Source organism: Beta vulgaris, chromosome 2, assembly GCF_026745355.1.
Source record: "Beta vulgaris subsp. vulgaris cultivar EL10 chromosome 2, EL10.2, whole genome shotgun sequence".
Lineage (NCBI taxonomy): Eukaryota > Viridiplantae > Streptophyta > Magnoliopsida > Caryophyllales > Amaranthaceae > Beta > Beta vulgaris.
The window spans coordinates 35799120-35871208 of NC_079203.1; the positions used below are offsets into that span (position 1 = coordinate 35799120).

The window sequence follows — 72089 nt, forward strand, 5'->3', positions numbered from 1 at the left end:
ATGTGAAATGTGCGTTTTTAAATGGTTATCTAAATGAAGAGGTTTTTGTGGAACAACCTCCGGGTTTTGAAAATAAAGATTTTCCAAATCATGTCTTCAAGCTTGACAAGGTTCTTTATGGGTTAAAACAAGCTCCAAGAGCATGGTATGAAAGACTTTCAAAGTTCCTTCTTGAAAATGAGTTTAAAAGATAAAAATTGGATCGAACCTTGTTTTTAAAATCAAAAGGAAACATTTATTAGTAGTTCAAATATATGTTGATGATATTATATTTGGTGCCACTAATGAATCTTTGTGCAAGGACTTTGCTAATCTCATGAGTAAAGAATTCGAAATGAGCATGATGGGTGAACTCAACTTCTTCTTGGGGTTGCAAATCAAGCAAACAGAAGAAGGAATCTACATCCATCAACAAAAGTATATAAAGGAACTGCTGAAAAAGTATGGTTTGGAGGCTTCAAAAGTGCAGCCCTACATAACAAAAGGGCTGCGCTTTTGAAGAAAAGCTCAGCCCTTCACTTAGTAGGGCTACGCTTTTAAAAAAAGCACAACCCTTCTTACCGTAAGAAGGGCTGCGCTTGTCTAAAAAACGTAGCCCTTTAGAAGGGCTGCGTTTTTTAGACAAGCGCAGCCCTTTATGGGTTTTTTTTTATTTTATTTGAAAAGAAGTGGCATTAGGGTTGTAAAGTTAATAAGCGGGCCATTTTCCCTCCCTCATTCTCACGCTGCCTCCCTCCCTCCCTCATTCTCTCTCTCCTCTCTCACAAACGCTGCTCTCTCTCCTCTCTCACAAAAAACGCTGCCCTCTCTCCTCTCTCACAAACGCTACTCTCTCTCTCACAAACGCTGTTCACAATGTACTTGGATCTCACCGTTGTGGTCGAACATATCAAAACATTTGACTACGTTAGGGTTGTCTACGTCTCGAAGAATCTCGATTTCTCGACAGATCTGACGCTGCACCATCTCTTCGTGGTTGCCATAAATTACTTTGAGAGCGTAGATCCGAGAAGCTGGGCGGTGGATTACTTGGTATACTGTTCCTCCTGCGCCTGAACCCACCCGATTCTTGCATTCTACTGAAACGAAGAAGGAAGAAACTAAGGGGTACAAAGTTTAAGGAGTACAAGTTTTGAGATCAGTTTTTTTATTTCTTCTATTTCTTAGATCTGTTTTTTTTTTTCGTTTTTGTTTGGGGTGAAGGTAGATCTGGTTTTTTTTTCCAATCATAGGTTTAAGGAGTACAAAGTTTTGAGATGAACTTTTTGATTTATTGTTGTTGACATAAAAAATGGTGAATTTTAATGTAGACTGTTTCTATTGTTTAATCTGTTTTGATTTATTGTTGTTGTAATTTAATTTTTAATTTTTCTTAGATCTGGTTCGTTCATATCATTTTTTAATTTTTCTTTTTGTAATTTATTTGTTTAATTATAATAATTTATTTGTAAAGTGATGGGTATAGGTCTACTGTAAGTGTTGTTTGCTGCTATGTAAACAAGCATAATGCTCATGATGTAGTAGTGTTTTTCTTTTATGCCTAGTCAAGTTATGAGTTGTATATTGAAGGTGAATAAGTTTCTCCTCTTTTGTTATAATTTTATCAGTTTAGAATTGATTTTGTGTCAATTTGACATAAAAAAATGTAAAAAAAAAAAAAATTTATTTTTTTTTGGGTCAAAAGGGCTGCGCTTTTAACAATTAGCGCAACCCTTCATGCTTAAAAGGGCTGCGCTTTTTAGTAAAAGCGCAGCCCTTCATTGTGAAGGGCTGCGCTTTACTAGCGCAGCCCTACTTGAAAAGTGAAGGGCTGCTATTGAAAGGGCTGCTGTCAAAAAGCGCAACCCTACAGGCCATTTTCAGCGCAGCCCTTCTGCATTTTTCCACTAGTGGAACAAATGATTTGAGCCTATTTTATTCAAGAAGTGATACCTTTGAACTGAAAGGATTCGCAGATGTTGACTATGCAGGAGATCTGGTCAAAAGAAAGAGTACATCAGGTATGGTTCAGTTCCTTAGTCTTAGTTTGGTTTCTTGGAGCACCAAGAAGCAAAATACGGTTGCTTTATCTACAGTTGAGGCTGAATATGTTGCAGCAGCAACATGTTGTTCCCAAATGCTATGGATAAAACAACAACTTCGTGACTACGGAATTCACTTTGATTGTGTTCCCATCTATTATGATAATACTAGTGCAATCAGTATTTCTAAAGATCCCGTGCATTATTCTAGAGTTAAGCATATCCATATTAGGCATCATTTTCTTAAGGATAATGTTGAGAAGGGCCTTATTAAAATGGAATTTTGTGAAACTGAATGTCAGATTGCTGATATTCTGACTAAGCCCTTAGATCGAGATAGGTTTGAAAACTGAGACTTGAACTTAGCTTGATTAAGTTGAAATCATTGTTATAATCTTTCTCGCTCCCTATTGGTCTGACTCTTTGGCATTATGTATGTGTAAATAAATTTGATGTTTTTATTTGTTTAAAATGCATCACAATCTTTATATGATTATTTCATATGTATAAGTAAAAATGTCTGCAAACTGCTTACCAAGGTCCAATAATATTCCCCTTATTGTTCATAAGATAATTTTATGCCTTAAGAGTTGACAAGGGAGTAAATGATTAATTGCGTTCCAAAGTAGCAAAACTTGTTGTTTCCATCCGCGGTTCCCTAACGCTGTTCCCAGCGTATTAAATCTAGGATTTATTTTTTCGAATTTTCGAAATTCAAAATCAAAATCCAAAAATATTCTGTTCAGATTTTTCTCCTAAAAATATGATCCTAATCCCTTCATTCTCTCCTAATATCTCTCAAATTAGTTGGGAAATATTATCTTTAAATTCTTTATTTAATTTTCTTTATTTTTTCTCTCTCTTCAAACCGTGTACAATACACGGTTAAGTAAATTTATTTTACTTTTCATCTTGCTTCATTACTCCCTAGTTTTCCCCCTAAATCAAAACTTACACCTTTTCATCTCAAATAAAACAGAAAACCTTCCAAAATCATGAACACCTCACAAACTTCTCATTCTCTCTCTAACCAAAAACCCGAAAAACCCTCTCCCTCTTCCACTCACACCGAATCTCCAACTCCCATGGATATCTCTCCCAATCCATAAAAAAGGATCTTGAGAAAGAGGAAACAAACTGAAGAAACTTGGGAAATAGAAGTGGAGGAATCACATTCAAAAATTAAGGGGGAACCGACAGTTCCTGTGAAAGGAACAACCAAGGTTGCAAAAAGAAAATCTGTCGCAACACGGTATGTTCATGGTTTATGCATTGATATTTCTTGGTGTAAAAATGTTAATTTTCGTCAATTTTTTGAATTGATTAAATTTGAAGGTTGGGAACACCTTTTCGAAAATTGTTATGGATAATGTCTAAGGGTGCGTTCTGTTCAACTTAAAAAATTAAGTTTCAGGTCCAATAAGTTCAGATAAGTTCAGATAAGTTCAAATAAGTTGCAATAAGGTCTAATAAGTGCAATAAGTTCCAATAAGGTCTAATAAGGTCCAATAAGTTCCAATCAGGTGCAATAAGTTCCAATCAGGTTTAATAAGTTCCAATCAGGTCTAATAAGGTCCAATAAGGTCCAAATAGTCAATGTTTAATAAACATTTCTATTATTGTCCATTATTTTGTTATTCGTAATTTCATATCACTATTAGCGGATTATGTTATTATTAGAATTTTAATTAAAGTACCACAATGATTATATAGTATTATACTTGTATTAGTGTCTATTATTTTATTATTTATTTGTATTATGTCTATTATTTTATAATTTATTTGTATTATGTCTATTATTTTATAATTTATTTGTATTATGTCTATTATTTTATAATTTATTTGTATTATGTCTATTATTTTATTATTCATATAGCTATTAGCTGATTATGTTATTATTTGAATTTTTTATTAAAGTACCGCAATTTATAGTATTATACTTGTATTATTGTCTATTATTTGATTATTCATATTGCTATTAAATAATATTATAATCATGGTCAAATAATTAATGTTAACAATAATAATAATAATTATAATTACAATATTTTGCAATTTGTTTTTAAATAACTAGAGATAACATGTTTTCTTCAAGTACATTCACATAAATGAAAAGAGAAGAAAGGAGAAGAAATGAAGGAAGGAGTTGTTAGCAATAAATGTTAATGCTATCTACTTATCTTCACATTAATGAAAGTGAAGTGAGAATTTTTTATATGTGCCAATTTTAACTTGTTAGCAATAAATGTTGAATCAATTTTTGATTTTCTACTAGTGTTTTATAAAATTAAAACAAGACTATTAGATATACTAGTGATGAAAGTTATGTATAGGCAAACATATAAATAGTAAATCTTTTTGTTAAATTAATTATCATAAGAGATAATTAATAATTATTATTTTATAAAGGACGAATTATAATAATTATTACTCCATAAAAAATTTTGAGGGGTAGTATTTACGTTAGTGGTAATATTTATGTTATTCATGGTCAATGTTTTTGTCTAATAAGGTCAAATAAGTTTCAATCAGGTCCAATAAGGTCTAATAAGTTTCAATCAGGTCCAATAAGGTCTAATAAGTTTCAATCAGGGCCAATAAGGTCTAATAAGTTTCAATAAGGTCAATAAGTTCCAATCAGGTTCAATCAGGTCCAATAAGTTGAATCAGGTCCAATCAGGTTTAATAAGTTCCAATAAGTTCAGTTCAGGTTCAATAAGTTCAGTTCAGATAAGGTCCAATAAGTTCAGGGCCAATAAGTTGAATAGAACGCACCCTAATTCCCAAACTTATGGATGAATTTTGTGAAAACTTTTCAATTGATGAAGAAGGAAACTGTTCTACTCTTGTTAAGGGAACTCAAGTTGATTTTGATGCTGATTTTTTGGGAATTCTATTCGGTGTTCCGCTGAAGGGAACCGATGTATATTTCAAGAAACAACGAGGCTCTTATCCATTTTCTGATATTTACTTTGATGAATTGATTGTGAAATATGATGGAAAAAGAGGCACTACCTTTCTTGATCACAATATTCTTTCTCCTTACCATAAAATAATCTTCCACATTCTAAAGAAAGCCCTCTTACCTCGCCTTTCTAAGCGTACTCAAGTTAGCATGTTAGACTTGATTTATATTCACTGCCTAGCCTCCCATAAACACATAAATTTTCCTTCTTTGATGATTTAACACATGAGTCATTGCATTGAAAAAGGTTTTGTTGTTGGTTATGGAGCTCTTGTTACGGAAATTTTACTTATGTTTATTGTGCAGATTTCTGCGGTTCCAAATATTGGTGTGTCTACTGGAAACTTGCTAAATGTTCGTGCATTGAACAATTTAAATGTGTGTGTTGTGAATGGCGAAGTGATCAAAGGAAGAGCTAATGTGGATGATGATGAGGAAGAAGATGACTTTGATGATGAACAAATCGAACTTGAAGTTGAGAAGGAAAAAGAAAAAGAACAAGAGAAAACCGAAAAAATCGAAAAAGAAAAAGAAAAGAAAAATAAAAAATTGGAAAAAGAAAAAGAAAGAGATGAAAGAGCAAAAGAAAAAGGGAAGAAGGTGGTTGAAAGGGAAGAATTGGTGAAACCGGTTGAGAGAGTTACTCGAACTAGTCAAAGAGTTCGAAACTTGAAAGTTCTAAACTCTCCTTCGCATGATGAGGAAGAAAGTGTTGATGAGGATGAAGTTAGAGTGATTGCTAAAGAAGTTTATGATGCTTGCTTTCCTCCTTCTAGGGAACAATCTCCACCAAAAACTGCATCTCCACCTCCTTTTAAACCACAAAACACTCCAATCCCTCCTCCTCCCAAATCACCTCCATCTCCTGTTCCCAAAGGAAAGAAACCAGCAACTGTTCCCATCTCAGAGGAACAACCTATTGTTCCTAATCTTAAGGAACAGCCTGCCGCGACTAATCCTCCTAACACCTCACCTTCTTCATCTCAAAACCCTACCATTGGTGCTACTTATACCTTAGCTCGTGCTCGAAGGTTGGATTACTTGTTTACATTGGTCATGGGTCACTCGGAAGCTATGATGGAATTTGCAAATGAAGCTAAGGGTGTGAATGGGTTAGTGCAAGGATTAATGCGCAAGGTTGACAAAGCTTTGGATGGTCAAAAGTTGATTATGGAGCAACTTGGTGATATGACCACATCCCTCCAAAAGATGAACACGAAATTGATGCATTTGGAGGATATCGTGCTCAACCTTGATCAAACCGTTGCCGGAAATCATAAGGAAGTGATGACTAAATTGGATGATGTGGTGGAAGAAGTGGTCAAACAACCTTCCTCTCCTAAGCCTTAAACACTATACTTAGTTTAGTTTTCTTATTGTGGGAACAAAACTTTTATTTTGTGTCTTTTCTTTTCCTTCTTAGAAATCTTTTTGCATGTGTGCGTCTCTTGAATGGTTAATATTCTTGGATTGTGGTTTTGAGAGTTGAATGCTTTATTTGCTTATAATAACCAAATTGGTTCTAACAAAGTTTGGTGGTGTGATGTGTTTTGATAGATGCATTTCATCTTTTCGAAATCGCGGAATAATATTTTTGAAGATGCCAAAGCGGGAAAGCGAAAGACAATAAGAGTAAATAATTCTCTAGTCATGGTTCATGTTCTCACGTTTACTTCAAATCGTTTTTTTTCTTAGTTAGTTAAAAAATAAAATAACAAGTCTATTAGAATTAATTTAGCTTAGTTGAATTACTTTGTTAAAAGAGTTTTATATGACTTATTTAATTTACATATTATATTGTATATGCCTTTTGTTGTCATCTTCAAAAAGGGGGAAATTGTTGACCCTTGAGTTTTGAAGATGACTTAACCACAAAAGACATATTGTAATTTATTTATGTTAATGCTAGGTAATTCATTCTCGAGCAAAGAGAATACTTGATTGAAGATTAAAATGGAGAATTAATCAAAGATCAAAGTGAAGATGTTCGAATGATGAAGTATCAAGCTTGGAGTGAATATTAGAATACATTAGGGTGTATTTAATATCTTCTTGTTAAGGTTGAGTGAAAGCTCAATTTAATTTGTGGTGAATTCTCAAACGGAACTTAGTTCTGTTCCCATGAAAGGAACAGACACTGGCACAGTTAGGAACAAGGTTAAGGAACAGACTTATAAACAGCTTTAGGAACACCAAATAACTTCTATGTGGTGCGCCTAACATTAATTGTGCGCCCAACAGGTTAGTTAGAAGTTTTAGATTAGTTTTGACTAGATCAACTATTTTAGGGAGTTTGTTATTAGTTTGTTAGGAAAAAATTTAAATTGATTTTCTGATTTAATTAGGATAAATATCAAAACGTTTTAAATCTTATCTTTTATATTTTAATTAAACTAAAATATTTGTTTTCAAAATTAAATATATTTCCGTTTTTAAAAATTTTCTTTTTAAATATAAAAATGATTTTCGTTTTAATCAACTTATTTTTAAAGATATTTTCCTAAAAACTATTTAAAGTAAATATTTTATTTACTCCCCAAGAAATCAGTTATCACGCCTAAACACTACTGCTATACGTTTTTAGTGGTTAGTGGGCTTAGTTAATTATTTCCCGAGTCTTAATTAATTTAAGTAGTTTGATTATTCACCAAGTATCTAAAACCACGTAATACTTACTGCTTCTTAGTTTTAAGTTAAGTAGTGGAGGAAGTGGATTAATTACTTCTCAAGGAATATTTAATATAAACTAATTAATTAATTAGAGTCATGGACATCATGGGATAATGGATTAAGTAGTGGATAAGTTTATGTCTTGCCTAAATTGTCTATAAATAGGCGCCTAAACCTCAGAACATTATGTGTCTGGCTTAGCTAAATATTCTTAGTTGTCTAAAGAGTCTGTGTCATTCCTAAGAGAATTCATACTTACTTTATTCGAGTTATTACTCTTCCATTGTCTTACAAATTGCATTTTTGAGTTAAGGGTTTGAGTGAACTCTTGTAAGTGTGAGAAGCTTTGAGTGAAGCAAGAGAAAGAGAAAGCAACTTCTAGTGAAGTTTGAGAGGAACGACAGTTGTGGGAACTGTTGTTGGGAACTTGAGTTTAGTAACTTAAGTTGTGGCTTGAGAGAAAAATAATAGGATTGTAAACAGAGTTTTTTTGGCCTATTATAGTGGAAAGTTTGAGTTAATTACCCTTCTGGTCGAGGTTGTTTCTTCCTATTGGGCCTAGGAAGTTTTTCCTCGCTAAAATCTCTCGTGTTCCTATTGTGTGTTCCCAAGTTAACTTTCAATTCCGCAAAAAGTATAGCTTATTCTCTCACTATAATTCAAACCCCCCCCCCCTCTCTTATAGTGCTCATATTATACAGCACACTTATTGTGAAACGGATGAAGTATTTACTTTTTAAGATACGGACTGAAACTCCTTACAGATCAAGTCTGCCTAGATTAGCGAGTTAGACACTTTGTGTGGGGGAGGAAGGATAAGAGGATTCTTTTTACCAAAGTATCGTTAGTGGGGATTGAACCTCCAACCTATATGTTGAAACATTTTCTCTAAAGATGATCAACATGGATATGGTGGACCCGACCCGGCCTGAAATTGGGCGGGTTTCTGACACAATTTTTCAACTTCAACTCGCGGTCGATCCTGCCCAATTTTTTGGGAAAAAAATTGAGCCACGGGGGGTTTAAATATGAAAAATCAGGTTAAGGCCTGGCCCAAATTAGCGAGAATTTCGGCCCGAGGCTGTAGCCCAAAATGTGCCACTTTTCTTTACCAAATCTCAGCCCGGCTCGGTCTATGATCACCTCTAGTAGTGTGCTTTATAATAGACTAAACTTAGCTTGGTAATTACTTCGTTCAACCCTTAATAGACTTTCCATTCTCCTTTTCACGTTTGCCAATGCACCTTTTGTCTCATTAACATCTTTACTTACATATTAGTAAAAATGATAAAAGTTTGATTTTCATTTACACAATGAGACAAATCAAACAAGACCACACATGAATATGCATTTTCTGATATATTAGAAAAAAAAATTGAAATATTTTTTTTGCTTATAAATAGTGTCAAAACTAGAAATGGAAGTTTATGGAAGGAGAAAGGGGGTAGATTATCATTTGAATATAAATAAGATTTTTATACTCCCTTCGTTTTTTTAATTGCTACATTTTTTTTTTCTTAAATGGTTGTTTCTTTTTAATTATTACACGTATTTGAGCCCGGACATTGCTCCGGGTTGGTATTTTTTTCGAACTTGATACGCATTTTTTTCCATTTCCGTTAAAATATATTAAGGAAAACTCAACATTTAAAAGGTATAAATATAATAATGTGGACACTTAAAGCATGACTAAAAGTTGGTTGAGATGGTAATTTGGTCATGTATAATAGTAAGAGGTCATGAGTTTAAATCTTGTTGCAAGCTAATTTTACTTTTGTTGCTTGACATGACTTATGTACATTGGACAATTCTAGTAGAGTAACAGATGTGTCACGTGACCGGTATACATTATCACGCACGCCTTTTAATATATTTGTATAGATTGTTTAAACTTCTTTATTTGGGGTACATGGTCGACCAAAAAGCAATACTATTATATTTGTTTTTTTTCCACCAAAAAGTACTTTTTTCACCTTTTCCATTATTTTACATTTAATAGATCAAAAAATACCCTTTAAAAAAGTTGAAAAAGACATTGCCTAAATTCTTGCGTAATACGTAATGTATCGATTAAAAAAAGGATATACAATTAGACATTTGGAGTTGCGTAATATAATTTACGTGCAATCTAGTACTATTCAAAAGTAGATTGCAAGTTGTGATACTCCATAACGAGATTTGATGATTATGTATGAGTGGAGAAGTGGAATTCACGATCTATATATCATTATATCCTAAACACATAAGATGTCGTTTATACGACATTATCAAGACCCGTTTGGATTAAGTCTAACTTATTAAGTATATGTGAAATCAAACTCCTTTGAGGTACAATTAAAAGAGGCTATGACGTATGGTGTATTGTGTAGGTGGCAGTTTTGATGACAGAATATGTCAATATATACTGTTTTTTCACCAAATATTTTAAATTTTCAGAAAATTCACGAGTTATGGTTGTTTTTTCAAAATACACCAGTTACTTCTTAGTTTCATGATAATATATCCAAATACCTTTAATTACAAATGACGATTAACTCCATTAGTCTTAATCTTAATTAACCCTAATTAACCTGATTAAACCCTAACACCTTACTTAATTCTAACCCTAACACTAACCGTAACTCTATCATCACCCAACCCCCCATCCTCGCAGCCCCCCTCTCCCACCCCACAGCCCCCAACCCCCTCCCCCACCTCCTGCATCCCCACAACAGTCCCCTCCCTACTCCTCGCATATTTCAGCACCCCTCGCCTCACCCCGTCGATTTCCGCACCCCTCCCCCACCCCCCTCGATTTCTGTACCCCTCCCCCGGTTTATTTCCGATCTCCCAACATTTTTCTTTCTCCTCCAACTCTGATTTCTCTCTGGGATGCAAGGGTGTGGGAGGGAGGCTACTGGGTTGCGAAGGTGGGGGACGAGATGAAGGGGTGGGGCGGGGGAGGGGGGAGGTGGTGGTGGTTGAGTAGTTAGGGATTTAGGGTTGGGGTTAGGTGTTAGGTTTAGAAGGGTTAACTATGGAGAAAACTGGCTAATTAGGATTAATAACTAACGGAGTTAATCGCCGTTAGTTATTAAGGGAATTTGGATGTATTAGCATGAAACTGAAGGATACTTGGTATGTTTTGAAAAGTGCAAGGGTAACTCGTGATTTTATGAAAATTCGAGAGTATTATATATATATATATATATATACATATATATATATATATATATATACATATATATATATGTAGATATATATATGTATATATATGTATATATATATATATATATATGTATATATATATGTATATATATGTATTATATATGTATATATATGTATATATATATGTATATATTGTATATAATATGTATATATATGTATATATATATGTAATATATATTATATATATATGTATATATATGTATATATATATATATATATATATATATATATATATATGTATATATGGGAAAGCTAAGATCACATGAGAATGCTCTTTACATGAGAAATGAGAATGAATAATCTCAACCACACGATTGGCTTAGAGTTATAACATTTGTTCATTTAAGCCCAAAATTATTATTTTTTTTTTTTGGAATTTTTTTTTCTAATATTCATTTTTTGGAGTTACATCACTAATTCATAAGAGTTATAGCGTGTAAAATCTATTCTCATTTCACATGTAAGTATGCATTCTCAGATTAACTCATTTATTTATAAAGATTAAACTTAGAAATCTGAAAGAAAGTACTAAATTTCACTAAAATTGTGAACGAATGTATGAGATGATGATAGTCATGATACATACACTCATTTTTCAGTGTTGTATCACTAAGTTTTATTTTGTTAATGCTCGTAAACACTCAAAATTTCACTCTATACTCTCACACAAGTCACAAGTCACTACTCATTATGTCATCCATATGAAATTTATATTTTCAAACAACATTGATCATAATATTATATATATATCTGACAACATAAAGATTAAACTCATAAATCTGAGAACATAGTCACCAAAGTCCAGAACTTCACTAAAACTTTGAACGATGTATAAGATGATGATACATAAACTCCCACTATTACTCTATTTTTCTATTGTGCATGCATGTATCATTAAATTTTATTTTATTAATGCTCGTAAACACTCAATATTTCACTCTAGGCTCTCACAACCCATTCATATGAGATTTATATTCTCGAACAACATCATATTATATTAGAGTACAAAACTACAAATAGTTTTCCAATCCAAATCAGCAAACATGCTGTGTTTCCAAATATGAAATATCACAAGACTGCATGTTCTCGTGTGCCATGAACTGTTACAGTGTTGTGTGGCAATTGGCATAGGCATAGCCCCTCGCGAGTTTGCTTTAGGCAATGATAGGTATACACGGTTGCATACCCGGTTATGTACGCAGGGTACAACGCTGTGTGATATGCTCACAGCTCATTGTGCTATCAACCCCACGATCGTGCCCATCTCCATAAACCCAATAATCTCCCATACGAATATCACTTCCTAAAACAGTATTATCGATAGAAACACTGCTGCAAACATCAAACTCCTTCATCACTCTCATCCAACCACCCACCTAGTGCACTGCTGACCGCTCACCCATCCAAATCGACGAGGAAGCAAGAATGAGCTCGCCGAGTTAACATCAGTACATCACACAAATCAAAGGGACTATCTATCTATAGCATATATGATATATAAAGCAACCTGGCATTCCTCCTACACTTGGAACAAAAGTTGCAAAAGACCCTCTCTCAGACTTCGACTTTTCATGCACAACACCCTTCTACAGTTCTATGCAGGCCTCATTTCTTGTTCGTTTTTCAACCTTCTCCTTAGGAACACCATTTTTTTTTTTCACCATGGTCCCCTGGAAGGCCAAATCTAAGCCTAGTACTTAACTACTCTATTATGTTAATTGATCAACATCATGGATCGAGTCTAACTAATTATCAGTATTTTCTGTGGAAGCATTCTCCAATCAGGATCAAGCAAGAATTCGGAACATATTAGGACCGGCAAAAGTTCAATAAACAACACAGAGAGTTGAGAAATTGATCTAGTAAATTAATTGATAATTCGGAATCACTTGGTATAAATACAAACAACAAAAGAGACAGGGGAAATCCACCAATTCATCAATATCTGTTGGCTGCTTTACATATATATTCTACTGAGAAGTGAATTTGACTGTGAAACAAATTCAGAAAGAAAATGGAGAGCAAGAAAATCATGCTTGTAGTCCTACTCGTTGTTGCATCAGGTTTGTTTACCTTTTCTTATTGTTTTTGTCTAGTCCATTCACATTTTATATGCTTCATAAGTTCATGTATATACTGAAGTAACTCCTATATACTTCTATACTAATTTAATTTAATCTCAAACTACTGGCAGTGATATCTATCAAAGCAGAAGACACAACTTGTGAAGATCATCCAGATCACCCGTGTATTCTTAGTGCTGATGATCCAACAATTCCTCACCCCCGACCCTGTTGTTCAGAACAGAATCTTGTCTGCAGAGACGTCGAATGGGAAACCGATGATCACGGCCTTAAGGTGTTTGGCTTTGGCACCTGTAAGCCGTAAACCACCACGACCAAGTATTCAATCATGGGGATTACCTACTCGGTTACTCGTAATTGATCCTTGAGGTCTGAGGATTGTTTTATTGTTCTTGCTATTCGCATTATCTTTGTGTTGTTTGGCTTCCTGTTCCTGCCTTTGTTGTGCTGTAGCCTGTAAAATCAACTATTGAGAGTTTCATGCATGGTTGCCTTGCTATGTAATTTTATCTAAATGTGTGCAATAATAACATTCCATATTTATTCTATTAAGATGTGAGTTTTTCATGTTATTATAGAGAGTGCAACTTCAATTCATTTCCTATGAAAAGGTTTACTTTCTACCAAATGAAGGAGGCTGTTTACTGACCTCTCAATTCCATCAAAGCAGGATTTCCTATATCCAACCAAATAAATCTTATTGGAATATTATACTTTTCGCATCCAACCAAATAACCGCCAAATGTATTTCTTTCCGTAACCTCAAAACGTCAAACTTACTACCATGGATAACTCTGAATAAGCTTACTTTTAGTGCTCAACTTCTCCTAATAATACTTAGTCAGAGGCTATAATATATGGGACTTTTCTAAGACTAGTACAGACTATTGCGGAATGAGTTCCGAATTTGGGATTACTATATACTCCCTCTGTTTCATTTTAATCTACACACTTACACTTTTCACGCATGTCAATGTAAAACTTTGAGGACATATATCTTTAGTTTTATATTTGTAAAAATTATAAAAAGTGCATATTAATAAAATACATACTAAGACGAATCTAACAAGATCCCACATGGCTATATTTTCATTCACGTATAAATCACAAACGAGGGTCAAAGTGCAATTTGTGAATAGTGTAAAATGTCAAAGTGTGTAGATTAATATGAAACGGAGGGAGTATGTTAAAACCGAAAGGGAAACTAGAAGTTTTTGCACGCGTGCTTGGATTTTTTCCGAAACATAAACTCGATTTTCTTCGGCATAAGAGTTAAAATTTGAACATTAGACATACAAAGTATAATTGTTTTTAATTGCAAAATTTGATTGGTTTAGTTTCTGTCACTTAAGTCTCGCACCATTCTTTTTGTTTTTTGTTTTTTTTACTTTTCAAAGTTAAATTATATGAACAAAATAGAAATTTTATTGAATTTATTTATGATTTCTAATATTATAATTTTTTAGTTGATTTTTTAATTAAGTACAGTACTTCATAAATTGTAAAGAAAGTGAAGACTTTGATTTTAAGTAAAATTTTTCATAGCTTGTAGTTTGTAAGTAAATTTTTAAGTTTTTGTAAAGTTTTCTCATTTTAGTGATTTGCATAACGTAAATTATGCAGTTTTATGATTTTATTTAGTTGACTTGTGAGTGATTGTTATAGTGATTTGTAAAGTTTCTTCTTTTAAGTAATTTGTGAATGATTTGTGAGTGAGTGTTGTAAATTAATTTTCTGTAGTTTTAATTATTTGAGTGTTGATTTTGATTTTGACATTCCTTTTGTAATTTAAAAAGGTAAGGGAGACAAAATAGCCATTTCAAAAGAGGACACCATTGCTCCCCTCTTTCCTTATATAATAGAGATATACTCGTATGTTTTTATTACTTCTTTATTGAAAGAGAAATTTAATTAATTAAAGGTCAAACAGTATCTACAATAGATATTAAGGTAAATCAAGATACAATTAAACAAGGTTAGATCAAATTAGTCTTCGAAAAACTACAATGAACCATATTGACCAATCTAGCGCAATTGTACCCTTGTATTTGCTGAATCAAGTAGCTACTGATAAGAAAGTCTATTATTCTAATGTATTAGGAAGAACATTCTTAATCGTGTCATCTTGACCACATATGAGATTTCAATACTTTCATGTTGAGTCTCGAATTTCAACCAATAAGAACAATTTCTCATACATAAATACAAACAAAACATATTCACAACTCCCATAACGGAGAAGGAGATCTCCATAACAGAGACTAAAATCCCCATAATACGGTTGGAAAAAATCTCATGAAAAGAGACTACTTTATTCAACAAAACAAGATTAAGAACTAAAAATAAAAAATAAAAGAGAAAAAGAGGCTTACCATGAATGAAATCATCCACGACAGTCCCTAACTGATGAATAAGGGGTAGGAAAGCCTAGGGTTTGAGAGAGGAGAAAGAGGGGGCGGCAATGCTTTTATTACTTGCTACTGTGAGAAAATAAAGAATTTTTAAGAAATCTAGAGAAATGAAGAAGGAGAACACAAGAAGTATGGATAAATCTTCGGTGTTTTCACCAAATATCCTTGACAAAAAAAATTATTTACCAAATACCCCAACTTTTTTCAAAATTCACCAGATACCCCTAACTTTTAAAAAAATTCACCAGATACCCCAAAACTTGACGGACGTTAGTCACTGTTAGTATTTATTTACAAGTTTACCCTAATTCAACCTAATTAGCCCAAAGTCAACCTAATTAACCCTAACTAACCCTCACAACCCCGCCTCTTCCCCCACCACCCACCCACCACCCCTCCCCCACCCCACCTCTTCCCCCCACCACACCCATCATCCCCGCAACACCCCCCTCCCCCTTTCCCCACCCTCGCCATAGGCGGCTAAGGCCATGTGCAGGGTGAGCAACTGCACAGGGCCCCCAAAATATAAGGGCCCAATTCTATTAGTTGTCCTCCTAAAGAGGAGAAAAACCTAACTCTAATTACGGACTATTTCTTTCTAATTTTATAGAGTGTAATGTTGGATGCAAACATAAAGAGATTAATTTGTAATTGGTGTTCTTTCTCCTTCAATTCTCCAAAAAAAGACCATTAATGATTTTTCCATCTCTTCCTATTCACCAAAAAATAATTTTTATAACTTAATTTAGCACAGGACCCCTAATTTTATGAGACGGTCCTGAGTCCCTCGCAACCCCTCCCCTTCCCCTACAACCGCCGCACAACCCCCTCCCTCTTTCCCACCCCCCGCAACCCCCTCCCCTGCAACCGCCGCACAACCCCCCTCCCTTCCCCTTCCCCCGCAAATGCCACCAACCCCTTATGAAATGAAAAAAAAAACGATTGAAAGGTGTCCGAATGGATGGGGAGAAGAGGGGGGTTGCGCGACGGTTGTGGGGGAAGGGGAGGGTAGGGGCAGCACGACTGCAGGGGAAGGGGAGGGTAGGGGCGGCGCGACTGGCGGGAAAGGAGAGGGGAGGGGGCTACGCGACTGCAGGGGAAGGGGAGGGGGGGCGGCGCGACTGGCGGGGAAGGGGAGCGGGGTTTGGGTGGTGGGGGCTTGTAGCTGGTGGGGCTAGGGTTGTTGGGGGAGAGAGAGATGGGGGTTAGGTTTTTAGGATTTTTAGGTTAATTAGAGTTTTTTAGGGTTTTTTAGGGTTAATTAGGGTTAATCAACACTAATGACTAACGGAGTTAACCGCCGTTAGTCAACAAGGGCATTATTTGTCATTTTTAAAAAAATTTGGGGTATCTGGTGAATTTTTTTTAAAAGTTAAGGATATCTGGTGAATTTTGAAAAAAGCTGGATTATTTGGTGAAAAAACTGGATAAATCTTCTCTTAAAACCAAAAAACATGATCCCCGTCACATTTTTATACAAATATATATGAAAAGACGTTTATATCCTTTGAAATGAAATATGAGAGTTTAATCACTAATCCGTTACAATTTCAATGCTTAATTTTTAAAGTAAAATGTAATAAAGTCTTATAATTATATGCAATTATAGAGAGATAGACAAGTTTTTTGATATCTAACACTTTTATTAGCTAATAACATTCTCTTACCATAGTTTCATTGAAATTGTTGTTTTTATCCCCAATTCCTTATTATTTTTTTAAACAACTTATTATATCATAACGTCCATTTTCCAATATTGCACTAGACATAATATTACAAAAAGTTAATAAAATCAACTATGAAATTTATGAATAATATATATTTGATAATAGTACTGAGTCGATGCATTGCCCGAGCCAAAATACTAGTTTTAATATTAAATAAAGCTAAATTTGTAAGTGTGCAAGTATTATGGTATTTCTATTTTAGATTAGTATATCAAATATTTTGAAATGAAGGGAGTATATTTTTCAAAAAGATAATATTTGGGTTGTTTGTACCTTCATGATAAATGTTGAGAACCCCAAAGAGAAGATAAAATAAAATGAAAAGGAGCAGAAAATTGAGCAGGAAACGTAAAAACCTTTATATCAGCTTTCACAAGCAGATTCAGAAACTATTGACACCGATGTCATCTTAAACATTTTAGAGACCCTGTTCTAATATTAAAGTCGGGCCCCCATCATAAAAAAAAAGGTACAACGTCATTAATAGTTTTTTTTTAAAGAAGAACACTATCATATTATCATCTATAATAATATATTAAAAGGCGTGCGCAACAAGAAACGGTGCCACGTGGCACTCTCCCTAAGGGAGTTTTACTCCATGTAATCCACAACAATTTAAAAAAAAATAGAAATTGCGTAGTATAGGTTTTGATCCCGAGACCTCAAGAACATATACTAAACTCTTAACCACTAGATCAAATAACATTTAGTGTTATCATCTTAATTTATAGTATTAATAAATGAAAATTTTTCTTACCCGGAGGCCGGGGCGTAGCCCGGGCATAATCACTAGTTATAATCTAGAAATGAAGTACCAACAATGTTAGTGCTTAATAATTCAATAACTAACAACTAATTGAAAAAATGTGTATCCACTTAAGTCTGATCATCAAAAAAATTAAAGTATTGTTCATCTTATTTTATAATTTCAATTGATTATGTTAGCCTTGAAAAAAAATTAGATAGCATTCATAACCTGAGCGCAAAACAACATTTGGTATTCTAAGATACCGTTTATTTTTAATTTAAAACTAGTTTTTAGACCCGGGCTACGCATCGGGTAATTATATCTTTCATTTGTTAATATTTTACTTTGAAATAATAACATTATGTATCACTTCGTTTAGTGGTTAAGAAATTAGTATATATGTTTGTGATCTCGGGATCGAATCTTACATAATGCATTTTCTATGTTTTTTAGTGTATGTCAATTACATAGCATAAAATACTCCAAGCAAAGGCGCCACGTGGCATCGTTCCTTACTCAGGAATGCCTTTTAATATATTAACTAGTTTTTTTTTGCCCAGGCGATGCCTCTAGTCAGTTACAATAAACAAATATGTTATCATTTTAAATTTCATAATTTATTTTGCTGCTTTTCGTATTTATTATCCATTAAGAAATTGGAAATTTCACGTTACGACGTAATAAGTAAAAAAAATTGAAAGGTTTGAGTTTGAAAACAATATCGTAAAAGGAATTGTGGTAATAGAATATGGCATCAATATTTTCTTGTAAGTTACGTACTAAGAGTGTTAGATATGTATATACTTGTTTAAGTCTTACTTTTTAGTTAATTACAATTTATTACAAGACTTCATCATATTTTATTTCAAACATTAGATAACAAAGTCATGGTGTATTGATGGTTAAGAGCTTACTTTTCATTTCAAAGGTCACGAGTTCGATACCTTGCACTTACACATTTTTTAAAAAAGTGAGGAGTACACGTAGACATAAAACATTTGCATTAGAAATGAGGAGAGTGTCACTTGGCACATAGGTTTTCTTTTGCACGCCTTTTAATATATTTGTACTAGATTTTTTTGCACGCGATGCGTGCTTGAATTTTTTTCGAAACAGAAACTCGATTTTCTTCGGCATAAGAGTCAAAATTTGAACATTAGACATACGAAGTATAATTGTTTTTAGTTGCAAAATTTGATTGGTTTAGTTTCTGTCACTTAAGTCTCTCACCATTTTTTTTTTTTTTTACTTTTCAAAGTTAAATTCTATGAACAAAATAGAAATTTTATTGAATTTATTTATGATTATAATTTTTTAGTTGATTTTTGAATTAAGTACAATACTTCATAAATTGTAAAGAAAGTGGACACTTTGATTTCAAGTCAATTTTTTCATAGGTTGTAGTTTGTAAGTGAATTTTTAAGTTTTTGTAAAGTTTACTTATGATTTGCATAACGTAAATTATGCAATTTTATGATTTTAGTTGACTTGTGAGTGATTGTTATAATTATATTTTTGATATTTTTGTTTGAAGCCCCTTTGATTTGTAAGTGAATTTGTAATTTAGAATGGGAAGGGGGTAACATAGTCTCTTATTCGGGACACCATAGCTCCCCCTTCCCTTATATAATAGAGATATTTGTACTTTAATTCTTGAATGATATTTTACATAAACCTTTTTACCCTGATAATTAATCGCTATTATATAATAGAAAAAATAGGTCCAAATATATGTAAAAGTTTCATTATATATAGGAAACACTATAAAAAAGTAAATAATATTTTTTCCTTGTCTAACTTATAAATTCGATTTCACTACAAATACACCTTATTTTTTATCATGACCCACCATTAATTGTGAATGGTTCTTGAGAATAGTGATTTGTAAGTAAATTTTTGTAAATGTTTTTTGATGTATTGACTTCTAGGTTATTAGTTTTAGTTTGTATGTTAATTTTAAGTTTTAATAAATTTCTGATTATTTGAGTGATTTGTGTGATTTTTATAAGTGATTTTCTCAATTGATTGAGTTTGTAAAGTTTCTTCTTTTAAGTGATTTGTGAGTGAGTGTTGTAAATTAATTTTCGGTAGTTTTCTTTTAGTGGATTTTGATTTTGACATTCCTTTTGTAATTTAGAAAGGGAAGGGGGGCAAAATAGGCATTTCAAAAGAGGACACCATTGCTCCCCTCTTCCCTTATATAATAGAGATAGAGTAGTTATTAGGCCCGGCTGCCCCGGGTAAGAAAAAATTTCACTTATTAATAAAATACTTTATAATAATAACACTAAATACAACTTAGTCTAGTGGTTAAGACTTCAGTATATGTACTTGAGGTCTTGGGATCAAACCCTATACTACGCAATTTCTAAATTTTTTTATTGTGCATGGATTACATGAACTAAAACTCCCTAGGGAGAGCGCCACGTGGCACAGTTTCTTATTTATACACGCCTTTTAATATATTTTTTTATAGATATAGATTAGGCAACGGCCCAAGCTCAATAGTAAGAAGAGAATGGATCTCCTTTATTACTTTAATCTATTTAGTGATCGATTTAATCTATTTAGTGGCCGATTTAATCCATTAACTCCTCATTTTCTTAATCCAATTAGTGACTAGTTTAATCCTTTTAGTGACTAGTTTAATATATCCGGTAAGACTGTCGGGTTATTTTCAAAAATTATTTGTAATAGTACGAGATTCAAATGGAAACAAAGCAAGGAGAAGAGAAGGGATGACTAGATTGATGCAAAATGTATAAGTAGTATTTGGTTACAGTGTGATGGAATGAATTTTTGAAGAAAATGTAGACTTGAACCAAAACAATAGACAACACTAATAACTTTTTGCCTAAAAGAACTTAAATAAAATAAACCAATGGCTTGGTGGATCCTTCTTCGTCAATGTCGTCGGTTCATCTATGACTTCTCATCCTCACCAAGTCACCACAACTGCTTTATTGAACTTCTATTCATCACCCTAAAATTATATAAAATGGTCCTAACTACCATGTAAATGTACCATTATACTCTTGGGCTGCTTTTACAACTCTCTCTCTCTCTCCACCAACACCTAAAATCACTAATCACCAATTGCTACCTCCAACCCACCGACGACAACAATGTCTTTCGACAAGGTAAATTTTTTTTTTAACGAATTCCATGGGGCTAACGTGTGCCCTGCATGTTGGCCCCATGGACACAACGTCTGGCCTGGACGTCGTGTCCATGGGCTTAATGTGTGGCATGCACGTTGGCCCCATGGACACAGCGTTCAGGTTAGACCTTGTGTCCATGGGGCTAACGTGTACGCCACACGTTGGGCCTATGGAATTCGTTTAAAAAAAATTTACCTCGTCGGAATTTTTTGCTTGTCGGTGGTGATCGTCGGTGGTGATGGTGAAGATGAGAGAGAATATGAATTAGAGGAGTTAATTTGGAGTAAAAATCAAAAAATATAGTAAGGGTATAATGGTACTTTTAGAGGAAAATTGGGGTGATTTTTAAGTAATTTGGGGGTGAAAGTTAACAATCCTCCATGCTTTATCCCCACTGCAAAGATGCACTTTATTTTCTAGAGACTTTCTTCGCTCCTCTTGAATCCTTGAATTATAAATTCCTCTGTTTTTTCTTTGTTCCAATAAATGTCTTTTTGCACAAATATTAAGGAAAGAGGAGAGAGAGTAAAATTTAACCTAATTGTCCATACTTTTTGCATGTATGGTAGGTAAACTGATGATAAAATGGTCAAATTGCACCATAATCTTTACCAATAAAGGATATATTGCATCTAAATAAAAACATTTATAAATGAACATTGTTGCAACTAAAAAAAAAGAAAGTATAAACTACTAGAGAAAATAATTTCGATGGATAGGTAAATATTGGGTTATTGGTAAAGCTTGTGGCCTTTTAATAGGCGAAATAGTTAAGAGCCAATTAGAATTACTTTCTCCATTGATAATAATTCAACTAGTCTAAGGATTGATAAAAATTAATTCATAAGTCATGACCATTGTTGTAAAGGGAGCTAAGGGTTTCTAATGAAGACTTTGGCTAAAGAGAGGGAGAACATTAAAGGATGGATTATGAGAATTGTAGAGTAATTATTGTGAAAGGGCAAGGCATCAGTACTAAGAGGAAGAGAAGATAGAAATGAAACTATGCTCCCCAACAAAAAACCCTAGGAGAAACCTTAAACATTAGCCGCTCCAGCATGCTCGCTGGTGGCCGATCTAGCGCATGGTTGCCGATGAACCTTCCTTCCTTGCTTTTGGTTTTGTTTTCCATTCCTTGTTTCTTAGATTTGTGTTTCCCCCTCCCCTGTTTCAGTACTTAGCTTAGGTTCCCCACCCCCTTCCCTCGAGTTCGAGTCAGTTAGTGACAATCCGCTGCCGCTAGAGGTGATCATGGGTCGGGCCGGGCCGTGGCCAAAAAAATTTGCCCATTGGTCGGGCCGGGCCTAAATTGCGGGACGAATTTTTGTGTTCAAAGCCCGCTATTTTGGGCCTAAATTAGCGGGCTTTTGCGGGCCGAAACGGGCCGGGCCGGGCCAAAAAATAGGCGAAAAAGTTGTTTTTAGCTTGTCCAAAGCCCGCCAAAGCAAAAAAAAAATACGGGCGGGCCAAAAAATTCTGCCCAAAACCCGGCCAAAAAACGGGTCGGGCCGGGCCAAAATGATCACCTCTAGCTGCCGCCTTGCAGGTGCCCGTGCAATGGCTCGTCACCAGCAAGTTACTTCCTTCCCCCTCCCCTTTCGTGTTTGTCGGGCTTCCTTTCCCCATTCCCTGTTATGTTTCATCGTCGCCCCTCCCCCCGTGTTTCGTGCGTCGGCTTCCCTCCCCCTCCCCTATTATGTTAATCGGTTGGTGGTTTTTCAATTTTAACATTTGTGTCTTCCCTTTCCCGTGTTTGGTCGAGTTTCCTAGTTTAGGGTTCGGTGTCACGAATCTAGTGATGTGTTTCGTTATTTTCATGTTTGTTTTTTTAGATCCGATGGCCCTTGCCTTTTTTGTGACTGGTTGTGCTAGGATGTTCGTTAGTGGTGATCGGTGGGAAGTTCAAGGCTCTTGGAAGATCTAGGCAACATGGTAGGTAGAGCCAATAATCCTGGAGTTAGGCATGGGATTTTTGCCACTTTAGGAATTCAAGTGTTGGTTAAGATGAGATGAGGTTATCTCTTAAGATATGTTGTGCGTCTGTCTTATGGGTTTGGGATTGTCAGTTTAGATCTTAAGATCCGTCAGTGGGGAGAAGTTCTTCAATCTAACTCGCTCCAAATTCTCGTGATGGCTTCAAGTGTCATCACACCTAAAAAAAAATCTTGTGGGAGGCACTGCAACTTGTTTTATGGCACGTCAAGACCTCCACGTCTTTCGAGTTTCAGTGTAGTGTGACTGAACTCTGGATACTCTCGCAGCAGGGTCAAGAGTTACTAAAGAACGTGACTTTATTGTTAGTTGAATCAAGAGAATCCCAGGAGGATCATCAAGGATCTTGGGATTTCGCGTCTAGTGGATGTTGGAATCTACTAGCTGTTGTACGACAATCTATTTATGAAGATTGTCAGAGTTCTATATCTCATCAGATTTCCTCTCATATCTAACCTCACCCGCAATCGCTCAAGACAAACGTCTTTCAGACTGGAACATAATAGTTTGTGTTTTCTTTAATACGAGTTAATGTAGTACTTGTTAGTGTTAGTTATTTTTGTTTAGTTGTATTAGCATTAAACTACACTCCATTTTTTAATTAATGCAAAGTTTCTCGATGTAAAAAAAAAAACAATAAATAGAATTTACATAAAAAAAAAAATGAGCTCTAAAATATAGAGGCCCTCATAATTTCTAGACCTTGTGCTATGAGTTTGGTGCAGAGACCCATAGCTGGCCCTAATTTACACTACTCAAAAGATATTAGGAACGCCGCACTTTCTAAGAAACAAAGCGGGCATGTAATATGTAATTATGTGTCCCCTTTCTTCAACTGTGTTTTTTGGTGAAACAGACATGGAAACCTATAGTTTGCACATTTTCTGTGCAAAACATTGTTTTCTGCATAAAGTAATACTCATCAGATTTAGCTAGTCTTTTTTTAGGCAAAATGAGATGTAGTAAAAGTTAGTAACATTACATTTATAAAAATGTCTACAAATGAACTAGACAGCATAAGTTAGAAACCAGAAAAATATGTGCATTATGTTCGTCAATAAAGAAAAAAGTCAAATGTTACAAGAGATATGAACATCAGGCAAAAAAAAGATCCGCCACATGAAATGTGAAACATAAGCTGCTATTTTGGGACAGAGAAAAAACACCTCAAAATTTTTCCAGCAGCTACATGCTATCTCTCTATAAGAAAAACAAAAGAGCCTGCAGCTGTACTAAATAAAACCTGCTTTACAACAAAAAGAAAGGTGGTCCAGTTTTACATAGACGACGCTAGCTACTTTTGCGGAATTTCATCCCCGGATGTCTCTTCACTTTTAATCATGGCATTCTTTGCAAGTTCGTAACCTGCAAAGTTCATTGCACCAAGGGGAGCAACCCAGAAAAACCTGGGTAATGCTCCTTTAAAGAATCCAAGGGGGCCCTCCTGGCGGAGAATGGAAAATGCTATCATCGAGGTTGATATTGGTAAGCCATGGGGAGCCGTCATCATTCTAGTCTTTAGCACATCAAAGGGTGTAGTAACAACAGCAGCAATCCCTCCAGATAATGCCCCGACTGTGATCGTCTCCCATGCCTCCAATTCCCGACCCAGGAGATGCTGAGCAAGCTAATGAAAAACATAACAGAAACAGATTAATAAGATAATAAAGAAGAACATGGCATACGCACCATAATGTCAGCAAGTAATTTGCAATATGCTCAGGGTTCCAATATCATAGCCCACACAGCTAAAAGAAAAAACCCACAAGTCTTATTTCATCTATGGATAACCACCCAATGTCATCAGGAATTCAGGATCCAAATTCTAGTTTGGTTCAATGAGTGCTTGTGTGGATCATAAAATCATAGAAGTTCTGTTAAAATATTGGAGAAAATGATAATATGCTAAAAGTTAACTCGTCATGAAAGTTGAAAAGAGCGAAATATGAATCTTTAGCTAGTAAATAGCCATTTTAGTAAAAATTAACTACTACTACCTCTGGTTTTTATTAGTTTATCCAATTTTTTTTTAGGGTTGTCCCTTCTTAGTTTACCCACTTCTTTTTTTTCTCTTTTTGGAATGGTCCCGCAAATTGTTTATTATTGTCTTTGCATTCTCATCGACTTTTCTTGGCCCACAACACTAACTTCAATACAATACGCCAATACATTAGTACTTTCTCTTCCTTATATGACCCACATACCAAAAACTCCGGAAGCTCTGTGCCCAAAGAAGTGGGTAAACTAATAAAAATCGGAGGGAGTACTTTGTAAGCAAATGCAAATTGCATAAACCACGAAGCTAATTTGTTACACCACTAAAGTCCTCTAACATGATATCATCTAATAGGAAAATTAGCTAAGATAGAGTTTGACTTTGGATGATGGTCAAACTAATAATTTATAAGAGAAATTGTTAACAGTTAGTGAGGGTAGAAGAGATATGATCCATGGGTGGTGTTTTATAATTCTTTTGGTTGCAGGTGGCTATGAGATTAGACCGCTCACTAGTAGGTGGGTTGGGGTTAAGAATCCTGGCATAGTTAATGCCCAGTGTGCTCTTCTATATGTGTGTATCTTTGTTCCTTTGATTGTGTTCCGCTGTTCCGTCCATTTCGATGGCTAATCATTCTAGATAACATGCAACAAACCTATGGTACACCTGTAATCTGTATGCTTGTCTGAATCATGATCAAGAAAGAAGAAATGGACAAACATAAAAAGGGATTAGAAATAAGATTAATTAGATTGATCTTCGCTTACAGAAGAAGGTAAATACCTTCTTGGACTCAGCATACAGCCCCATGCCAGCAACATATAATGGAACCTCTCGGCAAAGAGTTACACCAGTTCCACGAAAAAATCCCTTGAGACCATCTTGTCGCCAAGTACCCACAATAGCCTCTCCGACATTCTCAAAAATCCCAGCCTGTAACCGCTGCTTCAGTACCTCACATGGTATTCTCGTTGCAGTTCCCAGCAATGTGCTACAAAATGATGCTAAAGATTGGATCTGAACAATATATCAATACCTCTATGTTAAAATAATGTCAACGGAAAGATATTTTATGATGAAACCGTCAATTAGGTGAGCAAAAAACAATAGAAGTTACAGAATAGATAAAAAGTTGAATAGTAAAATAGCTATAAAAAAATCTATATTTAAATTGTAACAAGTAAATTCTCAAATGAGAAAATCAGGCAAAAGTTGTTCTCTGACCAAACACGTCTGATCAGAACATCAGACAAAAAAAACAAACTAATATTAGATTAGGCGAAAGAGTAACCATAAAAAGAAAGCAGTTGCCAGTGCCCAATACAGTGAAAATGGTGAAAACAAATATAAAAATGGAAGGAAAAAAGTTTAGATGTGAACATAAACCATCGGGAGGATATATTCTTAAGAGCTCATGAAATTATAATCTATTCCAACAAGAAATCCACAATGAACTTATTGGTACAGTCTAAATGCATCATTAATGAGTGATAGGCAATATGCACACCGACCCGAAGGACCTTCTAAAGACACAGACTGTATGATTGAGCACTATGCAAGCTTATAAAGGAAAGTAAAGAATATTAAGTCACAAACAGCAGAAGCAAGAGCCATGAACAAGTAAAAGAACCATGAGTAGCAGTCTCCATTCCTAAAAATTAGATGTTTCCAGGGCAGTAATATTCCAAGTAATATACTCAAAATTTTGCATTTCTCATATGTAGTATGTACTCAAATCTAAGCATCATACACAATGGACAATCCATTCAAAGAGGCATCAATATTGATCACAGGAAGTTATTCTTAATTTTAGAATATAGAAACTCCAATAGCTATGTAATGCTCTCATGAAGCAGTCAACAATCAACAGTCACGGAAAGCTACATAAAAAAAATTAGCCAATCACTAGAATATCGAAGTGCTAGCTCTACACTCTACACTCTACACCCCTTACGGACAGAATATGTAAAGCATACCAAAGGCAATAACATTGCTAAACCAAGTTCTTCTGATGCTAATCAAGCAGGAATATTATGGCTGAGTACAAGGATAGGATCACTGGAAACACGTGAAATCGTGAATCCTCCCTTTTTTTAAGAGTTAGGAGTGAGCTGGAGCGCCACCATATTATCCACTGAACTAGCTAGAAGCAAAAGCAGCAATTTATAGAAAGTTGAAACAAGCTTTAAGACTGCTTTACCTTTCTATGAGAGATCGTAAGATCCTCTTAATAACTTCCTCCTTGCTAGGGGAGGCGTTCAGTTTTCTTTCTTTTTTTGGTGGGAAGGGGGGGACGGGGGAAGGAGGGGGAATCATATGAAATACTAGGGTGACTATGGAAGTTTGTTTCATGCAGCATTCAGGATGTTGCCATATGAATAGTAAAAGAGTGATGTTCTTTAACATTCACTGCCTGTTGTAGGCGGTAATAGATAGTTGTGATAGTGACAAATAAGATCATTTTGTGAAGCAAGTGATGCCAAGGACAATGGTAATGTTTTTCCATTCCCTTATCTTCTTTCACAAATTTTCCTTACGATTCATTACCACTTTAGAGGTGCTATTGAGTAATTATGAAAATTTTGTGAAGAAAAACAACACGTGTTTGAGGATGAAATTCTATTACCGTGGGCACGGGCACGGGCACGGGCACGGGACTTTCTTTAAACTTACATAATTCATCACTATTATGACCCCTTCTTACAGGCTACCAAACGGAGGGTTCAAAGTGGAAACGGATCATGTTGCCTTTCAGGTGCAGTTTGTGGATGCTATTAGCCTATTACCATGTTCCTTTCCAGTGATCTAGAAGAACATCAAGAATCTAGTCACTGTTCTACATAGCCTTTGAGTCAATTTACCCTCAAGAATGAGGTCGAGAGTCTAGTAGACAATTTTCGGTGTTAGCTATGGTATGGACTTCTATACCCTGCATAAAATTTCTTCTTTAGTAGGTTCTGTGATTTTGAACTTTCCCCTTATCTATCCAGTTCCCTTCCTGGTATAACCCTACAGGAAGTGTCATATGGATCCGACGTTCATGACTCATGAGAGTCTCACGAAGAATAGACAGGTAGAAGAAAGCTTACTTCCTATATGAGCTTGTGTTGCAATCCTTTTGTATACTGACCATATTCTCGTTACTGCCTGTCTTAAAATCTTGATCTAGATGAGAATTGGAGAAGATTATGAGGGAACTCCATGTGGTAATGGCTAATGGTCCAACCGTCCAAAACAATTTATTTAGTCAGGAAAAATTGTAATATATTTTTATCAGTAGTAATCACATAGACGACATGCGCAAATCAATAAAAGAGCACAAACTGATAACTAAACACGAATGGCTATTCTATACTTCCTCAGTTTTTTAATAGGTATAACTTTTCCGATTTAAGGAAGTTCTCTATTACTCGCAAAGTTGACATTTTTAGCAATATATTCTCTCTTTCTCTCTCCTAGCACATGGGTTCTTTTTCTCTCTCTCCTCTTCTTGGTCCTTGTGCTCATTTTAATCGTTGCGAGTGTTAAAAAACAGATGAAGTATATGGCAACTTGGAAAGTTTGAAAATTTATATATCCTCTAAATTTCTATATGGTGCACCACTGCACCAGCCAGCATGTTATGGAGATGCTACTGAATAGAACCGCTACCTGCAATTCAGGCAAATTTGGAGCAACGTTTATTAACACAAGCTTAGTCGCTTCAAAAGTTCCAGTTCGTAGTCCATGGCTGCAATTTTAAGAGATATGAGTCAAGGGAGCATAAATATAACCAAAAATATGATCAAAAAAAGATAAAAATGACAACTGACAAGAGAGAAGTAGTGACCTAGTAAACTGCCCAAGAATTGCTGGGATGGCACCCCTGTATAAGCCTCGAACTCCAATTTGTGGAACTCTTGCTATAACTTCAGGAAAAGAAAAGGTTGATGTTTGAACTCGAGTCTGAAAGCAATGAAGCATTGTTAGACAGCCTCGAGTTAAGAATATATTCTGAAAACTGACAGCTATATAAACATGATATGTTTCCCAGTCTTAAAAGCTGCATTCACTTTAATGGAAGAGCTAGGGGATCAGACAAATTGTTGAGCGGTAATACTGCGAGAATTTAAAGTTCACGTATGAACATGCCTTTATGGTGTCAACTGGGTGTAATAAAGATGTCGAGAGCCCAGAGGCAAGACCGCCTGCTAGAGCAGATCGTAGAACACTTCCAGCAGGAATTTCCACAGGTGGAGCAACAGGAACCACAGTAGCAGCCTCAAACCATACATTTCTGCATCCATCAAACAAAGGTGATGCAAGTGACTGGGGGCAGCACTATTTTAATAAACAGATAGCTCAAGCCAGGAAGAATCAGATGTTCCACATTGGAATATATATATATATATATATATATATATATATATAGGGGTAAGATCACATGAGAAATGAGAATGAATCTCAACCACATGATTAGATTAGAGTTACAACACTTGTTTATTAGAGTTATACCCCCCTAAAAAAATTTGATTCCAAAAGAAAAAAATTGTTTTGAATTTTTCTTTTCTAATATTCTTTTTTTGAAGTTACATCACTTTTTCATTAGAGTTACATCACTTATTCATAAGAGTTATATCGCGTAAAATTAATTCTCATTTCTCATGTAAGTATGCATTCTCATATGAACTCACTTCCATATGTATATATGTATATGTATATATGTATATGTATATGTATATATGTATATGTATATATATATGTATATATATATATATATATATATATATATATAGGTTTAAGTTCACATGAGAACCACCCTTATGGTGAGAACCGTGAGAACCACTAATTTTTCTTCATTTTACGATGATTTTGATCATTTCATAACATTTTTGCTCATTTTTTGTTTCACTTATTTTATGGTTTTGCTTATTTAACAATTTTGTGCTCATTTATCAACATTTTTGCTCATTTTACGTTTTGCTCATTTTACTTTTTTTTCTCATTGAATTTTTTCATGCTCATTTTACGTTTTTCTTCTTTTTTTGTCCATTTTACGTTTTTGATAACTTAATGTTTTCTACTCATTTTATGTTTCTGCTCATTTGTTACTTTTTTTGTTCATTTTAGGAAGTTTTTACTCATTTTAAGTGGTTCTCACGGTTCTCACCATAAGAGGGTTCTCACTAGAACCCAACCCTATATATATATATATATATATACATATATATAGATATTCTGTATTAAGTCAAATTTTTACACATTTGTGAAGCTTTCACGACCACCAACATAAAAGTTGTAACACTACCAGATCACGATATACCTACAATGAGGTGGTAAAATTGAGGGAAAACAGCATGAAAGCCACACCCCGCCATTATACAGTCAGAAAAGAGGGGGTTACAAACAAAGATCCTTTCTATTATCTCCCCACAATCATGATAGATAACTTGCAGTTAACCATCAGGATCCAGAAAATCCATACTCCCATAATTAGAAAATTAAATGGAAAGGAAAGGGAAAAAATAACCCTCCCTCCTCAAAGATCCCCTCAAACCAAATTATAAAGAATCCTCTGGAACAGGGACATTATATATTGCAGACATGTGGCTAACCACTACGTCCTCAACAGAAGTGAGTGATTTAAAAATCCAAAATTCAGTGAGCAAGAATTTCGTGATCAGATCTCCCGGAGCTAGTCCAAACTCTTCCTCTTACTATATACCACCTGAGAGAGCAACAATAGGACGCCAACCCTACTCTAGATCCTTGCACACCGAACTTCATCTTCTCCCAAAAACTCCTGCAAGTGATTCTTAAGGTCCACTCTTCTCCTAAAAAGGTGCTTGCACTATCACTTTTCCATGGAAGAGCATAACCAATATCTTTCTCAGCAAAGCAAACATAACATAAAAATGGCAGCCAAAAATTAAAAAAAAAATGAAAAAAGTTTGAAGGGCAAATAGCAAGAATGTGTACATAATACGAGCCACACTAAACATATACAGAAAGGTCGAAAAAACTGATGGTTTAGGCATTTCTTTCAGACCACTGTCTCTTTCCTTTTTGTTCTTTGTCACACAAAAACAGAGCTCTGACACTGATTGCAATACTCTGAGACTGCTCTAACTACATGATCAAAAACAAGAACTAGACACAACCAGACAAAAGACTAATTTCTTCCAAATAGAACACTTCATATCGCTTATTAACAAAAGAGCAGTCTTTCGTTGTAAACACAAATATTTCGTTGTAAACACAAATACCACTGGCTGGAACAAGGTAGGAATATAGTCATAGAGGAAAAGGTACTGTCTATTTGACTTCCTTCAAGATTCTAATTTTCCTTCCCAGATTAGAGTTGATTTTGGCTGAAGGAACCCAAGATGGTCTTGGATTTTAATGAGAAATGGACATACTTGGGGAAAGAGAATCATGAGAGAAGCTGGAACCTATGCCTCATTTATCCAATACAAAAAGCTTCAATCTTGAATTATCTGCTCCAACCTCATAGTGATCTGTGATCCCACTAACATCCTTCCCATCTGAATTACTCGACTCATCAATAGCACCAACTGCATTGACATGGGAAAGATCTTCTATGTTCATCATTATGGTCCCTTGTACACCTTTTACCCATTTTCTTGTTCAAACGGAACCAGATTTCTGATTTTGATCATGGAGTGATGACAAGAGAAGAAACACCTCTCCAGCACAAAGTGCCACATACTATAGGAAGCAATCTTTGAGCCAGGAACAAAGACAATTTAGTCAAAAGAAGGGCAATTAGAGGACTACATGAACTGTTCACTGGAACACAGTAGTATTTTCTTGACCTATAAATTAAATTGCACTTAAGGGAGAAAGAAAAGTTGCCTGATCAAGGATATTGGTGACTGGAAACCCTCAAAACCTCTGAGGTTACTATTCTATAGCACTCCTTTCTGACCCTTCCTGAACCCCTCTCATAGACTCATAGATCCATAGTCCTATGATAAAAGTTCTTTGCTTACTACTTTCACTCACTTCATTCCAACCCATTTCGAACTCACCTCCTAACTTTATCACTTATATGTTATCAAGATTAACCTCCAAGGCTAATGAGATCATTGGAAGCTAAAGCTGGCCTATTCAATTCATCTCTGCAAGGGCTCTCCTAAGAAGTTCATCAACATTCCTATAACAATAAGCTATAAGCCAAAACTGAAGTACAGCATTACTCAAATCAGATAAAATCTTTCCCTTACAGTGAGCAGGGCACAAATTGAGATTAACAACGATACTAAATTCTATAAAGCGACATCTCAATATCAGGCCTGGCTATAAACAGCAATTGAATTTCACAGCTAGAGAATACTTGCAATGAGCTGAACTGAATATCCTAGCTTAGAGAGCATCGCCTTCATCCTCGCAAGATTCAACTAGAGCAAGAATACAATAAGGATTCTCCAATTGTGATATAGAACCCACCAGATACCCTGAAAATTTATAATTTTCATCACAATGAAAGGAAAATGGAATTTCTTAAATTCATCATCTTTGTCAATGGTCACAAAGCACAAGAGGAAGAAAATCATACAGAATAAAGTCCCTCAAACAACTGGAAGAGACAACTAGAAGAAACCCCTCTAAGAACTTGTAACCAGTGGCAAAGAAACCACCACCACCGATACTCCAATATTGCACTTGATTTGAATTCCTAAACTCCTATTGCATAGACAGTTAATACTCCAATATTGTAACCATACCACGTGAATAATGAAACCCTTTTCCACTTTGTATTTCCCTTTTACTGTTGCCAGCAGCCAAGCAAGATCTTAACTAATAATTGTTCTTCATTCTGATAAAATATTCTTCTTATAGTGTGAGAACCACATGATAAAAGAAACATTTGATCTCCAAGCCTTCATTATAATAATATTTTTAATGATGACATCATATACCACGTGAATAATGAAGTATACAGTATAAAGAACTATAATAATGAAAAGTTCTCTCACCGAGGATCATCTTGCAAACGATCAGAAGGTAGCAACATCATAAAATTTCGAAAATGTCCATAAGATATGGACCCTCCAGCATCTGCATTCAAAAATCTCATCATAGCATCTGCATTGTCTTCATTAGCAGGAAGTCCAGCATTTTTTAGAGATGCTAAAATTTCACTTTTCTGGAGTGTGCCAGACTTGCTCAGGCATAAAGAAGTATAAGCACGAAGAATTGTTGCTTCCCTCTGTTCCATCAAGGTCAAAAGCTGCTTCCAGCCAAAAGATTTTGCAAATAGGTGACTTCTAGCACGTCGCAGAAATTCTCTTGCATATTTGCGCGGTAATTTTCTTTTTCTCATCGCTATTTCAAGATCTTCTAGGTTTACTTGGCCATCCCCATCCCGGTCCAGCTCCTCGAAGAATTTCCTTCCTGTAAAAATTCATGACCCTTTGTCTTCAGTGATCTTTTGGATCCAGAACCCCCTCCCCCAAAAGGATAACTTCACCTTTATGGTTTGGAAGTGCAAAGAAGGACCTCAAATAAACCAACGAGGTTGTGCAGATAAAAGAAATAATGACCAGAAGGGAAGAACTTTTACTTATTTACATTTAATCAACAAAAAAACCCAAGAAACAGAGCCGTGTTCTAGTGGGGTAGAAATGTAAATTCACTCACAACAGTCATCATATAACTTGCTGAATTCTACACACATACATATGCACATAATGACCGATACCAGATACTGTAATAGTAGCATGAATCACTAGATCTTCTGTGTATACTTATGTAAGATGAGAAACTGGAATTTTGTTGCATTCAAGTCAGCAACATCTCCTCACAACCTTTGTCATATCGAGTATTTCGCTTTCTAGTGAGGGTCAAAGTCGTTTATACTTGATAGAATTGCACGCCGATTGAAGCACAAAGAACAATACTAAAACTTTAATTGGTATGCGTGAAAAATCCTATTCAAACAACACTTGCAACTCAAGCATCAATGAGAGTACATACCTCCCAGCTATGTAGCATGGGTACTTCTTCTGGGTCACGTACTCGTACCCGCACCCGTACCCGATATGATACGTATCATGTATGGGTACGCGTACCCTTTCCTAAAATTTCAAAAACTTGCCGTTTTCTATCCCCGTACCCGAATCCGCACCCGTATCCTTACCCGTCTATGTGCAACCTAGCCTCCCAGCACCAAATAATAGATGTACTTGCAAAAAATATACATCATACTACAGAAACATTGTTGATTTCTTTAGTTGCATCACCAAAATATCCAAGATGTACATATTTCTAACCAATATTTGTTTTACCGGGTGTTACTATACAGACGTGTACATCAACATAACCAAAAAATGGTCGTCTTTAAAAAAGACTTATATTAGACAATCTCTAAACCACATTTTGGAATCCACGTTATAATAGATTAGAAGGGTGACATGCAAAATGTTAAATTTACTTACTCTCCATTCCTTCCTTTCATTCATTACCCTTTTACTCAGTCAATCTCAGTTACGTTCTCGTGGTTGGTCTATATTAGATACAAAAAAATCTCTGAAACTGTTTTCTGAAGAAAAACCTCATAAATAAATAATAAGACCACTACAGCAAAAAGGACAAGAAGTCCAACTATGATATATACATAAAAGTACTCAGAGAAATTGTATTGAACATCAGAAATTGATTACTCAGAGAAGCCGCCAAAGCATGAAACTGAACAGAGCACAAAAAAATTATACCCCACAGATGGGCTCAGAGAGTCTACTCCAGAAGATCTTATCATATAGTTCTGCGTGCAACACCCACAAAATTAATATACATGTTGACTGCTGACCTTCCTCTGAAATCTAACAAATGTGTATTTTAACATGCAGATCCACCAAAAGGGAGACTGGACTAATTCAGTTCACCCCACTACCTCAAACGGCCTGTTTCAAACGAAAGATGCAAGCTTGCACAGCAATAATACAAGCTTCCCAGTCTGTCCTTCAACCATACACATAACACATTAATAGAAAAGGGTTTTGATTGGCCTCCTACAGCAATTCAATATTGAGTTTATCTAAAACTTCCCCTTTATCCTTTCAGCACCTCTTGGTTTATCGAAATGAAAAGAAAAGAGATGTGAGCGTTTTTAGTAGTATGCAATTATTTTATACTTCCTCCATAATTTTGATGCAAATTTAGAAAGTTTATAAGTCTATGACTTCCATTAGCCCCTCATCCAGCATTCAACTTAAACATAATGTTAACCTCTCCAATTAATAAACCGCATTTAAAAGACCCCATTATTGATTTGTCCAACTTCACAAAACATTACCTCCCTCCAATCAATTACCCCCAATGAGATACTGCCATTTTCATCATCTAACACCACCATTTCATCGTCTCTCTCCACCAACCGCAACCTTCACCAAAACCCAACTGCTCTTGTATAAGCCCAACACTAGCACCAGAGATCGGAGACGTCGAAAAATGAAGAAGCACCACCACAACCTCAGAATATCGAGCACCACCATTGCACCTTTCTCTTCTCTCTTTCTCATCTCACTCTCTCTCCTCTCGATCTCCTTTATCACTCAAACTTCTTTCTCAATCTGTTATTTCACTCTCTCGATCTGCTTTCTCACTATCTCAATCTATCCCTGTGAAATTTTTAGCATGGATGATATAGTTTGTGGTGGACTGGTTGTTGTGGGGTGTCAAGAGCTATGTTACTCCGACACCTTCATTTACCTCAAAAACCGGGTGTCGTGTCATGTCGTGTCCGACACGACACTTGGATACTTCATTTAAGCTAAAAACTTGTCTTTTCTCTACAAAATAGCCGAGTCGGACATTTTGACACCCGTATCCGAATAGACACTCAATCCGGGTCTGAGTAACATAGGTAACAAGTCATGAGTAAGTGGGGTTAGTAGCGGTAGAGGGATGTGGGAAGTGGTTAGTAGCGGTAGAGGGATGTGGGAAGTGGTTACCCTGATGATGGGCCAATGAGGTTTTGACGGTGGATATTGGTGGGTTGATGTGGGTTGTGGTGGCCACGGTGGCTCTAGTGGTAATGTTAGTGGTGGGGAACAATGAGGTTGGACGTGAATTTTGGTTGGGTGTGGAAGCTGGGCTTGGTGGTTGTGGTAGTAGGGTTTGTGGGTGATTTTGTTGGTGGCTGTGACAGTGGGTCATGACTCATGAGGTGTTGGTGGCAATGGTGGTTTTGGTCGTGTCATTTCTTAAACCCATATTCTTTCCCCCTTTAAGTTTATCAAATGGGAAACTCTGGACCAAAGACCCACTAGGCCCCTAATCCTTTATCTTAAACCTTGTGCCTTCCCCCTTAGTCCCGTCTATGACAAATCAGAGGAAGTATAAAGATTTAGAGGAATAGACATCAGATTAACCATCATCTAGATGTAAGCCTTTTATGTGTCTGCAAAGAAGTGAAACTACTAAACACCCAACGATACTGTAGCTCCGCTTGTCTTCAACCAAAAGAAAACACCAGAGCCACTTTCCAAACAACAGAGTTGCTTTCAGATTCAAAGGCCCTAAAGCCTAGAAAGCTAGACTTCATTCCTTAAGCCCATAGCTATGTTTTCCAGACTTCATCTCACGTCACGGAGGTCCGATCCTCAACACTCCAACATGGATATGAATACTTCCTCACTTAGGGCCAATATCATGGAGATTTTATATATATAAACAGAGGCACACTTAGACACATACCTATTCCGACACAAATACCCAAGTCAGAGTAACATAAGCCTACAAACTGTAGGCCCTACAAGCTAGATCCATTTTGACAAAAAAAAAAAAAACATATTCAAGGATAATCTTCCCCACCCATGACCTAAAAAACTCCCTCACAATTTCCACCGCCTATAGGCTACATCAGATAGTCCAAAAAGTTACAATGGCAAGCAAGATTAAACGACTACAGCACGGTCCCCAAAACAAATTCAAACTCATCCTCCACTTATCTAACCAATGAGAGACTTTCTTGAGCACTAGATCCTAGAAGAGACTTCTCAAGGATAATCTTTTCAATGAGACCTCACACTAGCAAAATGTTAGGACACCCCAATCTGCCATGGAAGCAAAGTTTCAAAAGAAACCTCATTAACAGCAAACCTGGCAACACTATATTCATTTAGAATAATGCAGGAAAAGAGGCGAAGTTAGTGATTTGCAAATCGTAGAAACACACTGAGTTTTCTACAAAAACATCGGAGAGGAACCAAATAAATTTCCCTACAATTCAAACAGATGACAACAATCACTTCCCCAAACACCTTAATCCCCGAAACCGAGATCCACTCCCCTCCATATAACAACACAAAGACATCCACTATGAAAGCAAACAAATAAAGATAGAGGATTTCCACACCTCAAGCTTGTAGAGTCCCTAAAATATCCGTCTAGGTCAAAAATTCATTGAGACCCTAAAACAAGACTAACAAAGACAACCACCCACACACACCTTAACCACCAAAACCCAAACCCACTCCCCTCAAAATTACATGGCTCAAGACATCCACCATAAAAGTAAACAAGAAAAAAAAGAGGGGATCTCCATACCTTAGTCTCGTAAAGGCCCTCACATCATCGTCTAAATTCATAAAGACTATGAGAAAACACTAGCAGAGACACACACAGCGACCACTCCCCCCCCCCCTTCCCCACACACACCCAAAAAGTATTGTTATGCAAAAGCACTTTGTTGTGAAATACCAAAAGAGGCAACATAGCGTGAAATATAAGAGTAACTTAAGCCTCAACCTATCTGACTGAGGTAACTTAAATTATTCTGCAAGACTTTAGGTATTATATCCAAACATATAAAAAACAGAAAAGCAAAATCAATTATGACGTGCTATAATTAACACTCCATGCATCACTGCACAAAAAACGAAAAATCTACAAACTAAAGGACCTAATGTTTCATATCAAAGTTTGGAAGCAGTAAGTAAATTATTAAAAGAATACCTTCTGCCTCAGTGTATCTGAAGAAGTCTTGCACGGATATCAACTTCTTCTTGTCAGGAATGTCTTTAGAAGAACGTCCAAGTTGAGGCACAAGCTCCATAAGTTCTGCAATTGACACAGTTGACAGCGTTGATTTCAAGCGCTCGACATTGGACAAGGGGATATTAAGTAGCCCACTCGCCAGCTTTTGAGCTGATAAGCCTCCTGATTCTTCACTATTGCTAGCATTCGCGTTTTCATCTTCTTCTTTCATTGGAGATGCAACTCCAACAAGCGTAGATGGTACTCCACCCACTCTAGCAAACTTTAAATTCCCGAAGAAGACATTCACATCTGCCTTTTTGCCCTCGAACATATTAGTCACCGCCTTCCAGTGATCAAAGTGAGAGGGGGGTGGAGGTGAGGTTGGTGAAGATTCATAAAAGATTTCCTCATTTTGTTTAACACTGTGATCAAGCTTTTGGAGATTTTGTGTTATCTGGTCAAAAATGAGAGCTACCACCAGCTCAAGGCTTAAATGCTTCCCTTCATTACATTTAGTATCCTCTGTTGGCATCATCATAACAAACATTCCCTTTTTTGTTTCTTTTGTCTTGGAGTCATATAGAACTGAAGATTTTGGTGAGTGGACAAATGAAGCCTTTTCCTCATCACTTGTCTTTGAGCATCTTTTCTTTCCTAATCTAAAAGACGCGGGAAATGCCTGGGCAAAACCATTGAGAAACACCGACCATGTCATCGCAAATTGCAAACAGTTCACACATGATGCATCTTTTTTCTCCCACTCCCTTTCTTTCGACCTTTCCTTTAGCACATTAACCTTAGGATCAGCATTAGCACAGTTTGGAGAAAGCATGCCTAAAATGGTCTTTATTGGGAGCTTTATCGACGATCCTTTTTTCTTGTCCTCACTAGTATGGGAAGGGATACTTTTCTTCTTCGACGGAGATGAATGAAGTTTACTGTTCCTACTATTGACACTAACACTGCCATAACTATTCAACTGCCCTAAAAGTTCAGCATTACGAGTGCCACTCTTCGCCCTCAACCAAGCTAACTCAAACTCCTTTGTGGCCTTCTTAATACCCGCTTCTAAAGGCGTAAAAGCATCTTTAACAACTTGAATTGAATTAAGCAATGATTCAACAGGGTCATTCCTAGATACCATCTCTAAAACCCTACAATTAACCCCTCTACCAACCCAGAATTCAGAATTTACAAACAACTTCAGTACCAACAAACGCGTCACGGATAAATCAAATCAATCAACTGCAATCATCAAACACATTCCAATATTCTCATTCAATTCAGAGTTCAAACACCAGCCAAATTCGACAAATGAGATCTTTGCAATAATAACAAACAAAATAGAGATTAACCCAATAACAAATGAAAGAAAATTGAACAAAATTAATGAGATTCAGTGTCGATGTAACTATTACTTGGATCCCATAAAAGAATTTTCTCCATGTTTAGCAAGAAGCTAAATTGAAGCTCATAAACTTCAAGAATCAACTTCTTGATAAAATTAACAAAATGGGCACACCTGAAATTGAATAAAAATAAAAGGGTGAAGTTTTATTTCAACTATAATCTCAAGCAGATTAAAGAACACAAGTTATCAAGTGTATATTTTTCTTTTTTTGGGTTTCTTGAAGTTCTTATTTTAATGAAGGAGAGAGAAAGATAGTATACCTGATAAATTTTGAGGATATGAAAAAGAAGAGAATTTTCTGATGATAATAAAATTTACCCAGAAAATTTTCAGACAAATGAAATGTGTTAAACGAGAATTGTAGTGGATGGTAGTGAGAGAGATCAACCCTTTTTTTGTTTTTGTTTTGGCGTAATTTTTCTGATTTTTATTTTTTTGGGGGGTTTTAATTCTTTTCAACTTCTTTTTATTATTTTCTTGTCTCCTGCTTTCTTTTACTGTTGGTTTTGTTAAGGAAATAACCTAAAAGAGAATCTGTTTAAAAATTTTAAGGAGAACTAAAAATACATGAATTAATCCCCTCAAAAAAAAAATACATGAATTAAATGATTTTTTTAATATGGATAATGGATAGACATGAAAGTGTAAACATGAGCAAATGACACGTAGGATCAAAAAGGTTGACGGTTGCAGTTTTTAATTCTCAGCAACCTAACCTCCATGTTGATCCAATGAGTGAATTATGTAATTGTGATGTGATAGGTTGGGAGATTGAGGCTATGTTTAGTTCACCTGAAATTTTCTGATCTGAACTTATCTGATCTGATTTGAATTTATTTTTTCTGATCTGATCTGATCTGATTTGAACTGATCTGATTACAAGATCTTATCTTTTAGATTTTTCTCAATATATAAGAAAAAATATAGTCATGTGGGGTCTTGTTTGATTCGCCTCAATGAGTACTTTATTAATATTCAATTATTATAATTTTTACTAATATGTAATGAAAGATATAATGATTTTTAAATATAAGCATGATCTGAACTGATCTGATCTGAACTTATTTTTTCTGATCTGATCTTATTAGATCTGAAATAAGCAAAAATAAGGTGAACTGAACATAGCCTGAGGCTATGTTTAGTTCACCTGAACTTTTCTGATCTGAACTTATTTTTTCTGATCTGATCTGATCTGATCTGAACTGATCTGATTACAAGATTTTATCTTTTAGATTTTTCTCAATATATAAGAAAAAATATAGTCATGTGGGGTCTTGTTTGATTCGTCTCATTGAGTACTTTATTAATATTCAATTATTATAATTTTTACTAATATGCAATGAAAGATATAATGATTTTTAAATATAAGCATGATCTGAACTGATCTGATCTGATCTGATCTGATCTGATCTGATCTGATTAGATCTTAAATAAGCAAAAATAAGGTGAACTAAACATAGCCTGATTGAGTGATAAAAGGATTGTCGATCCTTTTATTATTTAAATATATTAAAACATTATTTATATATCATTTCTCCCCTCTTTTATTACGCATATATTAATATTTTATTATAATGTGTGTAAAAAGGTTACTCAAACATTTTTCGATAGGTCGAGATCCTGTTTGGTATTAGCGTTTTAGAAAGCGTAAAGCGATTGGATAGGGTTAAAATGCTATTTATAATATTATGAGTATTTGATAAGGTAATTTGTAGTAATATGTAGCAGTTGGAGTAGATTATGAGTATCGATTCTAGAACGTTAGCAGGGGCGGTTCTTGGCCCATGCAGTAAGGGCAATCGAATAGGGCCCCGAAAAAACAGGGGCCCCAAATATATTTTACTTTATGGATTGAATAATTGACAAAAGAAAACTGTTTGGAGCAATGGTAAGGCCACGCAGCTAATGAATGTGAGGTAGGGAGATCGAATCCCCTTAAACTCATTGAATTTTTGCTTTTTGGGAAATTGAAAAGATGTTAATTACAGCTCTAACGTGTAAAACAACACACATGCTTGTCCATGACAGCTATCTTTTCATATTCTAAACCAGAAACTTTGTCTCATTAATGAGCAGAAACTTTGTCTCATTAATAACTCCAATTAGAGATGGCAATTAGGGGTGTTCAATGTCGGATACCGGATCCGATCTGATCCGAAAATCCGGATATCCGAAAATTTCGGATCGGAAGAATTGCGATCCGAATCCGATCCGAAATTTTCGGATCGGATCACCGGGTTCTCGGATCGGATACCGGATTTTCAGATCGGATCAACGGATTTTCGGATCGGGTTCGTTGAAATTTTTGAAAAAACCTGATCCGTATCTGATCCGAAAACCCGAAATTTTTTCCGGATACCCGATCCGAAATATCCGAAATCTTAAAATCGGATCGGATATCCGAAATTTCGGATCGGATCGGCGGGTTTTCGGATCGGATATTTTTGCACACCCCTAATGGCAATGGGTAGGATCTGGACAGGGTCCTCTAGGATCCAGATCCAGATCCGTTTTTTAGGCAAGGATCCATATCCTACCTGGATCCACTGGGTAATAAAAATGAGGATCCATATCCGTATGGATCCTATGGATCCGGGTCCTAAACGGATCCTTTACTATTGTCTTCAAACTAACCTAATTTTCACAATATTCAAAGATTTTAAATGATAAAGTTATCTAATATCAACCAAAAAATACATTTAATTTTTGAAAAATAACCATTGCAACTACTTACAAGTATTGAATTATCAAACTGCAAATTAGTTATCAACCCAATGTTTTCGAACTTAATTATCCTATAAATTCGCATAAAAATCACATATTAATTAAAATAATAATCTGAAATTCAAGTAAAAATCTGTTTTACATGTACTAACTAATATTTAATATTATCAAAATATAATATTAAATTATAATAATATTATAAAAATGGGTAAACGGATCTGGATAATAATTTAGGACCCGGTCCAGATCCGTTTTTTTAAGGAGGATCCAGATCCTACCCGGATCCATAGGGTCCAAAATTTGAGGATCCAGATCCGTTAAAAATGGATCTGGATCCACGGATCTGGGTAGGGTCCATTACCCATTGCCATCTCTAACTCCAATTCTCCATGTTTTAACATTTAATCACTGCACTATAAAGAGCATACTATTATAAATCGCACACTACCCTATTATATCTGAATTTCGAACCATGTAATTTTTTTTATAATTTTAGTTTGAATTTTATTAAGGAAAAAAGTCAGCTCATACAAGGTATTTGAAGAAAAATAAGAAAGTTTAGCCCCATGCTAAGAACTCAGCAATCAGCATTCCTGTAAAGGCCTTGCATGGCCAATGTGTCCGCCACCATTTTTTATCTCCCTACCTTTATAAATAATGGAAATGTTAAGCCACAATTTTCTTATATTGCGGATAAAATCTGAACAATGCCATTGAAGCAAAAAAGCAGCGGCATGGCCAGATTACTTTTTTGGTTATTTTCTTTCCTTTTTCCAATTTATTTTACTTTTGATTTTTTACATTTTACTAGAATGTCAGTGATTGGTGTTTTCTCATCCATCTCTTTTTCTATTTAATTATTCCATACTTTTTAAGTAAATATATTTTGTAATATGATGTAATTTGACATTATTATTTAAAATGTGAAGAAAATTTTAAATTAAGAATCTTATATTTGTTTTCAACTAGTATAAATTAAGGGCCCAAATTTAAAAAAGTGAATAGGGCCTCCGTCACATTTGCCCCGCCCCTGAACGTTAGTATTCTTAACGTTTGAGATTTAGGGCATGTGCACCCCAACTTATTTTCAGTTCAGTTCGGTTGTTTAATTTTATGTCGAAGAGAACAGGCCCTTAGGAAGTGTTTGGTTCTTCAAGATCAGGAAAGGGAAAAAATATGATATATAATTGTTAACAAATGTTTTTTAATTTCTTTTTCCATTTTCGGTTTAATAATTGCTTTATTTTATGGCAATTCATTGTTTTTCTTTCATATTACCGGGGATAAGATTTAAATATTTATTTTAAGGACAGTAAATAACTAATACTTCCTCTGTTTCTTTTTACTTGCAACGGTTTGACTTTTACACTATTCACCAACTCTACTTAGTTTATGTTTGATAATTTATAGTTAAGGAAAAACATATTCATGTGGGATCTTGTCAGATTCGTCTGAATGTATATTTTCCGAATATATACTTTTTTTATTTTTTATTTATCGGCAATTAAACTTATTGATGGTGAAATTATGCATTGGCAAGCGTGAAAGTCAAACTGTTGCAAGTAAAAAGATACAGAGCAAGTATCTCACGATATATCATACTCCAAATTCTACAAGCATTTTAGTTGAAATACGTAATTTTTTTGAGTAGTTAAAAGTCGTGTACTCCTTCTCCTGTGTAAATTCTTTGAAAAATAAATATTGAATTTAACTATTGAACTAACTAATTATATTGTTGTAGTTCATTTCATATTTAAATAAATGTCATTCACTATCTTTTATGATTTCAACAGCTATTTTTGCCCAACACTTGTAATTACATAACTACTTTAAACGTTAATTGCTAACAGCAACTAGTAGACAGTTAATAGCTATCCTCCCTACAACTAACAATGAAACTGCTAGTTTCACCAAACATACCCAAATTTCAAGGTATTTTCATGAACACCTAAAATTAGGTACTTTAAGCACTTTTTTTTCATATTTACTACATATTTTGTAGAAATGAGTAATAAAGAATATACAGATATAAAATGTTCAAATTTTGTAAGAGGGAATAAATATTTATAGGTATTCCCAAAAGCATCATAGAGGATTTAATTTGTTGTTGCACCCGAGTCCCTGGAACTCAATCTTATTTAACATCGTACCACCACCCCTTGGGATGAGCAATCACGATGAGTACATGGTTTCAAATCTAAAACCAATCAAAATTTGTCGATTTCAAAATCAAAATCAACATTATGATGACTAATCGTAGATCCACTTCTGACCCAATTGTGGCTGGTTTCAGTTATAATTCTCAATTTTTTGGACCCGGTATCCATGAGTATCCATTTAACTGGTTTTTAAAACTGGATATCCGATAAACTTGGTTCTTAAATTGGATATTCGGTCCAAATATAATAAAATTGCAAATTTTATATAAAAATGATATATGAGAAACATAAAATAAACCCACATAACTAAACATTACTGAGTAAATTATATGAGAATTTTATAATACAAAATAAAGTATTGAGATTATTTTGTTGTTCCTATTTATTTGTTGTTCCTATTTTGAATAGTTTTGTGAGAGGAAATTGATTAAAGTAGGAATAACTTTCGAAAACGGAGGGAGTATTACTTTTTGGTGGGTGGATAGCTCCAAATAAATAAGTTTAAACAATGTAGCAATTAAAAAAAAGAACATTTAAGGAAAATTTAGCAATTAAAAGAAACAAAAGGAGTATTTTAATTTCCTAATAATCTTCTTCAATACGATCTGCAACCTCGTCATTTTCTTCCACTTCATCTTCATTATTATCTTCACCATCAGCTTCATGTACGTGTATCATTCAGTTTAACATCTATCCAAATGAGCCTTGCTAAGGCTTTTCGTCTTTCAAACATGGAAGCTTTTCGATGGTCATCAAACATCCCTACGTCAACACTTCTACAAACACTTGCTTCATGTTGCACAATTGGTATTCCAAGCTTGCGCATTTTTATGAAATTATGAAGTGTACAAGTTGCAACAATAATAGGCATCTGATACTTTTCTGACATTTGTGGCATATTATGAAGCACTTTCCACCTTTTCTTTAAGCGACCAAATGCGCATTCAATGGACATTCTCAGTGATGAATGTCGATAGTTGAAATGTTCTAGCATCCCTTTAGGTGGGCTCTTCTTATATTCCGGTATGTGGTATCTAATCAAGCGAACCGGAGACATGTACCCAACAGTATTCGAGTATCTAGAATCCACGAAATAATATTTTCCTATCATTGCAACGACAATCACATTAGAATCCTTGATTGTTAAGCTATGGAAGGAAAATATATACATTTACCTAGTGGTGGATGCGGAAACTTGAATTTGGAATTAGTTAAAGCATCCTTTCATATAGTAATATCAATGAGCACTTCCTTCCCATCCCACATGGATAAATGTGAAAATTTTATCAAAAGAACAAAATGCCATAACATTCCAAGTTTTAGATCCCATGCGATTTCTAAATGGTACACCCTCAGCATCACTTATACAAGCTTTTATCTGGGTTCCATCTACAACTCCATTACTATTAGTACTAGCTTTTTATGCAGTGCAATGACATTTTTAGGCCTAATTATTACTAAGTAGTAAACAAAAAGAAAATGCAAGTTAGTATTTTAAGTTCACCTCCATTTTGTGAATACAATTCTTTGAAATACAATCAAATAGTACTCCTACATTCTGTTCTTTATTTTGCAGTCATTAACTCTTTGCATTTAAGTAGCATTACAATATTACTCCCTTAGTTAAACTTATTTCTATTGAACAAAATAAAAATTGAGTCCATATTATTTGTTACGTTGAATTTCCAATGCAACAATATTATAATTTGGCTAATTTATACTTTGATCTACACTTGTATTTGAAACCCATATTGTAATTTGACTATAATTTATACTTTGATCCACACTTGTATTCGAAACCCAAAATTTTGAGTGACGTGTTGTAGCCTGTAGACACATCCTTTTAGAATTTTAACAAAAAATATTTCACTAACTTTTCCACTACTTGGCAACATCAATATAATTCCACTACTTTTGCTATTCATTTTCTCTCTCCTCTCACTACAAATCTACAAACCATATTATCAAGGAACCTAATTCATCAAACTATACACTATACAATAAGAAAATCAACCTTTTCAAGTATTAAGCAAAGCAGTAGATCTAATTCATCAAAAATCCATCAGACGTATCGACCACTTTTGAAGGAAGCAAACCAACTTTAGTTTTTTCTTGGGTCGATTTTCTAACAAAGAAAGGTAATTTCTTAAATCAACTTCAGTTTTTTCTTGGGTCGATTTTCTATCATCCCAAAATTTAATCCAAAAAGTATGAATCAATTTCAGTTTTTTTTTCCCTGGCCTAACATCTAAATTATGATTTCACAAACTTATATTTAAAATTTTTGTCAGTCCCATATTTAAAATTATATTTGAGATAAAATTGTAAATTTTCATTCATAATTTGATATTGGAAATTTTTTAAAAAAACAAAAATTGTTTCTTTTATCTTGTTTTCTGATTTAACATGAAAATGAATTAAATTTAAATTGTATAAAATTCCTTTTTTTCCATTTCAAAATTTTACAGTTGTCTTGATGCTTAATTTCACTATTTGTTTTCGCAAAATAATGTAATTTTTTTTTTCTGAAAATGGTTTTAGCAAATTAATTTAATTTTTTTCTGAAAAATTGATTTTTGCAAAAACCGTTCGCGAAAACTTTGATTTTGGTTTTTTTTTCTAAATTTATTTGTGAAAATGGTTTTTTTGCAAAAGTTATCAGCAGAATTTTTAATATTGGAATTTTTTAAAAAAAAACTAAATTTGTTACTTTTATCTTATTCTCTCATTTCATGTGAAAATAAAGGGTTAAATTTAAGTCTTTTTTAACTAATTGCTATCATCTCCCTTTTTTTTGTTAGTCGCTACATAACAAGTGCTATTGTTTTTTCAACTAATTTGAAATAACTTGGAAGATTAAAAGAATTATGTACCGAGAGGAGAGGAAGAGGGAGAAATGAGTTGTGAGTGAATAAGGGTAATTTTGGAATTTAGATGGGTTATACATGGTAAAAGAAAGTTGCATTTAGCAACCCCCATAAAAAAAACATTCACAAAATTCACTTACAAATCATTGTTCTCAAGAACTTACAAATTTCACGTACAAATTATTCTTTACCTATACACGCTATGCATAAAAATCTGTAAAAAAACATAAAATTTCGACGGGGATATCACACATTTGTCCATCGGCGATTTGCAAACTTCCAAAAAGGTACATAATTCTTTTAATCTTCCAAGTTATTTCAAATTAGTTGAAAAAACAAGGGGGTTGCTAAATGCAACTTTCATTTACCATGTACAACCCATCTAAATTCCAAAATTACCCTTATTCACTCACAACTCATTTCTCCCTCTTCCTCTCCTCTCTCATCACCCTCTTCCTCTTCGAAGATTTCTGGTTCACGAAATTTCACAAATTCGTCCATCATTATACCCCAAATTCGTTTCCAAGCTCTTCAATCTTTTCGAAAATGTTGGAAAATTGATAAATGACTAGATCTTATACAAATTTTGGGTTCAATATGAAGCGAATAAGTTTTTTGAATTTCGTCCAACTTTCTTTCAGAATTTCGAAGGGAATACTGGTATTTCGTGCAAGGTGCACGAAACGGATCCAATTGTTTCGTGCAGATTGCACGAAACAGAATCATCTGTTTCGTGTAGTCCACACGAAACAGAATCAATTATTTCGTGTAATCTACACGAAACGGAATCATCTGTTTCGTGTAGTCTACACGAAACAGACATTACGAAAAAAAAATTTACAACTTGAATCTGCGAAAAAAAATTCACAACCTGCATCATAATTACGAAAAAAAATTCACAACTTATATCAGATTGAAATTCGATTGGGTCAAAATTATGGTCCATTGAATATCAAATTAAAATTTGTAGATCTTCGATGAAGTTTTTTATATCTAACAGTTAGAGAGGAGGAGAGAATATTTTTAGAAAGAAAAAGGATTTTTTAGAAAGAATATGATAATAAGGGTTTTTTGGAGTCTTTTTAAGGCTGCGTTAGTAAAGTGAGGCTGCGTTTAGCAACCATGTATTTTATGTATTTACGCCTTACTATATTAGTTTTGGTTTGTAAGTTAATTTTTAGTTTTTTGTAAAATTTAGTGATTTGCGGAATTTCTTGAACGTGATTTAGAAAGGGATTTGTAAAGTTTCCTAACATAAGTGATTTGGGAGTGATGTTGAAATTTAATTTCCGGTAGCTTTGTTTGAATCCCCATTTTGGCATTGATATTATTTTTGTAATTTAGTAAGGGAAAGGGGGGCAAAATAGTCACTTCAAAAGAGGACACCAGAGGTCCCCCCTTCCCTTATGTAATAGAGATTAATAATAATAATAATAATAATAATAATAATAATAATAATAATAATAATAATAATAATAATAATAATAATATTATTATTATTATTATTATTATTATTATTATCATTATCATTAATATTGATAAAAATATTACTCCACTTGTAATTAATAATAATACTCAATTCAAATCAGTTGAGTTTAGATCAGTTCAGTTTAGACCAGTTCAGTTCAGACCAGTTCCGTTCAGACTTAGGGCATGTTCTCCCCAACTTATTTTCAGTTCAGTTCAGTTCAGCTCCAATCAGTTCAGTTCAGCTCCATTCTTTTATAACCATTTTGTTAAATATTATCATTATGTTGGTATAATTTATCTTATTATTATTATTATTATTATTATTATTATTATTATTATCATTATTATTATTATTATTATTATTATCATTATTATCATTATCATTATCATTATCATTATTATTATTATCATTATCATTATTATCATTATTATCATTATCATTATCATTATCATTATCATTATCATCATTATTATTATTATTATTATTATTATTATCATTATCATTATCATTATCATTATCATTATTATTATCATTATTATCATTATTATTATTATTATTAATATTATTATTATTATTAATATTATTATTATTATTATTATTATTCTTTATTATTATTTATTTTTATATCATTACTATTAAGCATTATTATTATTATTATTATTATTATTATTATTATTACTATTATTGTTGTTGTTGTTGTTTCTATATATTATTTTGTTTATTATAGCTTTACTCATTATTATTACTATTATTAGGAGGAACATGGTTTAGGTCAAAGCACAAATAAACCCACGTTTTTTAGCCCATAAACCAATCAAATAGCATCAAGACGGTTTATGATGTAATTTTCGTGGTCCAACCCAATCATTATTTTTATTACTAAATATTATTTTATTATTCAATCTAATTATTAAAATAGTAAATTTACTTCTTAGATATTATTGTTATTATATATCATCATCAAGTAATAATATATTAATACAAATAATATAAAATAATTATTATTAATTATCATTATTATCATTAATTATTATTATTATTAATTTATGATTATATATTTATAACTATCTATCCAAAATACTATTATTTTTAATTATTCATTATTATTAATTATCATTATAATAATTATTTAATATTCATATTATTATTGTTTAAATATTATTTATATATTTATTACATTCAATTTAATTCAATTCAATTCGGTTCGGTTCGGTTCGGTTCAGCTCTAATCAGTTCAGTTCAGTTCCAATCAGTTCAGTTCAGTTTAGTTCAGCTGTTTTATGCCGAAGAGAACATGCCCTTATTCATTTGATTTCATTTCAATTCAGTTCAGACTTATTCAGTCCAAAAGTACAGAGCCTAATAGTACTACTACACATTGTATTAAAATGTCTATAAATATCATTTTACTCAAACAAATGACAATAAGCTTTTAGCAATCAGTTAATTATTACCAAACACATTTGTAAAAAAAAGTTGTCAAATTAACAGTCAAATCTGCTGAACAAAAAGTTAAAAACTCTAACAGCAAACTCTAAACTCTAACAGCTAAACTTTAAACTCTATTTGCCAAACATGACCTATACTTTTAGCTTTTTGACGATATCACTTGTAATTTATTTATGTGCTTTGACAAGGAAAACACCTTGTATGATTTCGTACTATTAGAGAAGCAAATGTTGTTCATGCATTCAACATTCATCTCTATTATATAAGGGAAGGGGGAAGAAATGATGTCCTCTTTTGAAATGCCTATTTTACCCCATTCCATTTCTAAATTACAAAAGGAATGTCAAAATCAACCTGCAATTCCCCTCCCCTCTACTTTCTTTACAATTTATGAAGTATTGTACTTAATTCAAAAATCAACTAAAAAATTATAATATTAGAAATCATAAATAAATTCAATAAAATTTCTATTTTGTTTATAGAATTTAACTTTGAAAAGTAAAAAAAACAAAAAGAATGGTGAGAGACTTAAGTGACAAAAACTAAACCAATTAAAGTTTGCAACTAAAAACAATTATACTTCGTATATTTAATGTTCAAATTTTGACTTTTATGCCGAAGAAAATCGAGTTTTTGTTCGAAAAAAAATTCAAGCACGCATCACGTGCAAAAAATTCTAGTAATTTCATATTGTTGGTGGTGACAATTCAAATGATCACTTTGATAATTGCAATCTTGAAGGAGGCTATCTTTATACACCCTTTGAGAAGAAGTATCGAGCATGCAATATGCTTAGGCTTTAGGGTGTTGTGTCACAAGAGAAAGTAGCTCATGATACAATTTAAGAATCTGAAGATTTCAACAAAAATGAATGCCATTTCAACTCAACGACTTAGGTGTTTACCAACTATTACACACGCTCGTGAATAGAAGCCAACTGCTCAGGAAGCACAAACTCAGCCTGTACATACTCATCCACTTTTCCTATTTTCTCGAACGATTCGAAGTTAAAAAAAATAGAAGGTTTTAAGTTCCTTAACTCACTTTGAAGATGTAGAAGCGGGCATCATATGTCATGGTTTTGGTGTAGACTGTAGAAGAAAGGAAAATAATCTTATTTCTGAGGGGTTATGCAATTTATTCAATGATATTAGAAGGCCGAGCCACTGTCTTTGGGCTTCTTAAGCATCACATCCTTAGCTTCATTAATTTTAGAGGCAAGGTAATGGCTGCCACCGGCATCAGGATGGTTTGCAATCATTACCTTTCTATGAGCTTCCTTGATCTTCTCTGTAGCGGCACTCTCCCTGCCATTGCACAAAGTGACCATCAATATTCTCTGAAGCCAGCTCAGTGGCAATGGGTAAATGCTAGGAAGTAGAAAAAATGCCAGCATTGCTTTTTAAGATGCTTAATGCTATATGAACATATGTCTAGTTATCTAGAAACTACTTTCAAATTCAACCGTCATAAATTTATGGTCGGAGAAGATTATAGAACTTTAGAAAACACAGATACGAAACAACAAAGCATTTGAGTTATACGAAGGTTAAGGGGGGACTTTGCAACACCTGAGCTACTCCCACTGAGTTTGCAGATAAACTCAGATAAGCTAAAAAAAGGTTCACCTAAAAAAATTATTCTCTCCCTGACATGGTAGTAGAAAAAAGAAGACGTGGGTGAATATTGAAAGAGGAAAACAACAATTTTGAGAAATGAGTGGTATGTTAGAGCACTTCCTAGAGCAAGCAAAATGTACTCGTACTTGTTGACCCGACCCAAAAATACCCTACCCGAGACCCGTTTTCCACTCGGAAGTAGCCATTCGAAATAGAATCGATCCCGAAACAACCTAACCCGACACGAAAACAAATCGACCAAATATAACGAACTCGAAGATAACCCGAGCCGAATATATTCGATCCGAAAGTGTCCTGAAAAACTATGACCTGAACCAAACCCAAACCCGACCCGAAAATAATAATGCAATACTTTTCACGAACATTAATTTATGTTCGATTTGATGGATTTTTTTGAATAATTTTCATCATTCCTTTATCAGAAAATATGACTTATCTTTCCGGTTTTATGAGCAATAAAATTAAGAATATGAGCTTGAATTAAATATAATCACATAGCCCTCCGACTCATGAACTATATTTATCAGTGAACACGAAGTGAGATAACTAAACCAAAGAAAACATTAGAAACTTACTCTTATATGTGTTTTATTTATTTCCCAAACCCATTAACCCTGACCTTGTGTTGACCCGACTAATCAAACTCGCACCCGACGCGAAATTTCGCACACGAACATACCCGAATCGAATGTAACCCGAACACGAAGATGATCTCAATATGACCCGACTAGGAATGACCCAACCCGTACTCGACCCGTATGCCCAGTTTGTCACCTCTACACTTAATTAATCATACTAATACATACTAACAACAATAATCATCTACATTAATATGATAAAAAATATACTACACAATTCCGGTGAGAATTTTTAAAAAAATGATGTCATTCAATGCCATAGCAGAATTTAAGAAACTTGACATAGACCATAGCTTTGATCCGGGTAACTCAAAATGAGATTTAGGTACCTTCAATAAAGTTGTTCTTTACTTCGACCCCTTTACTTCATCCATCTTCAATAAACATGTCTTTTAGGTTTCTTTCAGCTTTAGAGGTAGTTAAACAATAATTTGCAAAGTAGTAGTTATCGGACTAACCTAGCTTACCAGATGCTCTCTGTGCCGTATTGAGGTCTACCTAACTACTCTAGATACAAAATCCAAAAACTAAAGAGATAAGGAAGGGGCAACTCGAGGTAATAACGATAGAGGGGAATAAGTACACCTTTCCATTAAGTGAAAGTGAGTAGACCTCAATGAACAAATGGAAAAAACTCGAGAGCACGGAGGGAGTATTAGCTATTGAGATACCCTTTTTGTCTTTCAGCTAACTTTTACTCAATTACTAGGGAGTTAGTTGTGCACAGAACTTGGCATCATTGTTTGGTTGGGAGTCGAAATGGAGCAGCTCATTAACCCAGACAACAAACTTTCAAATGCACAAGGATAAAAAAGTTATAACAACTACCTTACGCCAAGAATGAGAGCTGCTTCCCTCCTGGTCATTGTAGGTTGGAAGCCACCTTCATAAAATCTTCGGGGTTTAGGCGGACGTGCCTTGAATGATTGCCATGCTTGTATTCCATATCTACCAGCAAGAGCAGCAGCAGCAACAGCAAGACCAGCAATCAACGGCGTTGCCTGGTAACATCTAGCGATACATTCAACTCAAAAATCTAAAGTTCGCAAAAAGAGTTCTCACCAGAATGGTGATTCCATATATCGAAAGCATCAATTGCGCAAAAAGTCCATACTACAATGCAAGTATCACATAACACAAGTCTAGTTGGCTCAAATCAAGCAAATAATACTTCAAACTGTAAAATGCATACTTAGAATACAGGAAGTTTTGGTGCATGCTTTGAATCTTCACACATGAGTATAGAGATTCAAATCAATGTAATAGGCTAATAGCAAAGAAGAAGAAGAAAGAGAAACATTACATAAAAGCTGAGAACTCTAGGTCATAAATTGAAACAGCATCCACAGCATCCCTTCCTTCCATCTAAACGTCAGATTTTAGGTTGTCTTACACATTATATTTAACTTCTATCTTATTAAAGTGGCTTATAGATATAATTATCATTTGGATCACAAACCTAAAATTTATACAAGGTGTTATGCAATCACATAGTGCTAACCGATGTTTAATCACAAATCAAACTTCAGATACTTAATGGATCATATGTTATTCACAATGTACCTCCAGACGATAGTCACAGGCTGCCTTAATATGATCCGCTCAATAAACATACTCAGGTAAATACAACAACCAGTACGTAGTTTCCTACCAGTCCTAGCTCCCAAAATGAACTAAACTGACTTGTCTATCCCCCACCCTCTCTCTATGTATGACTCTCTCTCCCGCTCCCCCATTCTCTCTCTCTCTTACTACTAGCTCCTTAGTCGGGCCAACCTGACGTGAAACTCAAAACTTTGAACTGTTATAACTTATAACACACTAATAAACTCTACACTTTTTACACTCTTCCCAAAAAACCTCCTATTTTTCCCCAAGTTTCTTCCCGTAATCCAACGCCTAGATGGTACACACGCTTGTACGTAGAGCATAGTGCGCACATGTGCATGGCTAACAAACTAAATGTACATGAATAACAAGCCAAATGATCACATGTACATGACTAACAAGCCAAATGGACATATGTACATCTCTTTTTGATATAGGTCTTTGTGTTCATAATGATAGTCCTTTATGTTCATTGTGCGTATGGTTATAATCCTACGGACGTGTGTATGTACTAATTTGGGCCCGTAACTATAAGCTATAACAGTTAGAGATACGTTGCTCCTCCAACATGACTCCATAACTAACCGAACTCCTCCAACATGACTCCATAACTAACCAAACTCATACGATAATACCCCATTCCTAACACTCACACATAAAATCGCAACGATCAAACGAACTAGACACAAATCTGGAGCTGTCCGCAGCCCTCACTCGCTAATGAAGTTAGGCTATTATGGCAGAAACCATACTAACTTCCCACTTTTAAAGCAAATTAAACAGAAATTCTGTGATTTAGAGCAAATATAAGAAACTCGAGATGACTGTAGTATACACACAAGTTTTACATTGAAATTCACACAACACATCATTTTAAATTGAACCCAAAATTGGAAAATCGACTCTAAGTAACCATTTGACAGAACAGATCCAATTGACACCAAATAAATCCCTACCAGAGATGCCTAAAAATAACACAAGAACAATATGTTCATTCAATTTCTAATTCCCTCAAGAAATATATATTTCCATTTTCGCACTCCCCCAAACGAAATGAATCAAAATCAGAAGAATTCATAATATAAGTTACGAATTGAAAAAACAATTCGAAGAGTGATTAAAAACCCAAAAGAAAAAAAGGCGTAAATTTGGGTAAAGAAAAGGCAGTACTAACCATTCTTATGAAGAATCAAAGATGGAGAAGTGAAAGCTTTAGATTATTATTATTATTCACGATTGGCTTGTGTTCGATGATCTGTATTGCTAGGAAATGTCACTCATTACAGAGAGTCAAGTATTTAAATCATTTTACTACCTCCTTGCAATTAATACTTTTATACATATGATATGACTATGAAGGTTTCGAGTGAAAGGTTATATTTCGATAATTGGATTTGGCTGATTTCGGGTTGGTTTCAGATCATTGTTGTCGTGTCAATTATGGGTCATGTTGTTCGGTTCGAGTTATCTTGAGTACGAGGTGTGTTCAAGTCTGGTTAGACTCATGTGATAAGTGCAAATAAGTACATGCATCTAAGAACATCTTCATTCATGGCGCACCTCATTTATTCTCTCTCCTCACCTTATTTGTCCACTTCATTTTCCATTACCTCTCCATTTTACCTTACTCAAATTTGAAACACATACCTCCACTCATCTACCTCCCCATTTATCTTCCCTCTCTTATTTCCTATACCCCACCACATTTTCTCTCTCCTACTTTCCCATACCCCATCAATATTTTATCTATTGATTATATATTCCATATTTAACATGATTTCTTTGTAAATAAATAAAAAAATCGTAATTATCCTCATTAATTTCATAATTAATCAATAAATAATGACACACTAATTAAATTCGGTAGATGCTAATTACGCTATGTAAATTGCTAATCACGCTTTTAAAACGATAAATCGTTAATTTATGCTCGTCTTTTAATTAAGCTACTTAATTGAGATTTCTTACAACAATGGCTAAACTTAATATTACAAACAATAATTCACTCATCATTGGTTGATTGGCGACAATTGTGCCAAATGTGTTGAACCAAGTCCTTTTGTAAGGAGTTGTGAACATCTCTATCCCACGCATCAGCTCTTCTTTGCAAATATTGTTGCATCCCTATATTATTGTAGCGACCAGGTTGAACAAAATATGTTTCAAGCCTATGGCTAGACGAAGTACTAGCAATCGAGACATTTTCTTGCTCGAAGTCTGATGCGTCTTGATAATTTAGATATGTATCCCGTTCATCCTCGACAATCATATTGTGAAGAATGATACACGCCAGCATTATTTCCCACATTAAGTGTTCATCCCAAATGAGTGATGGCCTTTGTATTATTGCAAAGCGTGCTTGTAAAACCCCAAACGCACGTTCGACGTCTTTTCGAACTGATTCTTGACGTTTGATGAACAACTCATCGACGGGAGATAGTGGGAGTCGAATTGCTGGCAAGAACACTGCCCATTTAGGGTAGATCTCATCTGTTACGTAATATCCCTTATTATAGGTATTACCATTCACATTAAATGTGACCTCAGGAGCTCTTCCTTGATAAAGATCATCAAACACCGGAGAGCGTGCCAATACATTGATATCATTGCAAGTTCCCGGTGTTCTGAAAAATGCATGCCATATCCACAAGTCTCCGGAGGCCACGGCTTCTAGAATTACCGTTGCAGATTTGGACCTACCTTGATACAACCCTTTCCATGCTCGTGGGCAGTTTTTCCATTGCAAATCTGCAATCTATGCTGCCCATCATTCCAGGAAAACCCGCCTTTCCCCGTCAGTAAGAGGCGTTGCAAGTCGGTTACTGTAGGCCTCCTTAAGTACTCGGTCGTAAAAGCTTTTCGAATTCCTTACACAAAGTGCACAAGGCACTCCTTTGCTGTTGATTCAGCAATTTTGATGTACTCGTCGACTGCGTCAGATGCTGATCCATATGCTAGACACCTCAATGCTGCTGTGCATTTCTGAGGAGTGGAGGCATGTAGCTTCCTAGTTGCGTCTGGTTGTTGTTGAAAGTATTGGTCTTGCGCAGCGACTGCGTCCACAATTCGAAAGAAAAGAGGACGATGCATACGAAATCTACGTCGGAACATGTCTTCGGTATATAGAGGACGATCAACAAAGTAATCGTTCATTAACCTTTGATTTGCATCAGCACGGTCTCTTGGAATAATTTTTTTTTTTTGGGAGATCTTCTTTGAGTGGCTTCTATGATTGGAGCAATAATTGTTTGAACAGCTTGTTGAATTACGTAGTCTTCTAGTTCTTCAAGATACGCGTTGTATAAAATCATGTTATTGACCATATCATCAAATTGGTCATCACTTGAACTTGAAGAATTGTAATCCAAGTTCATGTTTCCTTTTGTTGCAAGAAGAAAAGAAGAATGAAGTGGTTTGAAGGAAGAAGAATGATATTTTTTGTAGAAAGAAGGATGGTGTTGTGGTGTGATGTTATCATTCAACCAATTCATCTTTTATAGACATTTGATGATAAGAGTGCAATCTCAGAAGATAAGAAAGGACTACACAATCCCAAAAAAAAAGATTTCAAAAGATAAGATTGTAATCCACTTTTCAGAAGATAAGATTCTCAATAGATAACAAATATTAAAACAATACAAACTAGGATAGTAAATACTAGAATTACGAAAGAATTAAGGGTACTAAATAAAACAACCTTATAACTAAACTACTTCATAAACTCTTCTCTTAGCTTCTCATAGTATTCGAACTCAACCGCATCAAGAGATGGTTTGGTCATCAACAATTGATACATCATGAACCTCATTTTCTTTTCATCTCGCTGCTTTTGGTAATCCATCATTTCTTCTATATTTTTCTTATTGTATTCGTTCACCTTGCATTTCACTTAAGTGTTGTTGAAATCATCTAAACTTGTAGTACTCCTTTCATTTTTTTGTCCTCAGCCTTCTTCACACCATCCGGGAGAACTGATACAACTTCATCACTTGACCTTTTTGAACTTGATTGACTCACAACAGTTGAATCGTATCCGGGTTGCCATCTTGAAAGGTGTCTCATCCCATCCAACAATGGTACAATTTGAAAGCTTTACCATTTTGTTTTTGTTGGTATAGTTCATGAGCTTTAGCCTCTACATCCGTAATAGCCATTCCACTTGATTTCATTCGCTCGGCTTCACGAGTTGCGATACCCACAAAGTCACGAGTCGGTTAATGGTTCTCCAATGCGCTTTAATTGACTTCATGGTCCTTGGGTGGATGAGTGATGGTTTTTTTACCACTTCAACATCGTAGATGCGCTTGATTTTTCCAAAGCTTTGCCTTTGACTGATCTGTTCCCACTAATGGATCACCACCACAATTAAGGTTTCCGGAGACCAATGATATATCCTCATCATGTCCCCACCTTTCTTTTAGTATCTTATCTTTACCTTTTCCACCTTGGTCCGCTTCATCATCATCATCATAAGCATCATCATTGTCTCCGAGTTGTTGAGTTTGGTAATAATCTCCAACCAGTATTCGGTTATTACTCCCGTCTCCCCCTGGAGTTGTACGATTTTGATCCACATATTGAGACATTGGAGATGAGAGATTCACCGGAGTATGGGGCGAGGTTTCGAAATTAGAATGTTGTTGACTTTGGAGTACAAATGCTTGGAATAAGGCTTGGATTTGAGGGTTATTGAGCATATTTGGATCAAAAGCAATATTAGTATTTTGACGATTTTGGTTTTGTTCGAAATTTTGATGGAAATTTGGATTTTGTGGGGAATTTGAATTTTGTTGGAAATTTGGATTACGTTGGAAATTAGAATTTTGTGGGGAGTTAGAATATTGTTGGATATTAGAATTTTGTGGGGAATTTGGATTTTGTGGGTGGTTGAGATTAAATTGATAATTTGGGGTTCTTTGAGGCCTATTCCATAATTAGAATTATTAGGATTCATAATTATGGATAATTTGTTTGGAAGTATTTAAAGAGTAGAGGAATAAAACGTATAATTAAGATGAGAAAAATTAGAGAAATTAAAGATTGGAAAAGGTAGAGAAATTTGAATGTATCTAAAATATGGCATGATTGGTCTCTATTTATAGACAATTAAAAAATATGAACGTTGGTATTTTTTTTTTTAGTTAGCAGAATTTTTTTAAATGCCAAAATTATGCAACGGCGATTTTAAAAAATAACCGTTGCTTTTAAAGGGGAAATGGACACTTGGCGGCATTTGGTTGGTGCTGGGCGCGCGTCAGGCTAGCAGGGGCACCCTGTTCAGCTTTTTTTTTCTTTCTCCCAAGTGGTCCTGCCGCCACGTGTAAGCTTCTGATTTCTTCTTCATTTGGGCACTTCCCCTAGAATTAGAGCATGCTCATTAAATGGGGAACCAACCCCACTCATGTGGAGGCCCATTTGAGGAGAGAGACTCCATATGGGGAGGGTATTTTTACCCATTGGAGGTGCTCTTAAGGAGAAAGTATCACCCCATATCCGGTATGGGGAGGTAGTTGCTCATATCGGGTATTTTATGTTATTTAGCTTAAAACTGAAGGGTGAAGTGGTAAAATCATGGATGACAGAAAAAATGAAAAGAAAACAAGAGTTATCCAACAATGTACGAAGAAAACGAAAAGCAACATGAACTGAAGAAAATAGAAGAGAGAGAGAAGAGAATAAGCAACATAAACTGAAGAAAATAGAAGAGAGATAAGAGAGATGCCGATGAGAATTCTTGTAGGAGTGAGAAAGTAGTACAACTAAAGTTGCTGATGAATTATTCAACGGAGCAAGGTGGTTCGGAAGGTGGTTCTCAAGGTGGTTCTCAAGGGGGTTCTAAAGGTGGTCCTCAATGTGGTGGTTCTCAATGTGGTTGTAAAGATGTTGATGAAGAAAATGTAAGTGTACTTTTATGTAAAATATATGTAAGTTTTAGTTTTTGTGTAGGTTGAGATTTGAAATGGGTATAATTGTTATAATTGTTGGGTGATTGTAAGAAATAATTGTCGAAATTGATTTGCAATTATATTGAGATGATCATTGGCAATATATTGATAATTCATTGATTTGCAAGGGAACAAAAATTGTGTTTGCAATTGCTTGTGAAGCGCAATAAATGTAGGATTGGCAATAAATGTTTGTTTGATTGTAATAAATCCATATTGATGATTGTAAAGCGTAATTGAAGTTAATATAACACAAAAATTATGCTATTGATGATTGACATTTAAGCGGCCGAAGTAAACTTATGATATTGATGATTTATTACAATCAAACAAACATTTATCAATTAAAAAACACAAAAATTCTACATGATCTAAACAATGATGCATAAGTATTTTGAAGATAAAATATATAAACAATGATGCATAAGTATTTATTACAATCAAACAAACATTTATCAATTAAAAGTTACTATAGTATAAGTATTTTGAAGATAAAATATATAAACAATGATGCATATAATTGAAGTTAAATTGTGCATGATGAAAATATAATTTGGTATGTGTGATAATGTAGTTTGGATGATGTAGTATAAGTATTTTTATGTAATGTAGGTTCCTCGATTATATGAGATGAATGGAGAAATGTATGTGGGGGAAGGTGATATTGTTGAGGGAGTACATGTGGAGGGTGATGCATTAGTTGTTTTAACTCCGGTTGGCAAGGTAAGTGGTTGTAGGATTGGAGAAGATAGGTATCATACCCCCGCCATTCGTTGGTATGGCGTTCCCTAGTTGGGATGGTGTTGAAAGTTGCTATAGAAAATTTGCAAAGCAAGAAGGTTTTGGCATTGTTCGGGCAGCTTCATCGTTTAATTCGAAATCGGGTGTAGAAAGGAAGCGTCGTAGTGGGACGTGGACATGTGAGTGCTATGGTAAGCCGGATAATAGGCGTAAAAGAGTGAATAGTGAAAGAGTAGTAGTGACCGATAGTATTGAGTGTGCAAATGTTGTTGTGAAGAAAACAAAGAAGTGTGAATGCCCGGCTAATATTTACGCAAGCATAAACGAATGTGGGGAGTGGGTATTGAAAAGAGTTGTACTTGAACACAAGAACCATGATCCAAAGCCATCTAAATCTCGACACATTAGCATGTATCGAAAGGAAGAATTGTATAAATATGTGAGGAGGAAATTGTTTAATGATTACAACTCAGGAGTGAAGATACCTCAGATACATGGATGCCTAGCTAGAGAAAGGAATGGTGTTGAGAATTGGGTTGTTACGGAGCGGGATTTGAGGAATGAAGTTAGTAAGGTGAAGAGGTTGAAACTAAAAGATGGTGATTGCAATGCGATGCTTGAGTATTTTAATAAGATGATGGCGGGGAATCAAATTTTTTTTCATATGCATCGTGTGGACGAGACAAATACTTTGAAGGACATAATGTGGGTTGACGCTCGTAGTAGAGCGGCGTACGAGGAGTTTGGGGATGTTGTGTGTTTTGACGCCACTTATTTGACTAATGAGTACGAGCTTCCATTTTGTAATTTTGTTGGTGTAAATCATCATGGGCAAAGCATTCTTCTTGGATGTGCGTTGTTGTCTCATGAGAATACGGAGACGTTCGAGTGGTTATTTTCTACTTGGCTTTCTTGTATGGGAGGTAAGGCACCAGTTGGTATACTTACGGACCAGTGTGCTGCGATGAGAAAAGCATTACTAACATCAATGCCAACTGCTAGACACTGGTGGTGCTTATGGTATAACAGAGAAGTTTTGTTCTAAGTTGGGAACGTATAAGGGATATGATGATTTTAAAGATGAGCTTTTAAATTCCATTTATGATAGCTTGGATGCGGAAGAATTCGAGGAGTGTTGGAGCACTATTATTTGAAGTACAAGCTTTCTGAGAATGAATGGTTGGCAGGTAAGTATTTTGTTACTTATAATAATAAGTGTATAATAATATTTGGTATTGTTTTTTATTATGTTGCTACTGTTTTTATATGTTATATGTTAATAGGTTGGAACAATAAAATATTGCTACTGTTTTTATATGTTATATGTTAGAATGGGTTGGAACAATAAAATGTTGCTACTGATGATCCGATTTTTGCTACTGTTTTTATATTTATGTTTAGGTAGCAGCTTTTGTTTTCTTATGGATTTTTAATTTTTTGGTAGTGTTGTTTTTATTGTTTTGTAGATTTGTTTTCTACTCTTGTTTAATGGTTAGTAGTGTATTAGTTAGTAGTGTAGTTTTTGTTTTTATTATTGTTTAGTTAGCTCCTGGTTTTTATTATTGTATAGTAGTTTAGTTAAGTTAGGTAATTTTTTAATTGTTTAGTTAGTTTAGTTAGCTTAGTTTAGTTAGCTACTGGTACATTGTTTGTTTAGTTAGTTTAGTAACCTACTACCTACTATTAGTTAATTGTGATGATTTTTAGTGAATTTTGTGATTTGTTTAATAATGGTATTAGCGTTGTTCAAAACATGTTTTGTTGTAGGTTTATTCCGTGAAAGGATGATGTGGGTCCCTGCGTATTTGCGGCATATGTTTTGGGCAGGAATGAAAACCACTCAATGAGTTGAGAGTATGAATAGCTTTTTTGATGGGTATGTTAATAAGCATACAAGGTTGTTTGAATTTGCGGAAAGGTATTGTGAGGCTATGGAGATTCGTGCAAAGGATGAGAAGCTTCGGGATGCCAATTCAGCTAGATATGTCAGAACTTTGGTTAGTGATTTTTCAGTTGATAGGGTATTCTAGAAGTTGTACACAGATTCGAAATTCAAAGAGGTGCAAAGGGAGTGCACGAGAATGATATACTTGACGTTGCATGGTAATAATGTGTTGTCTGTTAATGTAGTAGAGCATGTAGTTGAGGATCGAGTTTGGATTAGATGTAGGGAGACGAAGAAAAACATTCCTTCGCTCGAAGCGGGAAAGGAATTACAAGGTTACTTACAACACTGTGTCGAAAGAAGTGAGTTGTTCTTGTAAAATGTTTGAGTGTCATGGTATTATGTGTAGACACATGATTAAGGCGTATGACATGCATAATGAGTTAGATGTACCGGAGAAGTATATTTTACGTAGATGGAGAAAAGATGTTCAACGTAAACACACAAGGGTAAAAGTTGCGTATCATAACCCGTCGAAAACGGATGAAGTTAGGCGACGTGATATGTTGTTCGATAGGTTTGATGGTATATGTGATAAAGTTGTTGGATATGAGGAAGTTGTTTTAAATTTGATGGAGGATTTACAATTATTAGATATAAGAGTGGATGAGAACATTCTTATGTTGAGGAGTGGAGACATTGGAAGAGGGATGGCAACACCTAACTCTGCGGTGGTGAAGTATAAGTCGCCTCCATCCGAGAACAACAAGAAGCGGAAAATTGATATTGAAAGTCATGAAGTGGACCGCGTAGAGAAACAAAAAGTAATTGACCCACCATGCCGAAAGGTGGCCCATAGGACGCGAAGTGTGCGTTATTACTTTGTCGTTGAAGAAGCGATGAAGAAAATTAAACGGGGAAAAAAGACGCTAAGAAGAAATCAGAGAAGAAGAAAGGAAAGGATTCGTTACAGCTACAAATAGGAATGTTGGAAAATGACAAAGTGAAAAGGACAAGGCAATCGAGGAAGAAGGTTGTAGGAGTTGCAGAAGAGGTATTAATTTAATTTTAAGTTTTTTACATAATTGATGTTTATATATTTTTATTTGATATAAATTATAGCATCGCATTGGGAAGAATTCGAATGTCACATGTACCCCAATTGTTGGAAGACCCGAAGAGGTAAGTTGGTAGAAGATCACTTTGATTTTTAATGTAGATGGTAATGTAGTAGATGATGAGTATGTCTTAAAAATATGTTGTTGTAGGTGGTATTTTGCTCAACATCAAATTCGGGAATGCGAATGGTTGATGGAAATGGATTTCTCGGATACTTTACACGTCTTTTAGCGACACCCGAAGTTGGTAGTTTGAACGTATCCGTTCATGATTCGAACTTGTATTAAAAACAAAAAAAAAGCATTGTATTAAAATTTGCATTGTTATTGTATTTGATGTGATAATGATATAAGTTGTGTTATGAGAATTCTCATTTTGGAAAATTGGGCTAGATACCTCATTTCATGAATTAGGTGCGTTAAGGGGGAGGATTATTAGTGGGCCGTTGCATTTTGTGAATGGGGAGGAAGGAAGGGTTGGGCCATGTGGGGAGAAGGGTTACGTGGTAAAAGAAGGGAAGGGGGAGGGAAGGAAATTTGGGCCACGTTAAAATAGAAGGGGGGGAGGGGGTTGAAAAGAAATTTGGGCCACGTGCACGTGCAATAAAGGGCTCAGGTAATGAGGGGAGGTAATAGATGAGAAATGAGAAACGTTACTCACATTGGGTAGAAAGGATTGTAATTTTATGAATTTTTCAATAAATGCAAAACTATAGGAACATTAAATGCAACCAACTCTTTATGTTTTGTTATAAAATCAGCACATTTGTTTAAAATTCTGAAAATTTGAACCTATACCTCATTCTTAATTTTTCAAGTCAAGAGAAAGTATGGTTGTCAATGGAGAAATCATAAGGGTCCAAGTTAAATCGGGTGATCTTGCTGATAATGGAGTCTCGTATGGTACACACTTCATTTTCGGAGTTATACATATATTGTACGGTTCACGTGTTGGGGTGGAACCAGGATTTCTTTATCTTACGTGTAGAGGTCAATTTTTAAGCTCAGACTTCACTCCATTTGTGCACCTCTTCGATGATATTGAGCTAATTCTTGCTTATTCGAAGGTAAAAAGCTTATTTATAATATTACGCACTTTAAGAAAAATATTATTATAACTTGAACTCTTTAAATAAAACAAAATTTTTGATAAATACTTGTACAATTACTATATTGTTATATATTGTTATAGTACAAACTAGTATGTCTTAAGTAAATTATAATTGAATGTATACTTATTATATTAGTACATTAAGCAAACCAATTAATGTGTAATATAGTTATCAGATTCTGCCTATAATGAAAAATACAAGAAGCAAACCAGTTAATGTATAATATAGTTATTAGATTCTTCCATAATACTTCTATACTCCTCAAAAGACTCCTAATCAATATCTGGTGTGCTTCTTGGACTGTAATGGTACACCACCTACCCCAGTACCCCACTTAATCCACTGAACCATACTCCACCATATTCTTAGTGAAGGTTGGTTTCCCAAGGTCAGTAGAGAAAAACATTATCGACGAACATTACAAACAGAGATATATAACATAATGTCACTAATCTTAAGTAGCAGTGATAACATTAGTATTAGCAAGAAGACAGACAGAAAATACAATTTATTGCAGGAGAGTTGATTTCCCTAAAAACAAGGGATGTGTATGGTAGATCCATCATTTCAGACGGATTAAATCAGTTGCTCATAAGATAAAAGACAATTGATCTCATATATGGGTAGAAAACTGAATTCACAAATATCTTCTATACCATCTATACGGAATTGTAGGCGTATTTTCAAAGTATGCAGGTTTTGAGCCCAAACGATATAGTGGATGATCATTAAAAAGATGAGAAAGTGATGTGAAAACTAAAGCTAAAAGGAACAGCAATCTGGCATGTGAGGATGAGAAGATTAGGTGATACTCGAGCAGGTGAGACATCATTAAACATGTGGAAACAATATTGGATGAAAGTGAATAAATACTTACCCGTCTTTTTTGGTTCCAACGAATACTTTCTTAACTAGCCATCATGAAGTCTCCCCACTAACCCAAGAAACATCGACGTATGTGAGGAATATATCTATCCCAATCGCCTACAGCCACAATCAAAATGTAAGAAAACCATTCACATACCCAACATGTATATGTAGAATTACATAGAGTGTGCTTACAAGTTTCTTAATGGAGTCCCCATGGTCTCGTATCTCTGAATCTCCGTCAATTACCCAAACCTCCTCAGTGTTTAAACAAAATGTCGCACACCACCAACTAGTCCCGTCATATATGGGTACAAACACCTATTACCAATTACCAAACATACCAATTATTTATAACTATGCATATAATACAAGGAGTGTCTTTTTTATCTTTTAAAAATAATTAAATATTTACCACAAATATTCTTGCTGCCTTTACGCCTTTCAAGTTCTGAGCGTATCTCCGTGCATAAAATCTTGTTGTTGCCCAACCATTTGGCTCCCCAACCTCTTATAGAACAACATTCTACGACAAATAAAACAAATAAAAAACAAAATTCTCATACGACAAGTACTATATAATTTTTATGCAGATGACTGAATTTTTTTGGTACATTTTCGCATATACAGGCTCCATCAAGTATCATAAGCTTGCATCAACAATTTCTTTGCCCACAATCGTGTGTACATAGCTCCAACAACACTAACATACTATACATTCAAACAATATCAAACACTTTATACTATACATATGCATTTCCTCAATTAATAATGGTGTGAAATAATTATTGCATTGCGTACTCACTTTTGTAGCCAATTCCACATTCGGATTTAGAACTGTATAACAGTCGCTCAATGATGCTGTGTAATCACCACATTTCACCAACACCAAAGATTCAGGATGGTGATCCTGACTAAAAGTAAATTAAGTTCAGAAAATATATGTAAAGTATATTTAAAGCTAATTTTATATGTATATACAAACATAATTACTTACGCCTCGAACGTGTCATACTCAGCTACAAGTCTCAATATTCTCGCCATGTAGTTCGGGTACGACCTCGGTACCATCTCAACCACGAAGTCCTTTTCCCTTAACTTCACACTTGGCCTCGTACACCTACGCTTCCTACTCCTACTCTTATTACCTTTACTCCCTACCGATGTTTGTGACAACTCTGTTGTTTGTGACACCGATCCCGAAACCTCCTCATTACCATGGCAACTCTTATCACCACTTATGTTGTCACCAAGTTTCTCATGACTATCAATCCGCCTCGACTTAAACGTACACGACGCCCACTCATATCTTGACTTGTTTATCTCATCGAATGTGTCATCACCTAACCCAACGGTTAACCTCCTCACAAGGCTAATAACGGACGGGATACTCTCACTACTCTCGCCCGGCCTTCCCTCTTCCTACTCCACCCTAGCTCCCTGCCCTTCCTCCTCCTCCTGCCTTCCCTCTTCCTCCTCCACCCTAGCTCCCTGCCCCTCTTCCTTCTGCTCATCATGTCTTCCCTCTTCCTCCTGCCCCTCCTCTTCTTCCTCCAGCTTCTCTCCTTCCTCCAGCCTCTCTCCTTCTTCCTCCACCCTCTCTCCTTCTTCTTCCTGCCTCTCCTCTTCTTCTAGCCCCTCCACCCTCTCTCCTTCTTCTTCCTGCCTCTCCCCCTCTTGCTGCCCCTCCACCCTCTCTCCCCCTTCTTGCTGCCCCTCCACCCTCTCTCCTTCTTCTTGCTGCCCTTCTAGCCTCTCTCCACCTTCTTGCTGCCCCTCCACCCTCTCTCCTTCTTCTCCCTGCCTCTCCTCTTCTTCCCGCCCCTCCACCCTCTCTCCTTCTTCTTCCTGCCTCTCCCCTTCTTGCTGCCCCTCCACCCTCTCTCCTTCTTCCTGCCTCTCCTCTTCTTCCTCCACCCTAGCTCCCTGCTCCTCCTCCTCCTGCCCATCTCCCTCTTCATTTTCATGCTCCTCCTCACTTCCTCCAACTCCCTTCCCACCAACATATCCATGTTCCTCACTTCCTCCATCACCAACATCACCACTTCTTTCCCCTTTTTGCCCACCAACCTCAGCATTAACACCGCCTTGACCCATCCTCAACATCCTCCTCTGATATGGGTTAAGGTTATCCCTAGGGCCCCTTCGCCTTCGCCTTTGTGCAATATTTTCTTCCTCATCCGACTCCGACTTCGCAACCACATTCGTCTCATTCATGTCACGCACTCCAACTCCTCCTTGAAGCTCAACACCCAATCCACTAAGTATTATCCGCGCAATCTGACATGTTCAATTATTAGGACAAGATACATAACTCAACATAAACTAATTCATGATAAACTAATTCATGATCAACATTTAATGAACATTTTAATAACTAAAATATTCAACATAAAAATAGTAACACATATTCAACATATTATATTTTTTTTAATATATAACATCTTATCATATTACAGGTTTTACATCTTCACATCACACTTACACTTCATAAATTTATATGGACACATTTTCACTTAAAGAAGACACATTTTCATACTTAAAAGACATACAATGTCATACATATTACCTCGTACGCCATAGATTGTGGACCAAAACTGTCCCTAGCCATAAGAGGATGCCTCTCCCCATAAGCCACATCAATGCACTAATAAGAATTCAAATTAACAAATTAATCACAATTTATCTATCAATAACATAACATATAGCTTAAAAATTGCTTTTTCAATTAGATTCATACCCCAATCTTCCCATAGTCCCCCTTAACGGTTTCATCGTCATTCTTTGCAATATTTACATCTCCAACCGACCAAGCCTTACACCTTGGGAACATACCCCATTTCATAGGTGGACGGTTTAACCTATCTAGATACAAAATCTACAAGATACAACAACATATTCTATTTTAGTATATAACCAACATTATATTCAACATTATTTTCCACATTTGATAACTAATACTCACAGCTAGATAATATGTGCAACCTCCACAACCCTTTGCATAACCATCTTTATGAAACTTCTCCCCAAAATGACGACCATGCACTAAAAGCTTCTCAACTATAAGGGTCGACCAATCATAACTACTAACATCCATAGCACAGGTTGCACCAACAACAAGATCCGATTCCAATCTTCGACAAGTGGTCGGACATAGTACATCACATAAGGCAAAAATAAGGAAAGCAGTCTTAAAGTCATATTCATCTTCCAAATCACATACTCCCTCAACTTTGTCCACCACTTTTACCACTGGTATTCCAACCCCCATGTCATATTTAACCCTATTCGATTCTATCGCCCTCATATATTCATCATTACGTGCCTCCTTCGGCACCCGCTTTTGGCCGCATGGGGTCCCTAGAACCCAATGAACCTGGTTCTTGTCTAACGGGTATTCCACCCCTCCGGGAAACTGGATCACCTTCCTATCAACATCCAATAAGGTCATCAACCAATAACACAATGATCGAGGTAACCTTCTCCGCTTTAACTCCAACAAACCACCAAACCCCATTTCCTTCACTCACTCTACTTTCATACGTGTAAACCCACCTACTACTCTACCAAAATTCTCAACCCCTACAATTTACATTGGGATGGGAACCGTTACACTTTCTCAATTGCGTTTTACATACTTCCCCTCTTAACTTAACGGCACCACCCTCACTCAAATCATTTCTCTGCAAATTATTTTACAATAACAAATGGAAAAGTAATCATAATTTACAATAACAAATGGAAAAGTAAACAACAAACATATCTAAATTCATATTATTCGTAACAAAACTAAAATATTAACCACTCACCCTATACATTGCTCCAGTTAATACAAATCTCGCTTCCTTTTTTTTTCTTCGAACCTTCATTAATTAAATAAATATTGCAATTAATTAAATCAATAATTTTTAATTGTTATAGCTCATCAAAACCTACAACTTCTCCTTTACCTTATTATCCACTCTCTTTGAACTCTTTCTTTTCCTCTTATTTCCACGAATATTCACTTCATTCTGTCAGGTTCATTAATATATAAATATATCAACATTAAAAGAAAACTACAAGGTTATTAGGTCATAACAATTCATTCATTTACCTCCAAACATTCGGCTTCTTCCTCATACAACTCATCATTACTATTTTCACTATATTGCTCCATCTATCTACATAACGTATACAACACTTAGAAGTTTTTTCACTACTTTGATTAGACAACTATAATATGGTTAACACTAAATGCCTTATATTTCATTTTGTGAATTGGAAGTTTCAATCTTTATTTAGAATTTCGGAATTGGAAGTTTCAATCTTCACTCTTACAACAATTAACTATTATATCAGACCATATATTATATCACACTTACAACAACAACACAATTTTTCATTAATAATCCAGATCAATCTATGGTAACCGCCAATAATATTAACTGCTTCCTTCAAAATGTCATTAATAATCCAGATCAATCTCAACACAAAAAATTTGCCATAAAAATTTCTGAGATAAGCTCCACAACACAAATTTACGAAGGTAAGCAAGCCAACATATAATTAACATAACAACATAAATTTAACAGTTAATTAAATCACCCAACATTCTTTAACCCTTCTAGAAATAATTTCACATTATTCACATAATTCTGCCATTCATTCATTAAATCACCCAACATATAATTTCACCCTAAATGCCAACAAATAATTTCACATTATTCACATAATTCTGCCAACATTTAATTAACATAATTTTGCGAAAATTCGGCATTTAGGGTTCATGAATTTACGTAAGCCTAAGCCGAATTTCCACAAAAAATTACATTCTTATAAACCATGCAAAATTAAAGATCTTACCTTCACCTATCTCAACCAATTTCCTTTCCTTTCGCAATCTCGCTTTTCTCGAAAATTTCTTTCGCAATCCGAGCTAATCTTATACTTCTAAACTTGTAACGAAATTAAAATTTCTCCCCTATAATTATTGTTTCCCAATATTTAGTGAGAATTATGGGATGAAGTTGCGCAACAATGGGATGAATTTGCGCAACAATGGAGATTTGAGGAGGAGAGATGACAGAGAACTCAAAGTTCAGAGACAGAGAACTCAGAGGAGAGAGAAACATTAAAGGGAAAATTCCTATTTAATTGGACTTTTCTATTCTTACCTAAATTCAACTAATGAGCGAAATTACCCTTTTACCCCCAAGTATGGGCAACTACCTCCCCATACCGGGTATGGGCGTATCACGACTCTGCATCTAAGTGCATATAGAGCATGGTGCACCCTATTATAAACTATGTCGTTTTATTATTTTTAGAGTTCTATAATTTTAAAAAATTATTATTATTTGTTTCCTTAAATTTTGTAACTAAAGATTCTTTTTTCATATTTAAATTTAAAAGGTATGTGTTCTTTTACCTTAAGTATAGATGTTCATTTAGTATGACTCTTGTAGGACTTTAGATGCTTAATGTGAAAAAAGAGTATCATATACTCAAACATCTAACCCAAGAACAAATTGCATAAACTAATATGAATCAAATAATATATAACATTATATACCTTTGATGCGCGAATCTTCAAAGGTACTAAGGGGGCGTTTGGTTTGGGGGAAACTGGAAAGGGAATATAACCTCTTGATTCCCTTTTATGTTGTTTGTTTTGGAGGTTTCTTTTCCCCCCCTTTCCCCTCCTTACCCCTAAATCCCTCTAATTTGATTACCCACACCCCTCAAGGTTCCACATTCCCTTTCTTTGACTCATCATAGACCACCTCCTTGACCATCCAACCACCACCACCAAACCATCACAACCTAACCCAATCATTACCACCACTAACAGGCCACCACCCAACCGCCACCACCCAACCACTTCCTTGACCACTACCCACCCGCCGGTAACCCTAACTCGACCACCGGAACCCTAACCCAACCACCACCATCTGACCACCCAACCACCGCACAACGCATTGTCTCCTCCACGCCAACCAGACGGTGACGCAGGTGACAGCGACAAGAAGGGGAGGGGGATCGAGAGGAGGCGACGCAAGCAAGGGGATGGGGAGCGAGAGGACACGGCGCAAGGGAGGGGGAACGAGAGGACGCGACGTAGGCAAATGGAGGGGGAGCGAGAGGAGGCGACACAAGGGAGGGGGAGCGAGAGGACGCAACGCAGGCAAGGGGAGGGGGAGTGAGAGGAGGCGACGCAGGGGAGGGAGAGCGAGAGAACGCGATGGGACGCGATGGGAAGGAGAGAGGAGGCGCGGCGGGAAGAGGAGGGGGAGGTGTGGCGGCTCGCGGCGCTACTGGGTGGGGAGAGGGTGGCGGCGGCAGTACAAGGGAGGAGGAATTGGTTGTGCTATGGTGGAAGAGAGGTAGGAGGAAGAAAAATAATTTGTACCAACCAAACAACACTTAACATCTAAGGGTTTTGCTTTCCTTTCCCTCTCTACCCCTTTCTTGATTCCATTCCCGTTACCCCATGACAACCAAACACC

At 35.2% G+C, this 72089-nt stretch overlaps 4 protein-coding genes and 1 long non-coding RNA gene across 5 annotated transcripts; all 5 read right to left on the reverse strand.

Moving 5' to 3' along the window:
• Positions 1-24007: 24007 nt before the first annotated feature.
• On the reverse strand, positions 24008-39887 carry LOC104886842 (calcium-dependent mitochondrial ATP-magnesium/phosphate carrier protein 1). The gene is made up of 9 exons (XM_010671372.4): positions 39638-39887; positions 39385-39488; positions 37943-39211; positions 32962-33379; positions 29114-29258; positions 28812-28927; positions 28634-28712; positions 25766-25999; positions 24008-24613 (listed from the first exon to the last, which is right to left on the reverse strand). The coding sequence occupies exons 3-9, from the start codon at positions 39108-39110 to the stop codon at positions 24281-24283; spliced, it is 2493 nt and encodes an 830-aa protein (XP_010669674.1). The 5' UTR covers positions 39111-39211; positions 39385-39488; positions 39638-39887; the 3' UTR covers positions 24008-24280.
• Positions 39888-50903: 11016 nt separating this feature from the next.
• On the reverse strand, positions 50904-55311 carry LOC104886841 (mitochondrial import inner membrane translocase subunit TIM14-1). The gene is made up of 3 exons (XM_010671369.4): positions 55108-55311; positions 53154-53326; positions 50904-51354 (listed from the first exon to the last, which is right to left on the reverse strand). Exons 1-3 carry the CDS (start codon positions 55108-55110, stop codon positions 51198-51200), a joined length of 333 nt encoding a protein of 110 aa, XP_010669671.1. The 5' UTR covers positions 55111-55311; the 3' UTR covers positions 50904-51197.
• A 624-nt stretch (positions 55312-55935) lies between these two features.
• LOC125494835 (uncharacterized) lies at positions 55936-56701 on the reverse strand. Its single transcript, XM_057392968.1, has 2 exons — positions 56634-56701; positions 55936-56557 (listed from the first exon to the last, which is right to left on the reverse strand). The coding sequence occupies exons 1-2, from the start codon at positions 56699-56701 to the stop codon at positions 55936-55938; spliced, it is 690 nt and encodes a 229-aa protein (XP_057248951.1).
• Positions 56702-66237: 9536 nt separating this feature from the next.
• LOC125494837 (uncharacterized) lies at positions 66238-67818 on the reverse strand. Its single transcript, XM_057392969.1, has 4 exons — positions 67220-67818; positions 66599-66961; positions 66407-66515; positions 66238-66312 (listed from the first exon to the last, which is right to left on the reverse strand). Exons 1-4 carry the CDS (start codon positions 67816-67818, stop codon positions 66238-66240), a joined length of 1146 nt encoding a protein of 381 aa, XP_057248952.1.
• Positions 67819-68167: 349 nt separating this feature from the next.
• On the reverse strand, positions 68168-69455 carry LOC125494972 (uncharacterized). Its single transcript, XR_007271280.2, has 3 exons — positions 69411-69455; positions 68342-68479; positions 68168-68248 (listed from the first exon to the last, which is right to left on the reverse strand). It is a non-coding gene; the product is annotated as an uncharacterized LOC125494972 (long non-coding RNA).
• Between the last annotated feature and the right edge of the window lie 2634 nt (positions 69456-72089).

Excerpts from the sequence above, each read along its gene's own strand:
- LOC104886842 (XM_010671372.4), bottom strand. The coding sequence starts at position 39,110 with ATGGTATCTAGGAATGACCCTGTTGAATCATTGCTTAATTCAATTCAA. Across the intron at positions 29,259-32,961 it reads CGTTTGCAAGATGATCCTCG|AAATGTATGGTTTGAGGCTG; the intron begins GTGAGAGAACTT and ends TGATGGATGCAG. Across the intron at positions 28,713-28,811 it reads ATTCTTGGGCAGTTTACTAG|CCATGGACTACGAACTGGAA; the intron begins GTCACTACTTCT and ends TTAAAATTGCAG.
- LOC125494837 (XM_057392969.1), bottom strand. The coding sequence starts at position 67,818 with ATGAATGAGACGAATGTGGTTGCGAAGTCGGAGTCGGATGAGGAAGAA. Across the intron at positions 66,962-67,219 it reads GGGCTAGAAGAAGAGGAGAG|GTTAACCGTTGGGTTAGGTG; the intron begins GCAGGAAGAAGA and ends CCTTGTGAGGAG. Across the intron at positions 66,516-66,598 it reads GAGTATGACACGTTCGAGGC|TCAGGATCACCATCCTGAAT; the intron begins GTAAGTAATTAT and ends ATTTACTTTTAG.
- LOC125494835 (XM_057392968.1), bottom strand. The coding sequence starts at position 56,701 with ATGGGCAGCATAGATTGCAGATTTGCAATGGAAAAACTGCCCACGAGC. Across the intron at positions 56,558-56,633 it reads ATGGAAAGGGTTGTATCAAG|AACACCGGGAACTTGCAATG; the intron begins GTAGGTCCAAAT and ends TGCATTTTTCAG.
- LOC104886841 (XM_010671369.4), bottom strand. Across the intron at positions 51,355-53,153 it reads GCTCTCATTCTTGGCGTAAG|GGAGAGTGCCGCTACAGAGA; the intron begins GTAGTTGTTATA and ends GTGCAATGGCAG.